General features: G+C 41.6%; 4 protein-coding genes across 8 annotated transcripts in view; 1 reads left to right on the top strand and 3 right to left on the bottom strand.

Moving 5' to 3' along the window:
- LOC143287607 (uncharacterized) overlaps nt 1-7,591 on the top strand; it is a 121,315-nt gene extending 113,724 nt beyond the window's left edge. For all 3 annotated transcript variants that reach the window (XM_076595724.1, XM_076595725.1, XM_076595723.1), the window contains one exon: nt 1,958-7,591. In XM_076595724.1, the coding sequence (XP_076451839.1) occupies nt 1,958-2,343 (386 nt within the window). In that variant the 3' untranslated portion in view covers nt 2,344-7,591. The remainder of the gene's footprint in view (nt 1-1,957) is intronic.
- Nucleotides 7,592-27,633: 20,042 nt separating this feature from the next.
- LOC143287605 (uncharacterized) lies at nt 27,634-49,463 on the bottom strand. Of its 2 annotated transcripts, none has more exons than XM_076595719.1 (11): nt 49,086-49,463; nt 47,658-47,851; nt 45,343-46,276; nt 44,457-44,513; nt 42,022-42,161; nt 38,132-38,308; nt 36,611-36,830; nt 35,440-35,565; nt 31,521-31,630; nt 28,878-29,040; nt 27,634-28,042 (listed from the first exon to the last, which is right to left on the bottom strand). In XM_076595719.1, exons 2-10 carry the CDS (start codon nt 47,790-47,792, stop codon nt 28,897-28,899), a joined length of 2,043 nt encoding a protein of 680 aa, XP_076451834.1. In that variant the 5' UTR covers nt 47,793-47,851; nt 49,086-49,463; the 3' UTR covers nt 27,634-28,042; nt 28,878-28,896. The 2 variants fall into 2 exon arrangements, with proteins under 2 accessions (XP_076451834.1, XP_076451833.1); XM_076595718.1 differs by having other exon boundaries at nt 28,890-29,040.
- A 4,228-nt stretch (nt 49,464-53,691) lies between these two features.
- On the bottom strand, nt 53,692-60,874 carry LOC143287606 (GDP-fucose transporter 1-like). 2 transcript variants are annotated; one of them, XM_076595721.1, is made up of 3 exons: nt 60,754-60,874; nt 58,879-59,099; nt 53,692-57,980 (listed from the first exon to the last, which is right to left on the bottom strand). In XM_076595721.1, the coding sequence occupies exons 2-3, from the start codon at nt 59,000-59,002 to the stop codon at nt 57,058-57,060; spliced, it is 1,047 nt and encodes a 348-aa protein (XP_076451836.1). In that variant the 5' UTR covers nt 59,003-59,099; nt 60,754-60,874; the 3' UTR covers nt 53,692-57,057. The 2 variants fall into 2 exon arrangements, with proteins under 2 accessions (XP_076451836.1, XP_076451837.1); XM_076595722.1 differs by having other exon boundaries at nt 60,729-60,847.
- Nucleotides 60,875-69,349: 8,475 nt separating this feature from the next.
- LOC143287334 (uncharacterized) overlaps nt 69,350-72,089 on the bottom strand; it is a 15,621-nt gene continuing 12,881 nt past the window's right edge. The window contains exons 9-11 of the mRNA XM_076595295.1: nt 71,033-71,122; nt 69,522-69,939; nt 69,350-69,481 (exon numbers count right to left, since the gene is read on the bottom strand). Coding sequence (XP_076451410.1) covers nt 69,473-69,481; nt 69,522-69,939; nt 71,033-71,122 — 517 coding nt within the window. The 3' untranslated portion in view covers nt 69,350-69,472. The remainder of the gene's footprint in view (nt 69,482-69,521; nt 69,940-71,032; nt 71,123-72,089) is intronic.

The raw sequence follows: 72,089 nt of genomic DNA, 5'->3' as shown, positions 1-72,089 counted from the left end.
ATCTGAAAACGTTTTTGTTATGTTCATGTACACCTTTGAGGCCATGGCCTTGTGAATAAACCATCTCTATCTCTCCCTCCCTCTCTATCTCCCTTCCTCTATCTCTCTCTGCCCCTCCTTTCTCTCTCTCCCTCCATCCCCCCCCTCTCTCTCCCCCCCTCCCGCTCTCTCTCTTCCCCTCCCTCTCCCCCCCTCTCTCTCTTTCCTTCTCTCTCCCCCCTCTGTCTCTTTCTCTCCCTCCCTTTCTCTCTCTCTCTCCCTCCCCCCTGTTCTGACACTCTCTCTTACCTCCCTCTCTCTCTCTCCCTCCCTATCTCTCTCTTTTATCTCCCTTTCTTTCTCTCCTTCCTCTATCTCTCCCTCTGTCTATATCTCTGTCTCCCTCCCTCCCTCTCTCTCTTTTATCTCTCTCCTCTCTCTCTCTCCCTCTCTCTATCTCTCCCTCCCTATCTCTCCCTCTCTATCTTTCCTGAACTGTCTCTCTCTCCCTCCCTCCCTCTCCCTCTCTCTCCCTCCCTCTCTCTCTCTTTCCATCTCTCTCTCCCTGTCTGTCTTTCCCTCCCTCCTCTCTCTCCCTCTCTCCTTCCCTCTCCCTCTCTCTCTCTCTCTCTCTCTCTCTCTCCCTTGCTCTCTCTCTCTTTCAGTCAGTTTGCATCAATATATGAACAAAACAAACACCACCTGTAAGGTTCAGTTGTGGTTCACCACACTAGTCAGAAGACCAACACACACAAAGGCCGAGTCAGAAGGAGCGATGATGAGCAGGCACTAGCAACAGACAACGAAATTACATGAAATGAAAGCAGCAATGAAAAAATAGTGAAACTTTATTTCAATGAAACATACAGACAACATCCAGCAGTGAACTGGAGCAGACACAGGACATAAACAGAGCGGAAGAGGACAGAAAGAGGCAGGAGTAATAAAGTGACAGATGTGAATAGGGCTCACAGACAGTAGGCAATCGTAAGTTATTCAATAATCACCAGAGAAAGGGACATGTTATCATTGAACACACACATCATTGACTTCAGGTTATTCAATAATCACCAGAGAAAGGGACAATACATGTTATTATTGAACACACACATCACTGACTTCAGGTTATTCAATAATCACCAGAGAAAGGGACATGTTATCATTGAACACACACATCATTGACTTCAGGTTATTCAATAATCACCAGAGAAAGGGACATGTTATCATTGAACACACACATCATTGACTTCAGGTTATTCAATAATCACCAGAGAAAGGGACAACCCATGTTGTCGTTGAACACACACATCACTGACTTCTTACTGATCAAACTGGTGGTTGCACAGGAGAAAAGGACAGTACATGTCATAATGGGACACACACGTCACTGACTTCTTACTGATCAAACTGGTGGTTGCACAGGCGAAAAGGACAGTACATGTCATGATGGGACACACACATTACTGACTTTATACTGACCCAAACCCAAACTGTTGGTTGTACAGATTTTGGACACACACATATTACTGACTTTATCCTGACCCAAACCCAAACTGGCAGTGCACATTTTTAACACAAACATTACTGACTATTTGGACCCAAAACAGGTTGTTGCACAAGAGAAAGGGACTACACATATTACCACTGGACACACATTATTGACTTTATACTGACCCAAACTCAAAACTGTTGGTTGTACAGATTTTGGACACACACATTACTTTATACTGACTCAAACTCACATTGGTTGTTGCACAAGAGAAAGGGAGTACACATACTATTATCCCACACACATTATTGACTTCATACTGACCCAAACTCACTCTGGCAGTGCACATTTTGGACACACACATTATTGACTTTATACTGACCCAAACTCACACTGGTTATTGCATAAGAGAAAGGGAGTTCACATATTAATATAGAACACACATCATTGACTTTATACTGACCCAAACTCACACTGGTGGTTGTGCAGATTTCGAGCCAGACACAGACACCCTGGAGGATGAGGAGGGGGGAACGTGCAGGGCCAAGCCGACCTTCAGGGACGACCTGCGGGAGGTGTTCTGCCCCTGTGTGGGGAGGGGGAGGGAGGAGAAGAAGGCTGCAGTGAAGGGCAAGGCGGTGATTCCGGACAAAGAGCTGCAGAAAGACCAAGAGGCGTGCGGCAAGCTGCTGGACTTGTCGTCGTCACGGGAACCAGAGGGGGACGTGTACTCTGCGGGCAGCGTGTACCGCTCTCGCCCCTGCCCCAGTGCCCCCGTGTTGGAGGACAGTCACGGTCCGGATGACGTGCTGTTCTCTGAGGCCCAGCTGGCTCTGTACCGACAGTACTCCCAACCTGTTCAGGCCACCACGTAGAGGACATTCATCTGATACAGTACTCCCAGCCTGTTCGGGCAACCACGTAAAGGACGCCAGTCTCTGTAACAACAGTACTCCCAGCCTGTTCAGGTCATCACATAAAGGACGCCAGTCTGATTGCTGATTGCAGTTTGGTTGTTTTCTGTACAGTTCATTGGTTGGGGTGGACCAAGTCAGGCTTCTGTGAGCTTTGGTGGACTTCAGTGACGTCCCTGCTGTGGTGTTGCCTGAAATACTGAGTGCAGAGTGAAAGGATTGGCATCTTCTTGACTTCTGGTCTTGTGCTAGAAGCTGGAAATACTGAGAAGACTGAAATGATGGACTTCTTCTGGTTTGTCCAAGGAGCCTGAAATACTGAGAAGAGACTGAAAGAATGGACATCTTCTGGTCTTGTCCAAGGAGTCCAAAATACTGAGAACAGACTGAAACAATGGACACTTTCTTCCTGGTAATACATTGTGCCTCTTCCAGCTCAGTTCTCTTCCAAGCCCCTTTTTCGTTTTAAAAAATCAACAATGAGTTGTGTGTTGTTCGAACATGATATTGTCAGATGATGTGATCTTGAACTGACATGCGACAGTCACTATATATTGCCCCACAGAAAAAAAAAAATAATGAAGATCCACTGTCATGGCAAATGGGAAGAACACAGGGTCACACCTTGGCGAGAGAGCTTGTCATGAACTTGTGAGAAATCTGAAACTGTGAAAGGGGTTGTATTTCACCCTGATGAAATCTTATTTGAAAGCGGTGAGCTTGGATGCTGTGTTGACCACTGACATCACAGATACTTGATAAAGTGGTGATTCACGGTCTGAACAGATACTGGCCCGGGGAATCACAGTCTTTGAGGTAAAGAAAGAAACTGTAAAATATTCACATAAAAGCTTTCATTGTCCAGATTATCTGAGAAAAAACTGATTGTATCACATGGCTGGTGGACTAATTGAATATCTGTCGGATGATTGATGGGACAGAGAGAAATGATGTCTCTGACTGATTGGGAGTAGAGATAGAGTGGACATTTGTGACTCATTGACAGGAGAGGGAAAGAGACAGAGACACACAGAGAGACAGAGAGAGAGGAGTCTGGGTAACTGAGATGAGAGAGGGAGAGAGAGACAGAGAGAGAACAGAAGTTTGTAATTGAGAGGAGAATGAGAGAACAAGAAGAAAAAAATTATGAGTAATTGACAGGAGTGAGAGAGAGAGAGGGGGTGGGGGGTATGAGTAATTGAGAGGAGAGAGATAGAAGAAGTTTCTGATTTACCTGCTGGGTATTCACCCTGTCTGAGTGCTGCAATGTAGAGAGACTGACAGAGGCACACAGAACGCCTGTGTTGGTTGTCAGTCATCCTGCCAAGCACTGGCCACAAACATTCAGTGTTCAGTCAAGCATCTTTCTCAGCAAGGAGCCATTGGCCATTTTGCGTGACAGTGCTGATGTATCTGATGGGAGAGTGCTGTCCCCTGATAGCAGCCTTTTTGGTCTCAATGGTGGCAGATATTCTTCACATTTTTGTTGCTGTTTTTAAGACAGTTTGTGACAGATTCACGGGAATCCGCTGATCAAAACACACTGCATGCAGCACAGTCCCATTTCTCACCATTTAATTCTTTAGCTGTGGTTATTGTCTGAATTTTAAGCTCACAAAATAATGTCCCTTCATACACATTGTGTTATTATACAGTTAAGCACTGAGACAAGAAAGCTACATTTCACACTGTGTTAAATCACTAAGATGATCCTGTTTTTCTTTTCTTCATCAGTGGGGTACTTAGAAAACAAGTCTCTTATAAAATGTCTGCATGGAGGGGATGAGAGAGAAACTCTGACTTTGAAACGTGAAAACTAATTAAACCTGTTCCCGATGACTCTAAATGAAGTGAAAATTGAACATACCCTCAATGATTATAAATGAGAAACTAATCCCATCCCTAAACGATTATAAATGAGAAGTGAAAATGAATGGTATCCCTGATAATTAGAAATGAAAAGTGAAAACTAAGCCTGACCCTGGTGATTAGAAATAAGAAGTGAAAATTCTGATCTGACAGTCTGACAAATGCAGCATGTGTGTGGTTCAGAATTAGATGTGGGAGGGGGGATGGGCGGCTGCAGGGGAGGTAGACAGATATGTGTCTGCATATATGGGGTTGTGTGTATTTGTGTGTGTGTGTGAAAGAGAGAGAGAGAGAGAGAGAGAGAGAGAGAGAGAATCCCCTCTTCGACAATTATGTAACTGATTGAGCTTTTATTTTGAACACAGTCTGTTACACTACCTTCTTCACAAACATTTGTGACAAAAAAAAGAAAAGAAAAAAAAGAAGATAATTCAACCTTTGGTGATATGCATGTGTCGTTTTTTCTTGTCACTTCTTCCTTCCTCGCCCCCCCCCCTCCTCCCCCACCACCCAAAAAAACAAACCAGCATGAATATGGAATTTTTTGTAAATATATTATTAGGTCAGCAACCGACCTTAATGCCTTTTTGATGACTTTTCACTCCTATCACTGCGATCAGATCATTATCTTTGACATTATCCTGACAATTGGGAGACTGTAGACCTGTGCAATGTGACCATGTGTTCAGTGTGTGCTTGGCAGACATGTGTTCCCAGTTTGGTGAGTGATGCATCATTTTCTGTGGAGGAAAAGGGAGAGAGAAAAAAAATCATGATACCATGCTTCAATTAATCTTGCTTTAATGACTTTTTTTGAGGAAATCCTTGTATTGCCAGGTGCTTCCCCTGTTACAGCTTTCCAGCACATGGTGAGACTGACGCATTAACTTTTACACAACAGTTTCTGTTGAGACTTTTTTTAATATTGAAAATTGTTCTTGTCTGCTTAAGTCCATTATTCTGATTTGACTGGTAACAATTGTGAACATTTCACCATCATTTTTAAGTTTGAAAAAAAAAAAAAAAGAAGAACAAATTTTTTCAGTGTATTTTCTTTTCTTATAATATTTGTTTTATGCTCCTTCGTTAGTGTGTTTTAAAAACTACATCCCATGGCATTATAATGTCCTTTTGAAAAACACCACAAAGACCAGCAGTATGGTATTTGGTGATGTGCTAACCTGTTGCATGGTGTGTGTGTTGTTTTTTTTGTGACCGGCAGTGTCCATGTTGTCATGATACCATTCTCTGGGAATCACAATGGACATGTATTCATATCACTGTGTCAAGTCGCTAACCCAGGGAGATCATCCAGGATTGGACACAGAGGTGTCTGTGTGTGTGTGTGTGTGTGTGTGTGTGTGTGTGTGTGTGTGTGTGTGTGTGTGTGTTCATATGTGTGTGGGGGAGGAGGGGTGGGGATTGTGAGTGGGTGTGAGTGAGATCTTCCGTTTAACGTCTATTCACTATAAGTGTTATTTGATGGAAAGGATAGGGGTAGTTGATGAAGGAAAGGGAATGCATGTGAATATTAGTGTAAGAAAGTGTTCATATTGGACGAAAAGTATATTATAAGAAATTAAAGCATAAAGAGATTGTGGTGTGTAATTAATGAGGTGTCACAGGAAGGAGAATATATGTATGCATATCAACAAGTATTAACTTACAACAATGTAAATATATATAAATAACATTAATTAAAATACATTAAAGGAGGATACCAACTGGACTGGAGTTTAAAATTTCTGAGAACATTCTAAGCAATGAATAATCATTCAAACTCTTTCCAGTGGCTAATGGAATATCGGTAGAAAAGTCATCAGCTACATCTGGGTGTGAGTGTGTGTGTGTAGGTGGATGAATACTAGTTAGTGTCCTGTTATACATACTGTGATTGTAGACAATGTGTGCATGTATGTCTGACTGTCTGTGTGACTGTTCCTGGAGAAATGGTTGGTTTGATCTTTCTAACATTAACATTTTTTGGGTTTATCTCTAACTGGTTTTGATATTTGACAGATTCTCAATCATGCACTTGCCCTTTGCAGTTTGTTGGGCTATAAGCTGCCAGTAAAACATGTACATATAAATTCAAAATTGAGTATGCTAATTTGCCACTGTGATGATGAAGATGGATGAATGTTGAATGATGAGTGTCTGGGTGAAAGTTTCAAGATGTAAAGATGTACTCTTAACATTTAGATTGATGGGTGGTACAAAGTATTGAGGACAATGCCTGAACTGCACGGTGTGGTTTGTGTTTGTGCCAGACTCTTCTTGGTATGAGTTGGGAGGCCTGAGCTCTGATGTTCACTCACTCTGTGCCAACAGATGTTAACGTGTAGAACCAGTTTTACCCCGCCTCGTAGGCAGCCACAATCCATTTTCAAGGGCATGCATGCTGGGCATGTTTTTGTTTCCATAACCCACCAAACACTGACCTGGATTTGGGGATCTTAAACAGGCATGTTTGATTTTATGTGTGTCTCTACAAACGATGGAGGTTCAAGCACTAGCAGGTCTTCACATCTGTTGACCTGGTAGATCAGAAAAGAAAAAAAGTCTGCACCCTTAACCCACCGGCATCTTCACATTGAAAGTCTGTTGCTTTAAGCACTGTGCTGTTGCACCCACCAGGTCATATTGAAATGAAGTCCAGGTCAAATTGAAATGAAGTCCAGGTTAATGTGTCAACTGTGCGACTAAAACATGGGGAGAGTGTGGATAGTTTGAGGAAAACTGACATGTATATAATATCTGCAATGATCAGACATGTGGCAAAGCATAACGTCTTTTTTTCTTTTCTTTTTTTTAACCAGAAGAGGTGTGTTTTGAAATTTTGTAATCCCATGTATTGATTTCCCATTCATGTTATCTCTTCCACAATGAACGTGAATGTTCATACAATCAAAAGCAAATAAAGTCTCGCAATAAGTGAGCCTGAAATCAGTGCACAGTACACTGGGAACACAGTTCAATTTCTTTTTATCTACAGGACACAGACTCTGAATTCTGCTCAACAAGTCTGTTGAAGAAGTTTTGTAAAGATTTGATGGATTTTTTGGTTTGTTTTTTTGTTCAGTTCTTGTGCAAACGATTTTATGTTTTGAAAAGTATGTGTTCAGTTTTATTGCTTAAGACCCATGGATGGAGAAGGGGGATAAGGTTCTCTTTTTTTTTCCCCATTGTTGAAGAACTCTATTATTGAGAGTGACAATTATGTTAATAATGTGTTGTTCATTGTGCTCATTATATTAAGTCTATTTACAAGCTTATGTGTTCTTGATTAAATCACTATTCCGCTTTTTTTCAGATTATATTGTTATTTCTGTACACATAACTGTTTCTGTGTTTTTCATTCTTTATGAGGAATCTTCTCTCTCTCTGTGTGTGTGTGTGTGTGTGTGTGTGTGTGTGTGTGTGTGTGTGTGTTGGCCTCTCTGTGTGATGTTTTTGTTTTGTGTCTTTGTGTGTCTGTATTTTTCTGCGTATGTGTGTGTGTGTGTGTGTGTGTGTGTGTGTGTGTGTGTACATTTGTGTGAGTGAATGTTGATATGTATGTCTATCAGTGTGTGTGTTTGTGCGCACATGTGCGCATCTGTGTGTGTGTGTGTGTGTGTGTGTGTGTGTGTGTGTGTGTGTGTGATACGAAAAAATACTGCATAAAGGACAAGAGAACAGATCCGAAAGGAACAGACAGTACCAATGAAAAGACGAACAGAATTTCCTCAAAATGCAAAAGAAGAAGGATGTACTGCTTGCACAGCTACAGGCAAAAATCTACAAAGGTAAATCTAAAACATTCTTCCAGCAGAAGGTACCATGGCACTTGATTCAAGTGTTGGACTTCTGATCCAGTGATCACCAGACATCAGGTATCCAGGTACCGTTTCGGCATGGTGCTGTGTCCATTGAGAACGGCACTTTTCTACGATTTCCCTCAATCCACCTGGTGTACCCACCTAGGTGTAAATGAGTACCCACCATAGTGTAAATGAGTGTCCAACTTTGAGGTAGGCAACGGTTCAAACGGCGGAAGGAGAGGAGGATGTAGGTGTCCTGTGGTCTGAAACATCCCCACAAAATCATCAGAACTTTCATTGTTCCGGCTGTCCAGACTTCACACCAATATACTTACACAGGAGAACGTGCATGGAAACTCAATGGAAGCATCGTCTCTGGTCATTAATAAGTGGTGTACTTCCGTGGAACTTAAATCGACCTCCGCATCCCCCCCCCCCCCCCCCCCCCCCAGGCCTCCCCTCTCTCTCTCCCATCTTCCCCCTCTCCCTTTCTCTCTCGCCTTCCCTCTCTTTCTCCCCACTCTCTCTCTCTCCACCCGTCTCCCTCTCTCCCTACCTCCTCCTCTCTCTCTCTGAAACAATTCACAAACTTCATAACTGGTGCTATCTTTATTTCCTTATTAATTGAAACTGGAACTGAGAATTTATTTTCCAAATTACACCATATATATATATATATTCTATTTCTAAGCAGAAGATTCAGCACGCACCCTGCATTTACTGCAAAATATTTTCTTTCCTGTTTGTGAGTTGGTGTTACTTTAATTATAAGAAAAGCTGAAAACCCTTGAAATGTCATTGACTTTTTTTTCCTTTTTTGTCACGATGTTGATCCGCTGAAATATTGGCGATAGTCTTGGCAGAGCATGAGACACCAATGATTACATTGCTTCTCTGCCCAAGGCCCAGTTCCGTCAGAACTAACTCCCCGATGAAATATTCTCTTCTTTTACGAGGCTGCATTTCCTTGGGGAGACGTGTTCTTGCATACCAGATGGACGCAACCCCGCATACAGAATTTGACATAATTATTACCTTTTGGGAGGAGACGGTGGGGCGGGTTATGCAAATACGACGTTGGCCGCTGGTCGGGTTTGGCTGTGCTGTTTAAGAGTCGATCGACGTGTCTGCTGAGTGAGCGCTATATAGACTCGCGTGTGACAGTCGTTTACTTAATCGGCTCACGTATACTCCGTCCGTATTCATTTGTTTGTATATTTATATATCTGTGTTGTCTGTAGCCTAGTCCACATGTGTTTATATCGATCAGGGAAGGAAAACTGTCGATGTCGTAAAAAAACAAACAAAATAAAACAAAACAAAACAAATCTGGAAAATTTGGCACAAATACAGTGGTTTTCATTGTACTAGTTCTTTGGTGTTGATCATTTGGATTTATTTTTCATTTTGCCTGACTAGTATATATGTATACCCGAAAACGGAGTATGGCTGCGTACATGGCGGGGTAAAAACGGTCATACACACAAAAGCTCACTCGTGTACACACGAATGAACGTGGGAGCTGCAGCCCACGATCACGAAGAATATATAATTTCATGTGTGTGTGTGTGTACATAATTACAAAAAAAGAAATTCTGGACTTGCTGGCACCACCCCATAAAAATAATTCCACAGGGGTAGATTCTCGAAAGAGAACAGAAAAAAAGTGGTAAATAAACCCCAAAGAAAAATGTCCTCCCCTTAATTTTTCTTCTTTTAAATTTCCGCTCACAGGGCTTCATCAGGGGAACGTCTTGTCTGTGACGTATTGTCTAGAATTGTGACGTATTGTCTAGAAGTGCGTCATAGACAAGACGCGCTATCCTGATGAAGCACCGTGTGGGCGGTAATTTGAAAGTAGAAAAAAGCAATTATTTTCTTTGGGGTTTATTTACCATTGTCTATCTATCTGTCTATATAAATGTGTGTGTGTGTGTGTGTGTGTGTGTGTGTGTGTGTGTGTGTGTACCTAACCCGAACACTAACATGATTTCTCACACCCTTACACACACACATCAAGAACTTTAATTGCATTATCTGGTCAAAACAAACACGCAATCGAAATACAAGCTAAACACTCGTGCGGTGGGTTGTAGATGCATGTCGATCTTCCTCATCTATACCAGTATGCATAAGGCCAATGCACTGATCAGGCTTTGAGAGATCTACATACCATCACAGGATAGTATCTGCTTTCTTTCACCTGGAAACTTGTGAAAATGATTGATGTTTAATTTATTCACTAAATCCTTTTCTGTCAACCACTTTTACCCCAAAAAAACCTCAATCATCTTGTCACGGACGACATAATGGTTCCGCTATTTTTTCTTTTCTTTTACGTTTATGGAGGGGGTTCGAGTCCATCTCATTCCCTCTTTCTTCTAAAATGACAAGCGAAGCTGGCGGAGGCTGGTGGGTCGCTTTTTTTTTTTTTTTTTTTTTTTTTTTTTTTTTTAGGCGGGTGTGTTTCGTATGCGCGTGCACGATGTTTTCCATCGTGCGTGTTCCCCTTGCGTTCGAGCGTAGTGAGATCGTGTTATGTTTTCTATGGTTTGTAAGTGTCTCGTGCAATTGAACGGAAAAAAAAATATATAGGAAGCTGAGTGAACAGAGTGAGCGGAGTTCTAGTGTTTCAAATGCTCCTCGGCAGTTTGCCCCTAGCTTCACTCGAAGGGAGTCAGTCCTTGGAGAAGGACGGTGGTAGAACCAGCGCTTAGCGGCTGATGTTCGTTGTTTTTCCTCTGTAAACGACTTTATGTCCGCCAGTGGAACTGTTCTTCATCTGTGTTTCGATGTTAACACCCGTTGTTCGTTTACGGAACACTGTGCGGTGGCCAGTGGGTGACTTTTGTTCTTGTCCTGTCAGCGTTTCTCCAGTTGCCTGGCGCGTGTCTTGAGGTGTTGTGCCTCCGTTCTAATCGTGGGGAAACGTCACGTCGCTCTAGGTAGGAGCTTGTGTTCCAGTGTTGTTTATGTATCGTTTTCCTCCGTCGTGGTTCATTGTTACGTTTGTATTTTCTGTCTCCTGGTTGTTGTGACCTTTCTCTTGTCACGGTTTATTGTGGAAGTTATGAGCCTGTGAAGGGACGATGAGTTGTCACATGTTGCTCAAATGTTATAGTGGAAATGTAAGGAAGAAATATTGAAATTTAAGAATTGGGGAGGAGCTACATTGTGACATGTCTGTCCAAGTGGGAGTTTTTTCAATGGAAGGGGGTAATTTTAGATATCTTGCTTTTTACATGTTCAATACAATTTTATTGGATATTTTTGTTAAGGTTTAAGGAGCTCGTCCAATAGAGGCCACGAGTTAACATCGAGAGTAAATTTATGCTTGTAGGAAACAGTACTGTTGTATATGGTAAATGATGATTTGTTTTATGGCATATGAAATACTGGAAGAAAGGGAGATAATTATGTCTATTTTTACGGCGGCGAGGCGTGCGGAAAAAGATGCCGGCAACTATTGTTAATGTCATTCACTTAAAAACAACAAAAAAACCCAACCAACTATAACGTATGTTTTCCATAATATTTGAAAAAAATTGATATCTTTCGAAATAATTATTCATCAATGGTTTTGGGCTGCCAGTGCGTCTTCCTGTGCGCTCCTCGCTGGGTGCCGCCAGTTTTGTAGATGTTTTAGTCGTGACATGGTGGTTCCAGACCACCCGCCTCTCGGGGCCGGCGACGGATCCGCTGAGGGCTCCGCTGACGTTTCATTCTGGTGGCCTGTCTTCCGTCCGCCAGCGTCAGCAACACTATGTTCATGTGTTGTTGTTTTTTTTTATCGTGGAAAACAAAAGACCATGCTGTGTTCTAGTGATGGTGGTTTGACATCTCATTTACCAGTGCCCTTGTGGTAAAAATGTGACAAGACTAAAGCTGTAGTTTTGCTGCCGTGGTTTTTTTTTGTTTTTTTTTGGTGGTTTTTTTGTATGCTCTTGATAATTTTTTTTTAAATTTCTTTTATTTACATACATATATAGACATATACACAATCATTAAATGCATTACATAATTTCGTTTGTGTGTGGGCTTGTTGTGTTGTGGCGTCTGTAGTGGGGTATCTTGGGGAGGGTGCACGTCCGCTTTAGCACGCGTGACACATCTATTCAACACAGCCATTTCACCCAGTCTAGGAAGACACTGTCGGGAATGGCCAGAGAGCAAAACTGATGTGGAAGTGAAGCTACTCATAGAAGAAAACAGCAAAGAAGAGGACATCATCATATACACAGATGGCTCAGTCACCAAAGACCAGTCCGGTTGGGGATTCACTGCGAAACAAAATGGAAAAAACAATTAGGGAAGAGAATGCTGCCTACAAAGTCACAACCTCCAGCCTAACGATGGAAGTTGAAGCTGTGACACATAGCCTACTCTCCAGTTGCGATCATCTATTCATATGCCTGGAAACCAACATGCCATGATTCTATATAACGGACTGAATGAGCCTCATACAGAAAATTGAAAGTGGAATGGAAAGCCCAGAGTGGCATGAAGCAATGCGCAACTTTCAGATTAAAAAACTTACATGGTCATACTGCCCGGGCCATGCAGGTGTTAAGGGAAATGAGCGAGCTGACAGACTTGATGGTAACGCAACAACGAGCGGCTAGGAAAATCGGAAATCCTCAGAAAGTAAAAGCAACAACAACAACAACAAAAAGAAAGAAAGAAAGAAAAAAAAGAAAGAAAAAAAAAGAAAGAAAGAGAAAAAAAAAAGAATAGGTACAAGGCCATCACACCATCGATTGCATCAAAGAAAGGAAGGTAGAGAGAGAGAGAGAGAGAGAGAGAGAGAGAGAGAGAGCGGCCGTAAGTCTAGCATGAAAGGTAGAGCACGATGCTTTTCAAATCAAACGAACATATATTTAAAAAAAAAACAAAAAAAAAACCGAACATTGGCATCATTTCCAAACCAACATTGCGCAAATTTCTTCAAATCAGAAGTCTCTCTGGGCTTTTCCAAATACAACAGACTGAGCAAAACTAGACTCCACGTTCCTGGCATCAGAGATCTTTTCCCACCCCTCTTGTGGACAATCAGTGGCACCGTGTGTGTGTGTGCGTGCGTGCGTGCGTGCGCGCGCGCGATCGCGATTGTGTAAGTGTACACATGTCAGGAGAGCTCTGAGCACGTGCGAGCACACACGTGTGTATTTGCTTATGTGTGTAGGTGAGTGGATAAGGGTGTGGGGGTTGTGCACCGTGGGGGCTACGATTTGTGTGTGCGCGTGGAGCTGTAATTACAGCCCAAATCAGACACCAGTGTCATTGGAGCTGTAATTACAGCCCAAAACAGACATCAGTGTCACTGGAGCTGTAATTACAGCAGACTTCAGTGTCACTGGAGCTGTAATTACAGCAGACATCAGTGTCACTAGAGCTGTAATTACAGCTCCAGTGACACTGATGTCTGCTGTAATTACAGCTCCAGTACACTGTCTTGGCTGTAATTATAATTACAGCTCTAGTGACACTGATGTCTGCTGTAATTACAGCTCCAGTACACTGATGTCTTGGCTGTAATTACAGCTCTAGTGACACTGACCCCCAAACAGACATCAGTGTCACTAGAGCTGTAATTACAGCAGACATCAATGTTACTGGAGCTGTAATTACAGCCCCGAACAGACATCAGTATCACTGGAGCTGTAATTACAGCAGACACCAGTGTCACTAGAGCTGTAATTACAGCAGACTTCAGTGTCACTAGAGCTATAATTACAGCAGACACCAGTGTCACTGGAGCTGTAATTACAGCAGACATCAGTGTCACTAGAGCTGTAATTACAGCCCAAAACAGACATCAGTGTCACTAGAGCTGTAATTACAGCCCAAAACAGACATCAGTGTCACTAGAGCTGTAATTACAGCAGACTTCAGTGTCACTAGAGCTATAATTACAGCAGACATCAGTGTCACTGGAGCTGTAATTACAGCCCAAAACAGACATCAGTGTCACTGGAGCTGTAATTACAGCAGACATCAGTGTCACTGGAGCTGTAATTACAGCAGACATCAGTGTCACTAGAGCTGTAATTACAGCCCAAAACAGACATCAGTGTCACTGGAGCTGTAATTACAGCAGACTTCAGTGTCACTAGAGCTATAATTAAGCAGACATCAGTGTCACTGGAGCTGTAATTACAGCAGACATCAGTGTCACTAGAGCTGTAATTACAGCCCAAAACAGACATCGGTGTCACTGGAGCTGTAATTACAGCAGACATCGGTGTCAGTGGAGCTGTAATTACAGCCCCAGGCAGACATCAGTATCACTGGAGCTGTAATTACAGCCCAAAACAGACATCAGTGTCACTAGAGCTGTAATTACAGCAGACATCAATGTTACTGGAGCTGTAATTACAGCCCCGAACAGACATCAGTATCACTGGAGCTGTAATTACAGCAGACACCAGTGTCACTAGAGCTGTAATTACAGCAGACTTCAGTGTCACTAGAGCTATAATTACAGCAGACACCAGTGTCACTGGAGCTGTAATTACAGCAGACATCAGTGTCACTAGAGCTGTAATTACAGCCCAAAACAGACATCAGTGTCACTAGAGCTGTAATTACAGCCCAAAACAGACATCAGTGTCACTAGAGCTGTAATTACAGCCCAAAACAGACTTCAGTGTCACTGGAGCTGTAATTACAGCAGACTTCAGTGTCACTAGAGCTATAATTACAGCAGACATCAGTGTCACTGGAGCTGTAATTACAGCAGACATCAGTGTCACTAGAGCTGTAATTACAGCCCAAAACAGACATCAGTGTCACTGGAGCTGTAATTACAGCAGACTTCAGTGTCACTAGAGCTATAATTAAGCAGACATCAGTGTCACTGGAGCTGTAATTACAGCAGACATCAGTGTCACTAGAGCTGTAATTACAGCCCAAAACAGACATCAGTGTCACTGGAGCTGTAATTACAGCAGACATCGGTGTCAGTGGAGCTGTAATTACAGCCCCAGGCAGACATCAGTATCACTGGAGCTGTAATTACAGCCCAAAACAGACATCAGTGTCACTAGAGCTGTAATTACAGCCCAAAACAGACATCAGTGTCAGTAGAGCTGTAATTACAGCAGACATCAGTGTCAGTGGAGCTGTAATTACAGCAGACATTAGTGTCACTGGAGCTGTAATTACAGCCCCCAGACATCAGTGTCACTGGAGCTGTAATTACAGCAGACATCAGTGTCACTGGAGCTGTAATTACAGCCCAAAACAGACATCAGTGTCACTGGAGCTGTAATTACAGCAGACATCAGTGTCACTGGAGCTGTAATTACAACCCAAAACAGACATCAGTGTCACTGGAGCTGTAATTACAGCCCAAAACAGACATCAGTGTCACTGGAGCTGTAATTACAGCTCAAAACAGACATCAGTGTCACTGGAGCTGTAATTACAGCAGACATCAGTGTCACTGGAGCTGTAACTACAGCAGACATCAGTGTCACTGGAGCTGTAATTTCAGCCCAAAACAGACATCAGTGTCACTGGAGCTGTAATTACAGCAGACATCAGTGTCACTGGAGCTGTAATTACAGCAGACATCAGTGTCACTGGAGCTGTAATTACAGCAGACATCAGTGTCACTGGAGCTGTAATTACAGCCCAAAACAGACATCAGTGTCACTGGAGCTGTAATTACAGCAGACATCAGTGTCACTGGAGCTGTAATTACAGCAGACATCAGTGTCACAGCCCCAAACAGACATGCATATCTGTCCTCAATGAGAGCTGGCCACTCCCTTCTTCTTGTGTGTTTGTTGCTTGCAAATCCTAACATTCATTCCTACATGCGAGCAGGGCTTTACTCACGAACCTATAAATGTCCATGTGTTTTGCTTTATCCCAAGCAGGCAACAATACTCTGTTTCCTAACGCATGGATTATAGGATCCATTAAGAGCATATTTGATTTTTTTGGCATGCATCGGAACCAGACCAACTAAAATGATGATGACGAACTGAAGAAATGTGTTTGGCACTGTATAGTTTCAAAACTCTTTTTTCTCTTAACTATAAAATGGTTACTTCAAAATAATACCGTTACAGCATAAAGTAATCCAGCAATTTCTTTTCTTTGGAAATGATAAGCCAGATGATGACATTGCTGGGTATATAATTCACTCACTCATTCCCTCGACCGCTGGTGTCGTTGGGGGGACATGAGGAAGATGTCATAGCTCGCCACGCCGTTCTGTTGGCAGCTGTCGTGAGGAGATCTGGCATCGTCATTTTGGTCCATTCCTTGACGGTGTCGGACCAGCTCTTTCTCTGCCGCCCCCGTCTGCGCCCTCCCTCTACAGTCCCTTGCAGGATGGTTTTGGAGAGGGTGTTATGTCGTATGACGTGACCAAACCATGCCATCTTCCGTCGTTTGACAGTCGCCAGCAGTGGTTCTTGGGGCCCAACAAGGTTGCTGACCAGGTTCCGCACATAGTCATTGGTCTTGTGCTCCTTGTAGGAGATGTGTAGTAGTCTCCTCAATCACTTAGTTTCGAATGCTTGGATTCTTCTTTCTCTTTCTGCCATCAGTGTCCATGTCTCACATCCATACAAGAGGATGGAGACCACCAGTGACCTGTGGAGCAGGAATTTTGTGTGGAATCTGATGTTGCTCTTCCATACCCTGTTCAGTCTGGCCATCGCTGCCCTTGCAGAATTAAACCTATTTCGGATTTCTGCTGTGCAGGTGCCGTCTTTGGACAGGGTTGCTCCCAGGTACTTGAAGCTGGTCACTTCTTCCAAGGGCTCACCATTCATGGTTATGTTGGCACTGATGTTAGTTGTGCTGTTGACCATGACCTTTGACTTCTCTGTGCTGACCTCCATGCCGTAAGCACTTGCTCTTGTAGTGAGTCTGTTAGATCCTGGAGCTCGGTGTTAGTACCACCCATGAGGTCGATGTCGTCTGGGGATAATAGGCATCCTTGCCTGACTCCGACTGTGGTCCGAAAGAACTGTCCTTGTTGATTGTTGAGGAGCACTGCGCTGCTGGAATGTTCGTAGAGGGCCTGGATGACTTGAATGAGCCCTTCATCAATGTTGAAGCCTCTCAGTACTTGCCAGAGGCTGCTGTGCCACAACCGATCGAATGCCTTCTTGAAGTTGATGAAGTTGTGAAAGATGTCCTTTTGGTGTTGTAGATATTTTTCAATGAGAACTCGACAGTTGAATATTTGTTCGACAGTGCTCCGCCCTTTTCAAAAGCCTGCTTGTTCTTCTGATAGCAGCTCCTCAGCCTTAGATTTCAATCGTATAAGGTATATAATTACGCATGTAAAAAAGCAAAATAGGAATTCCGCTTTGAGGTCAGCATTTTTCTCAGTGCACTGCATCAGAGAGAGAGAGAGAGAGAGAGAGAGAGAGAGAGAGAGAGAGAGCGAGAGAGAGAGAGAGAGAGAGAGAGAGAGAGAACTACAAAGACACACACACAGACAAATTCAAATAAACTTGAAGAGTTATTATTGCAAAATTTATTTTAAAACATCTGGACATCATTTGCATCAGGTTTTCTATTCTGTCAATACTGTTATCTATTTTCCCACCTCTTTTTGAGAGGGGTGGGGTGAGGAGAGACATTCAGTGGAGAACAGGTATTAATTAGCCAGTGTACAATTAAGCTGTGAGAAGGTGGAAATGACAGTCTCTTTGTCACCTGTTATATTCAACGTGTTAGTCAACTCTTCAAACAGTAACAGGGAAATTATCTGGAAACTGAGAACATTTTCAGCGCATAAAATAACGACAAAAAACCCACCTCACACGTGAAAGAGGGAAACATCGAAAGTCCATAAAAAAAATTTAAGGGTCAACAAATTGCTAGCCAAATTCAACACCATAAATTAGGCATAAGTGCACTTTCATATGACTGCAAATTAAATGTGTTGTGGCTGAAAGCACTGGATAAATAAATAAATAACTAACTCCTATAAATAAAGCAAGCAACCTGGATGATTACCACTCATAACTGAACAAAGTGGTTTTAGCTTTTTTATCTTTCACAAAAAACAAAACAAAAAATGAAAGAAAATGCTTGCTGACTCTACCAAACAAAACACAGGAAAAGAAACTACTAATATATTCCAGTCTGTTCCAACAACTGCCCATCAGTTGTTACTATCTGTTTTGATTCATTTATTGATTGTTTCTTTCAGCTAGCTCAAACCGAACACTGTCTTGTGAAGGTTTAAGGTCTCATCAACTTTGGATTCATATCCACTGTGTCTGGGGCTCTGTATGGGAAGGAGGGGCCATGGATTCATATCCACCGTGTCTGGGGCTCTGTATGGGAAGGCGGGGCCATGGATTCATATCCACCGTGACTGGGGTTCTGTATGGGAAGGAGGGGCCATGGATTCATATCCACCGTGTCTGGGGCTCTGCATGGAAGGTGGGGCCCAGTCCTCTCCTCCCATCCAATCAAACTTCCCCAACCAAAGTCAGGTACCCACTGACACATGTGTGAAGTGAGAAAAATCAGAGTAAAGTGCCTTTCCCTGTGGATTTAACACTGCCAAAAAGGCCTGGAACCCTGACACTGGAATCACAAGTCCAATGCCTAACCCACTCTGCCACAGCCTCCCCTATGAAGGGCCAAGAAAAAAAAAAGGTGAGCAACCATTCACATCAAACTTTTGTTTTATCCTAACAATTACCATACCAAAGTCCACTTTTCAATGCTTCTGACAATGGTATACTTTTACATTTTGTTTCACATACCCCAACATGAATAGTGTTACTTTCGGAGATTTGTGAAAGCAGATAAGCTTCCGATCATGATCGCATGTTTATGATCCAAGCAAAACAAAAAATGCAGCTGTAACATTTTAAACACCACTTTGTTGAAACCATCTTGACTGTTCAACAGCACAATGGTGTCACATCCCTACAAAGACCAACTTTTCAATTTCATGTATCTGTACATGCTTTAAAAAAAAGGGGAAAAAATCCTACTATTATATCTAAAGCAATCTTTCAACATTTCTTATTTACTCCTTGAACAGGGAACAGTAAAAAGAAAAACAAACACACGCAACCAAACCAAACCAGAAGAAATGAAGCAATCAGAAGAAACCCCTCCAACCTGTTCAGTCTGACTTTGTGAAGATCCGCCTGACTTGTAGCATCAATATTCTTCTTTCCATCCTACAGCTGAATACGGCTCAGAAACAAACAAAAACATAAGAAGCAAAGAAAACTGTTGTATACTTTGTTCCACTGACCAAAGAAAAACAATTTTTTTTTTTAGACATAAATCGAACTGTGATTTCGTTTCTCTAGAGACACAGCAGTTACCCACAAGTCAAAGTAGCAAGTCTTTCATCAACATTAAAAAAAAAAATAAAAAAAACACAAAAAAACACACCTCCCCTCCCTGAAAAATCAAAGTGGAAAAGATGAGTAAAAGCGGAATGCCTCTTCTCTCCAGTCTCCCGTTTGGACGGCCATGGACGCTGAACACAAGGGTGGTCACAATGAACGTTTCAAGACAAACCCACTGCCCACAGGGGAACGGACACCGATGACGTGCCACAACAAAACACACAAGGGTGGTCACAATGAACGCTTCAAGACAAACACACTGCCCACAGCATAACGGACACCGATAAAGTGCCACAACAAAACACACAAGGGTGGTCACCATGAACGCTTCAAGACAAACACACTGCCCACAGCATAACGGACACCGATAAAGTGCCACAGCGAAACAAAAATCTACTCAACTTAACTCTGCTTGTATGTAATACAGTGCTAAACTACAAAGCATATAAAATGTTAGCATGAAAACAAAAACTGACACAACATTATTGATTTTTTTTTTTTTTCAGGCAAACAAGGAGCAAGTAATTTCCTTATCCAAAACATGCATAATATTCATCAAGGAAAACTGAACAAAGAAAATGACCTTTTTCAGCAAAGGAACTGACATGTTATATCTGACATCCTTTACACAGGCCTTTTCGTGAACACACACACACACACACAAAAAAAATCTGATTAAAAACACTGGCAAATTTTCAACAAAGGAAAGCACTGTACATAACAGACCACACAACTGACACATGCCAACCAAACTTTTCTTTAAAGTAATCACCCCGGAACTGATGATATCAAAAATGTTCTTAGTTCCACATCTGCCACACACATAAAAATCTGCCGTTGATAAAACAATTTCATCACCAAAAATAACAACCCCCGAAACACTGTCTGCAAAGGCTGAAAGCTGTGCTGAGAAGGAACAGAAGGGGTTGGGGATGATGGTCAACCTATTTTGAGATTAAAAAAAAAAGAAGAAAAAAAAAGTAATCACTGGAAATCCACGTTCCATTGAAGACTAACATCATTTGATATGGAGAAAAAAAAAAGAGAAAAAAAAAGAAAAGATGTAACTGGAAATTCATGTTCAGGTGATGGTTAACATAAAAAAAAAAAAATCAAAAAAATCCATGTTTGGGTGATGAGTAACTATCTTTTTTTTTTTCTTTTTTTTTTTTTTTAAACATATTGCATTGTACAATACAAATACAATATGTAAAAAAAAAAAAAAAAAAAAAAAAAAAAAAAAAAAAGGGGGGGGGGGGGGGTATCACTGGAAATACATGTTCACGTGATGGTCAAGATATTTCTTAGGGAAACAAGTTATCTCTGGAATGTATGTCTGTGTGGTAATTCACAGGAAATTCATGTTCAGGTGATGGTGAACCAATCTGGAAAGGAAAAATAAACTGATCACTGGATTCCATATTTGGGTAATGATCATCATCATTTTAAGTTTTAAAAAAAGAAGAAAAAAAAAAGGTATCACTGGAAATTCATGTTCAGATGATGGACAACATATTCTGACAAGAAAAAATGTTATCACTGGAAATCCATGTTGGGGTGACGATTAACAACATTTTGAGATGGAAACAAATCATATCACTCCATACACTTGTTAGATAATTCATGATCAAATGATGATTCATATCATTTTGAGATGAAAAACAAACAAACAAACCCCAAAACAGGACATCACTGAACGTTCATGCTCAGGAGATGAGATGGTCAACATCATTATGAGATGGAAAAAAAAACCCAACTGGTATCACTGGAAATTCATTTTCTATCACATATTGGTGGCAAAAAAACAAAACAAAAAGACCCCCCCCCCCCCCCCCCCACCAAGTAACACCTCATGGAATGTCAGAATGTTGTCAAGAAACAATATTCCTCACAACACACACACACCAATCCAGATTATGGCAGGGTGATCAGACCAATCGTTTCAGCTACAATGTTCGAAGCATGCAGACAACTACTGTGGCTACACAAACTATCAAAACGTTCATTACCTCATTACACATAATACTGCGATTGGCACTTTCCCCGTGATGTATCAATGTATCACTATGTATATCTTGAACACAGCAGATGGCATCAATACTAGGACTGTAGTTCCTCCCAAACGTGCACAGGTCACATGGTAAAATATTTAGTGGTGGTGAAAGGACGGAGAAAGTAAAACATGGATTTTCATGTATTTGTATATATATATATATCTTCTTTTTTAAAAATCAATTTTACATATCAATTGATATGTCATCATGATAACGTTTTGTTCACCCACACCTGCTTGCTCCCTCAAGACTGTTCTGGGCCCACTGCTTGGCTTGTATCAAGACTGTTCTGGGCCCATTGCTTGGCTTGTATCAAGACTGTTCTGGGCCCAATGCTTGGCTTGTATCAAGACTGTTTTGGGTCCATTGCTTGGCTTGTATCAAGACTGTTGTGGGCCCATTGCTTGGCTTGTATCAAGACTGTTCTGGGCCCAATGCTTGGCTTGTATCAGACTGACATGAGCTTACAGATGGGCCAAAAGCAAAGTGAGAGCTGTATGATCAATGGTTTATCCACAGCAGCAGGAATTCATTTACAGCTTAGTGTTTTGCTAAGGACTCAAACTTCGATCCAATACTGCACTGGCTCCTCGTGCTGCAGCCTTGGGGGCCAGTTGGCCTTGGGGATGTAACTTGGGCAAGACAATCTCCACAAAAACCAAATTCTGGCGCAGATATGACAGCAGCTACCTCCTCTGTTGTTCTGGTAGTCAGTCCGACATGACTGACTATCCTATCCTACTGTTCAGTGAGTGTAAGTTGAGAACTCGGCCCCCGAGTCATATCAGGCAAACCAAGTGGGGCGCAATCCTCCCCTGCCACTTTTACCTCCACCAACCAAGTCAGTAGCCCCATTCACTTTTACCTCCCCCAAGCAAGTCAGTGGCCACATTCACTTTTACCTCCCTCAAGCAAGTCAGTGGCGCCATTCACTTTTACCTCCCCCAAGCAAGTCAGTGGCCACATTCACTTTTACCTCCCCCAACCAAGTCAGTGGCCCCTTTCACTTTTACCTCCCCCAAGCAAGTCAGTGGCCCCATTCACTTTTACCTCCCCCAAGCAAGTCAGTGGCCCCATTCACTTTTATCTCCCCCAAGCAAGTCAGTGGCGCCATTCACTTTTACTCCCCCAAGCAAGTCATTGGCCACATTCACTTTTACCTTCCCCAAGCAAGTCAGTGGCCACATTCACTTTTACCTCCCCCAAGCAAGTCAGTGGCCACATTCACTTTTACCTCCCCCAACCAAGTCAGTGGCGCCATTCACTTTTACCTCCCCCAAGCAAGTCAGTGGCCCCTTTCACTTTTACCTCCCCCAAGCAAGTCAGTGGCCCCTTTCACTTTTACCTCCCCCCAAGCAAGTCAGTGGCCCCATTCACTTTTACCTCCCCCCAAGCAAGTCAGTGGCCACATTCACTTTTACCTCCCCCAAGCAAGTCAGTGGCCCCATTCACTTTACCTCCCCCCAAGCAAGTCAGTGGCCACATTCACTTTTACCTCCCCCAAGCAAGTCAGTGGCCCCATTCACTTTTACCTCCCCCAAGCAAGTCAGTGGCCCCTTTCACTTTTACCTCCCCCCAAGCAAGTCAGTGGCCCCATTCACTTTACCTCCCCCCAAGCAAGTCAGTGGCCCCATTCACTTTTACCTCCCCCCAAGCAAGTCAGTGGCCCCATTCACTTTTACCTCCCCCCAAGCAAGTCAGTGGCGCCATTCACTTTTACCTCCCCCCAAACAAATCAGTGGCCACATTCACACCTGGGTGGATTGAGGAGAATCAGAGTGAAATTCCTTTCCACAAGGACACAACACCATGCCAAAACACAGCCTTCAACCTTCATCACTGGATCGGAAGTCCTACACCTAACCAATTCTGCCATGCCACCTCCCGCCAATGGCCCTAAGCTGCTGTTTTACAAGTTATAAACCCTCCTCCCTCCTTCCTTTTTCTTCACTTTTTTTTCTCAATGGTAGTGAGCATCTTTGCCAGGTTATTTCAAAATCAAAATAAGTGAAAGAATTGTTTTCTTCCACTAACACTTCATGTTTCTCAAGGAAGCATCACTATGTCCCGACACAATCATATACACCAGATCTGCAAGGCAGATGTGTGACAGCAGCATATCCCAATGTCAAGTCTTGAGTGTATGCTTATATTGTTGTATACCTGTCACAGTGGATTTCTTCTATTGAAACTTGCCAGAAGACAACAATTTTGTTGCCATGGGTTCTTTTTCAGTGCACCCAGTGCATTCTGAACACAGAACATGAGTTTATTGTGTCATCAGAATAACTAGGCGCTCCGTTTAATTTTCCAGTCAAACTTGGGAGAAAGGGCGAGAGCGAGAATCGAACCCACACCTTCATGGACTCTGTATTGGCAGATAAACATCTTATCCATTCTGCCACCTTCCTTCTCCTTCCACTAACATGTTTCCAGTTATTCCTGAACTGACAGGACTTGTACAAAGACGGGGAAAAGGACCAAAGAATGTTCTGTTCTCAAACACATGTTCTGTAACTCCTATGTTTGTTCTTATCCTCCAAGCAGCAGTTCAGCGAAATGTAGATATATATACATATACATGTGTGTGTATGCAGATCACAATATTTGTTCAACAGTTATGCACGATACTTTTCAAATGCTTTGTTCAACAATTACACATACTCCATATGAATTGTGTCACTTCGCAAGCAACATGTCAACAGCATATATAATAAACATATAGAATATGCATATAAACTCTGTCCCCCCACCCCCACCCTGCATCTCCTGTACATCCCATGTTAGCATTACAGACACAGGGCTTAAATTCAAATCAAATCAAGCCTTGTTGCTCAAAGCCAAGTCGACTACAAAGGAGCCATTTCTCAGAGAGAGAATGAAAAAAAGAATGAACTTGATTTATGTAGGGCACATAAAAAACTTCCACCCTTAAATTTTGTGTTCACTGCACCATAATGAGAAAACACTGAACACTGTTTTAAGTTAAAATATCACTAGTGGGGTGGAAGTGTTTACCAAGCAGCAGGGCCAACAGACTGGACAGAGGAGGGATAAATAAAGCCCAAGTCCTAATGGGATGATGGGCCATTTCCACAAAAATAAAGCCCAAGTCCTAATGGGATGATGGGCCATTTCCACAAAAATAAAGCCCAAGTCCTAATGGGATGATGGGCCATTTCCACAAAAATAAAGCCCAAGTCCTAATGGGATGATGGGCCATTTCCACAAAAATAAAGCCCAAGTCCCCCAAAAATGATGGTCCATTTCTACAGAGATAAACCCAAAGTCCTGATGGGATGATGGATGGGTCAAATCTGTCAAAAACACTGCTGTCAATCAGAATCACATCGATGTCACCTCCACACCTGACCTGGGAGGTGATGTTTGTGGCGGTAAAAACCAGTAAAACCTTGCCATGAATCAGAAACAGCTGACAATCACACAAACAACACACTTAAGTCCACCAGAACAGGACGGATTCAAGAAGGCGGATATTGACAGAGCAGACACGCAAGCAATGACGAAACACGAAGAAAGTTTCGATGACTTCCAATGAAGGTGCCACTGCCCATGGCAGTGACAGTGATCAATGCATCAACACTCAGCATCTTGTAACATCATTGTGACAGTGATTGATGTATCAACATTCAGCATCTTGTAACATTGTGACAGTGATTGGTGCATCAACACTCAGCATCTTGTAACATCATTGTGACAGTGATTGATGCATCAACATTCAGCATCTTGTAACATCATTGTGACAGTGATTGATGCATCAACACTCAGCATCTTGTAACATCATTGTGACAGTGATTGATGCATCAACACTCAGCATCTTGTAACATCATTGTGACAGGGATTGATGCATCAACACTCAGCATCTTCTAACATTGTGACAGTGATTGATGCATCTTGTAACACTGTGACAGTGATTGATGTAACAACACTCAGCATCTTGTAACATCATTGTGACAGTGATTGATGCATCAATATTCAACATCTTGTAATATCATTGTGACAGTGATTGATGCATCAACACTCAGCATCTTGTAACATCATTGTGACAGTGATCGATGCATCAACACTCAGCATCTTGTAACATCATTGTGACAGTGATTGATGCATCAACATTCAGCATCTTGTAACATCATTGTGACAGTGATTGATGCATCAACACTCAGCATCTTGTAACATTGTGACAGTGATTGATGCATCAACACTCAGCATCTTGTAACATCATTGTGACAGTGACTGATGCATCAACACTCAGTATCTTGTAACATCATTGTGACAGTGATTGATGCATCAACACTCAGCATCTTGTAACATCATTGTGACAGTGATTGATGCATCAACACTCTGTATCTTGTAACATCATTGTGACAATGATTGATGCATCAACACTCAGCATCTTGTAACATCATTGTAACAGTGATTGATGCATCAACACTCAGCATCTTGTAACATTGTGACAGTGATTGATGCATCAACACTCAGCATCTTGTAACATTGTGACAGTGATTGATGCATCAACACTCAGTATCTTGTAACATCATTGTGACAGTGATCGATGCATCAACACTCAGCATCTTGTAACATCATTGTGACAGTGATTGATGCATCAACACTCAGCATCTTGTAACATTGTGACAGTGATTGATGCATCAACACTCAGCATCTTGTAACATTGTGACAGTGATTGATGCATCAACACTCAGTATCTTGTAACATCATTGTGACAGTGATTGATGCATCAACACTCAGCATCTTGTAACATCCTGATGTGTGCCTCATATGCTGCATCTGTTAAAATCTGAATTTAAAAAAAAAAACTGAAGTAAAATACAGTATATCCTGGTTTAAAGATGGTAGTTCTTCCAGTGCATAAAACCGGGATGCCAGTCATTAAAGGGAAGGTGGCTTATTGGAAAGGTTACATACTAAATCAAAATGAATGTGACCAATTCTGTCTCAGTGGAAAGCAGTGGCAATGTTCCAACAGACTAACCAGAAGAGTAACAAGATCAGTACCGGATTTGGATCGCAAATCTTTCCTTCGGAGTCTTCATGTATGTACCACAATGTCGTAACAAGTAGGGCCACTTTTCCAACTTTGATCAGCACCAAAACAAAAACAGAAAAAGTCCTAAAGAAAAATTACTAAGATTATAAAATACCCATAAGAAACTTTTTGTGCGAATAGACACCCCCCCCCCTCCCCCCACCCCAAAGGTTACATCATCGTCATCATTAAAATTGCTTCCCCTGATACCTGAGGAAAGGCAATAGTAATCTGACCATGCCAAAATTCTTTCAACGAAACTGAAGGAGAAACATCAGTATCATCCTCTCTGCCAGATATCAGAACGGAATTTCCACACCTTTTCTTTATTGCAAATTAAAATCTTTTTTTTAAAAAACCTTAGAACATCTATTGGCCAAAATTTTAAAACTATCACACCAGGACCCAAAATGAAAGGCACATCAAGTGCCAGCTCATAATGCCCCTATCTTGAATATTCATCAGATGCATAGATAAGAACCAGGATTTCAGTCCAGAAAAAACTCTTTCTTTTTTAAGTCTTTTTTTTTTTTTAAATAAATCTTTTATAACATTAAATTTTTCACTTTCAACTTCAAGTTCAGGAGGAACATTCATGGCTGTGCTTTATCACTAACAGAAACTATGTACATTTTAAAAATTTTGTTAGTAATATAGAGAGCCAAAATGAAAAACCTTTGTGTTGTAGTGTCTTGTATCACATTGTGTTGTATTGAAATGCAATGTATTTTTGTCACAACTGATTTCCCTGCGTGAAATCTGGGATGTTCTCCCCAATATTTTTGTCACAACTGATTTCCCTGTGTGAAATCTGGAATGTTCTCCCCAGTATTTTTGTCACAACTGATTTCCCTGCGTGAAATCTGGGATGTTCTCCCCAAGGAGAGAGCATTGCCAAAGAGCAATTCCACCTTTTTTCTTCTCTTTTTTTTCTGACTGCATGTGCATTAAAAAAAAAAAAAAATACAAACCAGGGTTGTTTTTAAAAGGAGGCCTTAAAAAAGCTCTCTTTTTTAATACATCTTTTTTAACCAATTCTCGAAGAAAGCACTTTAAAAAAAAATGGTATAAACCCTGCAGGAACAAAAAGAAAAAAATTTTTTAATAAAAATAACAACAAAAGAAAGAGCAATATTCATTTTGGGGGGTAAACATATGTATAACATTATTTGTTTTGTAAAACACCCGAAGCAGTATTTTTGGATCGAGTGCTGGTTAAGTATCCTTTGTCATTATCATCAAATGAAATCAAGTGGCACCTGATACCACACAGCCTGATTGCTCGGGTCATGGAAGACATTCAAGACAAGACCAGCAGCCAGGCAGGCAGAAAGGTCCCTGCAGCAGCACACAGGCTCTGCTGGTCACCTGGTGGTGGTGGTGATGGTGGTAGTGGTGGCGGTGGTGGCTGAGGTCCACACTCCTCTGCTTCCCTTCTCTCACACACAGCTAGTAGGTACCAGGCCACAGAGCTGGTAGATGAACACATGGAAATATCATCATCGTGTTGCAGGAGAACTGAAACAAGATAGATAAATACTTTATTTTCTTATTCTTTATTGTTCTTGGGCTGCCACTCCCGTGTTGCATATGACTTGCTACACAGGGTCAAAACCAACAGGGTACAACTACTACATGGGGTCAAAACCAACAGGGTACAACTGCTACACAGGGTCAAAACCAACAGGGTACAACTGCTACAAGGGGTAATAACCAACAGGGTGCCTTGCTACACAGGGTAAAAACCAACAGGGTACAACTGCTACAAGGGGTAATAACCAACAGGGTGACTTGCTAGACAGGGTAAAAACCAACAGGGTACAGCTGCTACATAGGGTAAAAACCAACAGGGTACAACTGCTACATAGGGTAAAAACCAACAGGGTACAACTGCTACACAGGGTCAAAACCAATAGGGTACAACTGCTACACAGGGTAAAAACCAACAGGGTACAGCTGCTACATAGGGTAAAAACCAACAGGGTACAGCTGCTACACAGGGTCAAAACCAACAGGGTACAACTGCTACACAGGGTAAAAACCAACAGGGTACAACTGCTACATAGGGTAAAAACCAACAGGGTACAACTGCTACACAGGGTAAAATCCAACAGGGTACAACTGCTACATAGGGTAAAAACCAACAGGGTACAACTACTACATAGGGTAAAAACCAACAGGGTACAACTGCTACACAGGGTAATAACCAACAGGGTGCCTTGCTACATAGGGTAAAAACCAACAGGGTGCCTTGCTACACAGGGTAAAAACCAACAGGGTACAACTGCTACATGGGGTCAAAACCAACAGGGTACAACTGCTACATGGAGTCAAAACCAACAGCGTGCCTTACTACATGGGGTACCTGCTATTCACTGCAGGGAGGGAGCGCCGATGCCAGGGAAGAAGAACAGGTAGGGTCTGCGTAGAGAGCTCTTGTACTCTGACATCTGCGACATGCGATCCATCTCCGTCTGTGGGGTGCGTGACACTTTGCGTGACACGTCGCTGTTGACCTGTCACACAGGTGTTAGAAAAGATCCACTTACATCACTGTCTCATCTCGCTGTTCACCTGTCACACAGGTGTTGGAAAAGATCCACTTACATCACTGTCTCATTTCGCTGTTCACCTGTCACACAGGTGTTGGAAAAGATCCCCTTACAATCACTATCCCATCTCGCTGTTCACCTGTCACACAGGTGTTGGAAAATATCCACTTACATCACTGCCTCATTTCGCTGTTCACCTGCCACACAGGTGTTGGAAAAGATCCACTTACATCACTGTCTCATCTCGCTGTTCACCTGTCACACAGGTGTTGGAAAAGATCCCCTTACAATCACTGTCTCATCTCGCTGGATACCTGTCACACAGGTATTGGAAAAGATCCACTTACAATCACTGTCTCATTCTGCTGTTCACCTGTCACACAGGTGTTGGAAAAGATCCACTTACATCACTGTCTCATCTCGCTGTTCACCTGTCACACAGGTGTTGGAAAAGATCCACTTACAATCACTGTCTCATTTCGCTGTTCACCTGTCACACAGGTGTTGGATAAGATCCACTTATATCACTGCCTCATCTCGCTGTTCACCTGTCACACAGGTGTTGGAAAAGATCCACTTACAATCACTGTCTCATCTCGCTGTTCACCTGTCACACAGGTGTTGCAAAAGATCCACTTACAATCACTGTCTCATCTCGCTGTTCACCTGTCACACAGGTGTTGGAAAAGATCCACTTACATCACTGCCTCATCTCGCTGTTCACCTGTCACACAGGTGTTGCAAAAGATCCACTTACAATCACTGTCTCATCTTCCATTAACACTGACATAAAAACAATGCTTATGAAAAATACAAGTAACTCGGGGTACATTCATCGTCAAGGAAATGAAAAACGTCACTAGATGCTGCAATGCAAGGAGATAAAAGATGCCATTCCATTCCCCAAATCCCTTATATTATCAGCTGATTACCAAAGCAATCAAGGACACGGATGGCTGCTAAGCTAAGTAAAACTGGTCAGATTTCCCCCGAGGGATAATGACGACTATTTTTTCAAGCCTGAATCTAATTTTCAAGGAATTAATATGTAGTAAATGAATCTGATGTTTGAGGAATCAATAAGCAATAACTGAAACATCCTCTCCAAATACTTACTTTTTTTTTTTTTTTTTTAATGATAACATTCAGCTACATTTCTGCATGTGTCTTCTCTATATTTCTATGCATGTCTTCTCTATATTTCTATGTTTGTCTTTTCCTATATATTTCCATCTATCTTATCTATATTTCTATGTATATCTTCTCCTCTATATTTCTATCTATCTTATCTATATTTCTATGTATGTCTTCTCCTCTATATTTCTATCTTATCTATATTTCTACCTGTGGGTCTGTCTTCTCTATATTTCTACGTATGTGTTCTCCTCTATATTTCTACATTATTATCATGAGCATTTCATTGACGCTTACTCTTGAAAACAAGCCCTAGGCGTTTACAAATAGAACACATATGTAAATATAAAAAAAGGAAAAACTGAACACAAGATACCGAAGATCAATGAAAACTATTCAGCACCCACTACACATAAGCACACGCGCACGCACAAGTCATAGCACACGATCGTAAATAGTACACAATCAAAAATACCACCAACAAACCCTGAAACTATCAAAACTCACTCACTTACAAATAATCATTTTAGATCATACTGGAAATGGATGAGCTGTTGAGAATCAATCCAGAGGGGAAAAGGTGTCTTCTCTATATTTCTACATGTCTTCTCTATATTTCTACATGTCTTCTCTATATTTCTACATGTCTCTTCTCTATATTTCTACATCTACATGTGTCTTCTCTATATTTCTACATGTCTCTTCTCTATATTTCTACATCTACATGTGTCTTCTCTATATTTCTACATGTCTTCTCTATATTTCTACATGTCTCTTCTCTATATTTCTACATCTACATGTGTCTTCTCTATATTTCTACATGTCTCTTCTCTATATTTCTACATCTACATGTGTCTTCTTTATACTTCTACACATGTCTTCTCTATATTTCTACATGTGTCTTCTCTATATTTCTACATCTACATTTGTCTTCTCTATATTTCTACATGTGTTTTCTCTATATTTCTACATGTCTTCTCTATATTTCTACATCTACATGTGCCTGCTCTATATTTATACATGTCTTCTCTATATTTCTACATCTACATGTGCCTGCTCTATATTTCTACATCTACATGTGTCTTCTCTATATTTCTACATGTGTCTTTATATTGCTACCCATCTTGTCTATATTTCTACCTACCAGCCTGTCTTCTCTATATTTCTATGTATGTCTTCTCCTCTATACTTCTACCTATGTTTTTTCTATGTCTTATAGTCCCCCCCCCCCCACCCTTCCCCCCTCCCCTCCCTTCTCTCTCACTGCAGTTTTAGTGATGAATAAAAACAAACTGAACGAGAGGACCTACCCTGTTGAGCATGGCACAGACGTCCTCACATTTGGAGTACTTCATGAACACCTTCACCACGGCCTCTATGTACCAACTGCCCTTCTCCCGGTTCCGCCACGCATAGTACCCTGCAACACCACCACAAGACTCATAGTACCCTGCAACACCACACGCACAGTACCCTGCAACACCACCACACTCATAGTACCCTATAACACCACCACAACACTCACAGTACCCTTCAACACCACCACAACACCCATAGTACCCTGCAACACCACCACAACACCCATAGTACCCTGCAACACCACCACAACACTCATAGTACCCTGCAACACCACCACAACACTCATAGTACCCTGCAACACCACCACAACACTTTTAGTACCCTGTAACACCACAACACTCACAGTACCCTGCAACACCACCACAACACTCATGGTACCCTGCAACACCACAACACTTTTAGTACCCTGCAACACCACAACACCCATAGTACCCTGCAACACCACAACAACACTCATAGTACCCTGCAACACCACCACAACACTCATAGTACCCTTAACACCACCACCACACTCATAGTACCCTTCAACACCACAACACTCATAGTTACCCTGCAACACCACCACAACACTCATAGTACCCTGCAACACCACCACAACACTTATACTAGTTACAGTACCCTGCACCACTACAATACTCACAGTACCCTGTAACACCACCACACTCATAGTACCCTGCAACACCACCACAACACTCATAGTACCCTGCAACACCACCACAACACTCATAGTACCCTGCAACACCACCACAACACTTATAGTACCCTGCAGCACTACAATACTCATAGTACCCTGTAACACCACCACACTCATAGTACCCTGCAACACCACCACCACACTCATAGTACCCTGCGACACCACAACACTCATAGTACCCTGCAACACCACCACAACACCCATAGTACCTAGCAACACCACAACACTCACAGTACCCTGCAACACAACACTCATAGTACCCTGCAACACAACACCCATAGTACCCTGCAACACCACAACAGTACCCTGCAGCACCACAACACACTTTCTCTCTCACTCTCACTGTCTCTCTCAGTATCACTCTCTCACTGACTCTCTCTCACTCTGTCTCTCACTCACATACATACATCGATATCTCACACGCACCACACTACACCACACCACAAACATACATCGACATATCACACGCACCACACCACAACACACTCACAACACACCACAAACATACATCGACATATCACATGCACCACACCACAACACACTTACAACACACCACATACATACACTGACATATCACACGCACCACACCGCAACACAGTCACAACACACCACATACATACATCAACATATCACACGCACCACACCACACCACAGTCACAACACACCACATACATACATCGACATATCACATGCACTACAACACAGTCACAACACACCACATACATACATCGACATTTCACACGCACCACAACACACCACATACATACATCGACATATCACACACGCCACATCACAACACAGTCACAACACACCACATACATACATCGAAATTTCACACGCACCACACAACACACCACATCATACATCGACATATCACACGTGCCACACCACAACACAGTCACAACCCACCACATACATACATCGACATATCACACGCACCACACCACACCACAGTCACAACACACCACATAGATACGTCGACATTATCACACGCACCACACCACAACACACCTCATACATGCATCAACATATCACACGCACCACACCACAACACACACACAGACAGCCCACAACAGACAGTTCGAAAGAAGTGTTTCTATGATGCAACCTACTGACATTTAATTCTATTTTTGATGTTGCTCATGATTTTAATAGCTGTTACACAGGATTTACAGACTGCTAATTCCGTTGTTCTAGTTTATCCTTTCTCTGTATATATCATCCTTTAACCACCATCCCCAACCCCACACAAAAACACACACTGATATCACTCAAAGTGAAAAGAGGTTAAATTGGAGAAAGAAAAGCCTCCAAGAAAAGGGTTCTACCCCCCCCCCCCTCCATGAGGTTAAAAGAACAGCCCCCAGAGAAGGGAAACAGTCCCCAGAGAAGGGTAACAGTCCCCAGAGAAAGGTAGCAGTCCTCAGAGAAGGGTAACAGTCACTAGAGAAGGGAAACAGTCCCCAGAGAAGGGTAACAGTCCCCAGAGAAAGGTAACAGCCCCCAGAGAAGGGAAACAGTCCCCAGAGAAGGGTAACAGTCCCCAGAGAAAGGTTGCAGTCCCCAGAGAAGGGAAACAGTCCTCAGAGAAGGGTAACAGTCACTAGAGAAGGGAAACAGTCCCCAGAGAAGGGTAACAGCCCCCAGAGAAAGGTAACAGCCCCCAGAGAAGGGTAACAGTCCCCAGAGAAGGGTAACAGCCCCCAGAGAAGGGTAACAGTCCCCAGAGAAAGGTTGCAGTCCCCAGAGAAGAGTTGCAGTCCCCACAGAAAGATTGCAGTCCCCAAAGGGTTGCAGTCCCCAGAGAAGGGTTGCAGTTCCAGAGAAAGGTAACAGTCCCAGAGAAAGGTAACAGTCCCCAGAGAAGGGCAACAGTCCTCAGAGAAGGGTTGCAGTCCCCAGAGAAAGGCTGCAGTTCCCAGAGAAGGGTAACAGCCCCCAGAGAAGGGTAACAGCCCCCAGAGAAAGGTTGCAGTTCCCAGAGAAGGGAAACAGTCCCCAGAGAAGAGTTGCAGTCCCCACAGAAAGATTGCAGTCCCCAAGGGGTTGCAGTCCCCAGAGAAGGGTTGCAGTCCCAGAGAAAGGTAACAGTCCCAGAGAAAGGTTGCAGTCCCCAGAGAAAGGTAACAGTCCCCAGAGAAGGGCAACAGTCCTCAGAGAAGGGTTGCAGTCCCCAGAGAAAGGTTGCAGTTCCCAGAGAAGGGTTGCAGCCGCCTCCAGAGAAGGGTAACAGCCCCCAGAGAAAGGTTGCAGTTCCCAAAGGGTAACAGTCCCCAGAGAAGGGTAACAGCCCCCAGAGAAAGGTAACAGCTCCCAGAGAAGGGTAACAGTCCCCAGAGAAAGGTTGCAGTCCCCAGAGAAAGGTAACAGCCCCCAGAGAAAGGTAACAGCCCCCCGAGAAAGGTAACAGCCCCCAGTCCCCAGAGAAGGGAAACAGTCCCCAGAGAAAGGTAACAGCCCCCAGAGAAGGGTAACAGCCCCCAGAGAAAGGTAACAGCCCCCAGAGAAAGGTAGCAGACTCCAGAGAAAGGTTGCAGCCCCCAGAGAAAGGTAACAGCCCCCAGAGAAAGGTTGCAGCCCCCAGAGAAAGGTAACAGTCCTCAGAGAAAGGTTGCAGCCTCCAGAGAAGGGTAACAGCCCCCAGAGAAAGGTTGCAGCCGCCTCCAGAGAAGGGAAACAGTCCCCAGAGAAAGGTAACAGCCCCCAGAGAAAGGTAACAGCCCCCAGAGAAAGGTAGCAGACTCCAGAGAAAGGTAGCAGCCCCCAGAGAAAGGTAACAGCCCCCAGAGAAAGGTAACAGCCCCCAGAGAAGGTAGCAGACTCCAGAGAAGAAGGGTAACAGCCCCCAGAGAAAGGTAACAGCCCCCAGAGAAGGGTAACAGTCCCCAGAGAAGGGTAACACAGTCCCCAGAGAAGGGTAACAGCCTCCAGAGAAGGGTAACAGCCCCCAGAGAAGGGTAACAGTCCCCAGAGAAGGGTAACAGCCCCCAGAGAAGGGTAACAGCTCCCAGAGAAGGGTAACACAGTCCCCAGAGAAGGGTAACACAGTCCCCTGAGAAGGGTAACAGTCCCCAGAGAAGGGTAACAGCTCCCAGGGAAAGGTAACAGCTCCCAGAGAAGGGTAACACAGTCCCCAAAGAAAGGTAATAGCCCCCAGAGAAGGGTTGCAGCCTGACCCTGCAGGGTGGGGTAGCAGATGAGCATGTCGGACATGGAGGGGTGTTGCTGGATGTTGTGCTGGTGGCCCGGCGGTCCCCCGTCTGGTTCATCCAGCTTCACCTTCACCCCCTGGTCCAGCATTCCTGCACACACACACACACAATCATCCCTGTACACATACATCATCCCTGTACACACACAATCATCCCTGTACACATACATCATCCCTGTACACACACAATCATCCCTGTACACATACACTGACATCACTGCACACATGAATACACCATCCTTGAACACATACATTGATATCATTGTACAAACACACATCCTTGTACACACACATCATCCCTGCACACAAACACACACATGATCTTTGTACACACACATCATCCCTACACACACACACACACACAGGGCATCTTTGTACACCTACATCATCCTTGTACACACACACACATCATCCTTGTACATGCACATCATCCTTGTACACACACGCACATCTTCCTTGTACACCCACATCATCCTTGTACACACACACACACACATCATCCTTGTACACACACACACATCATCCTTGTATACACACGCACATCTTCCTTGTACACACACATCATCCTTGTACACACACATCATCCTTGTACACACACCCACATCATCCTTGTACACACACACACACACATCATCCTTGTACACACACACACACACACATCTTCCTTGTACACCCACATCATCCTTGTACACACACACATCTTCCTTGTACATCCACACCCACAAACACATCATCCTTGGACATACAATCATCCTTGTACAAACACATCATCCTCATACACCCACATCATCCTTGTACACACACACACATCTTCCTTGTACATCCACACCCACAAACACATCATCCTTGTACACACAATCATCCTTGTACAAACACATCATCCTTGTACACACAATCATCCAAGATCCCCTGTGCAGCACGCATTTGGCTCACTACAACAGAACCCATGGCAACCACTGTGTTGTCCTCTGGCAAAATCATGTAGAATAAAATCCACTCTGACAGGTAGACGTTTGCATGCACTCATCAAGCATTTACCCAGCAGATGTGGTGAAGCGTATATGGAGTACAGTGACCACAGTGATGCCTCCCGAGACTCTGAAAGCGGAACAGAACACTGCCAACAAGAGACAAACCTCCCCGACAGGCCTGAATGAAGAAGACTTTGGGTTTGTTGAGGAGGGTGGGGCAGTGGCGGTTGTCAAAGAGCAGGAAGACTTCATCCAGGGGGATCTTCTTGCCATCCGTGCCGAACATGTAGCCCTCCTCCCCGTGGCTCAACAGGCAGATCACGCAGGCGTCCGCACTGGTGTGTTCTGGCTTTCTGGCGAACGCCCGCAGTTTATCTGCCATCCCCTGCAACAGCAAGACGATTCACCATGGTACCCTGCCTCCTGATATTTCTAAAGCAACAACAAATTTGTCAACAACTTTGTCAGAAAACTTTTCACCGTAATACCATCTCCGAATATTTCTAACCCTACAACAACTTTGTCAGAAAACTTTTCACCATCATACCCTGTCTCCCAATAGTTCTAACCCTACAACAAATTTGTCAGAAAACTTTTCACCAGGATACCTTGTCTCCCAATAGTTCTAACCCTACTACAACTTTGTCAGAAAACTTTTCACCATCATACCCTTCCTCCCAATAGTTCTAACCCTACAACAAATTTGTCAGAAAACTTTTCACCAGGATACCCTGTCTTCCAATAGTTCTAACCCTACTACAACTTTGTCAGAAAACTTTTCACCATCATACCCTGTCTCCCGATAGTTCTAACCCTACAACAAATTTGTCAGAAAACTTTTCACCATATCTGTCTCCCAATAGTTCTAACCCTACTACAAATTTGTCAGAAAACTTTTCACCATAATGCCCTGTCTCCCAATAGTTCTAATCCTACAACAAATTTGTCAGAAAACTTTTCATCATGATACTGTCTCCCAATAGTTCTAACCCTACAACAACTCTGTCAGAAAACTTTTCACCAGGATACCCTGTCTCCCAATAGTTCTAACCCTACTACAACTTTGTCAGAAAACTTTTCACCATCATACCCTGTCTCCCGATAGTTCTAACCCTACAACAAATTTGTCAGAAAACTTTTCACCATATCTGTCTCCCAATAGTTCTAACCCTACTACAAATTTGTCCGAAAACTTTTCACCATAATGCCCTGTCTCCCAATAGTTCTAATCCTACAACAAATTTGTCAGAAAACTTTTCATCATGATACTGTCTCCCAATAGTTCTAACCCTACAACAACTCTGTCAGAAAACTTTTCACCAGGATACCCTGTCTCCCAATAGTTCTAACCCTACAACAACTTTGTCAGAAAACTTTTCACCATCTTACCCTGTCTCCCAATAGTTCTAACCCTACAACAACTCTGTCAAGCTGGAGTGAAAGAAAAATCATGCATGGATACTTGAAATTTCATAAAAGGAACTATGTGATAACTGATACAAAGAAAAAAACAAAACAATGCAGCGTAAAAAATAAATATTAGTCTGTAAAATAAATCTAATCAGATGATGGTAGAACACAATCCCCAGACTATACAGCAGACGTCATCAGAAAAAAACAAAAACCTCGCCAAACAGTCTTGAAAATCACAGCACCTCAGCATATCAAAGGTTAGAGATCACTCACAACAGCAGTGAGGTCATCCTGGTCATTGTAGATGGTGACCTGAAAGTGCAGCTGTTCCAGCAGGTTCTTCAGGTTGTCACGGTCAATGTCCGTGCCTCGTCGCGGGGGCTTCTCCAGCACCTCGTTGACGTTGATGATCAGTGCCTGGCCCCTCGGCATCCCCACCATCCGGTAAGACTGGAACAACACCACACTGTCATCAACACTAAGATAACTGGAACAACACCACACTGTCATCAACACTAAGATAACTGGAACAACACCACACTGTCATCAACACTAAGATAACTGGAACAACACCACAGTGTCTTCAACACTAAGATAAGTGGAACAACACCACACTGTCATCAACACTAAGATAACTGGAACAACACCACAGTGTCTTCAACACTAAGATAACTGGAACAACACCACAGTGTCTTCAACACCAAGATGACTGGAACAACACAACAGTGTCTTCAACACTAAGATGACTGGAACAACAACACACTGTCATCAACACTAACTGGAACAACACCACAGTGTCTTCAACACTAAGATGACTGGAACAACAACACACTGTCATCAACACTAACTGGAACAACACCACAGTGTCTTCAACACTAAGATGACTGGAACAACAACACACTGTCATCAACACTAAGATAACTGGAACAACACCACAGTGTCTTCAACACTAAGATAACTGGAACAACAACACACTGTCATCAACACTAACTGGAACAACACCACAGTGTCTTCAACACTAAGATGACTGGAACAACACCACACTGTCATCAACAATAAGATAACTGGAACAACACCACAGTGTCTTCAACACTAAGATAACTGGAACAACACCACACTGTCTTCAACACTAAGATAACTGGAGAAACACCACAGTGTTATCAACACTAAGATGACTGGAACAACACCACACTGTCATGAACACTAAGATAACTGGAAAAACACCACAGTGTTATCAACACTAAGATGACTGGAACAACAACACACTGTCATTAACACTAAGATGACTGGAACAACACCACAGTGTCTTCAACACTAAGATAACTGGAACAACAACACACTGTCATCAACACTAACTGGAACAACACCACAGTGTCTTCAACAATAAGATAACTGGAACAACACCACAGTGTCTTCAACACTAAGATGACTGGAACAACACCACAGTGTCTTCAACACTAAGATGACTGGAACAACACCACAGTGTCTTCAACACTAAGATAACTGGAACAACACCACACTGTCTTCAACACTAAGATAACTGGAGAAACACCACAGTGTTATCAACACTAAGATGACTGGAACAACACACTGTCATTAACACTAAGATGACTGGAACAACACACTGTCATCAACACTAAGATGACTGGAACAACAACACACTGTCATCAACACTAAGATGACTGGAACAACAACACACTGTCATCAACACTAAGATGACTGGAACAACAACACACTGTCATCAACACTAAGATGACTGGAACAACAACACACTGTCATCAACACTAAGATGACTGGAACAACACACTGTCATCAACACTAAGATGACTGGAACAACACACTGTCATCAACACTAAGATGACTGGAACAACACACTGTCATCATCACTAAGATGACTGGAACAACAACACACTGTCATCAACACAAAGATGACTGGAACAACAACAACACACTGTCATCAACACTAAGATGACTGGAACAACAACACACTGTCATCAACACTAAGATGACTGGAACAACACACTGTCATCAACACTAAGATGACTGGAACAACACACTGTCATCAACACAAAGATGACAGGAACAACAACACACTGTCAACAACACTAAGACGACTGGAATAACACACTGTCATCAACACTAAGATGACAGGAACAACACACTGTCATCAACACTAAGATGACTGGAACAACAACACACTGTCATCAACACTAAGATGACTGGAACAACAACACACTGTCTTTCTGAGGATCAGTGTGAACAGAGGACAGACCTTACCTTTCTGAGGATCAGTGTGAATGAAGAACCTTATCTTTCTGAGGATTAGAGTGAACAGAGGACCAACCTTATCTTTCTGAGGATCAGTGTGAACAGAGGACAGACCTTATCTTTCTGAGGATCAGTGTGAACAGAGGACCTACCTTATCTTTCTGAGGATTAGTGTGAATGAAGAACCTTATCTTTCTGAGGATCAGTGTGAACAGAGGACAGACCTTATCTTTCTGAGGATTAGAGTGAACAGAGGACCAACCTTATCTTTCTGAGGATCAGTGTGAACAGAGGACCTACCTTATCTTTCTGAGGATTAGTGTGAATGAAGAACTTTATCTTTCTGAGGATTAGAGTGAATGGTGGACCTAACTTACCTTTCTGAGGATCAGTGTGAACAGAGGACCAACCCTATCTTTCTGAGGATTAGTGTGAACAGAGAACCGACCATTTTTTTTCTGAGGATTAGTGTGAATGGAGGACCGACCTTATCTTTCTGAGGATCAGTGTGAACAGAGAACCGACCTTATCTTTCTGAGGATTAGTGTGAACAGAGAACTGACCTTATCTTTCTAAGGATCAGTGTGAATGAAGAACTTTATCTTTCTGAAGATTACAGTGAATGGTGGACCTACCTATCTTTCTGAGGATCAGTGTGAACAGAGGACCGACCTGATCTTTCTTTGAACAGAGAACTGACCTTATCTTTCTGAGAATTAGTGTGAACAGAGGACCGACCTTATCTTTCTGAGGATTACAGTGAACGGAGGACCTACCTTATCTTTCTGAGGATCAGTGTGAACAGAGAACCGACCTTATCTTTCTGAGGATCAGTGTGAACAGAGAACCGAACTTATCTTTCTGAGGATCAGTGTGAACAGAGGACCGACCTTATCTTTCTGAGGATCAGTGTGAACAGAGGACAGACCTTATCTTTCTGAGGATCAGTATGAACAGAGGACCGACCTTATCTTTCTGAGGATTACAGTGAACGGAGGACCCACCTTATCTTTCTGAAGATTACAGTGAATGGTGGACCTACCTATCTTTCTGAGGATCAGTGTGAACAGAGAACCAACCTTATCTTTCTGAGGATTAGTGTGAATGGAGGACTGACATTATCTTTCTGAGGATTAGTGTGAACAGAGGACTGACATTATCTTTCTGAGGATCAGTGTGAACAGAGCTACCTCATCTTTCTGAAGATCAGTGTGAACAGACCTACCTCATATTTCTGAGGATTAGTGTGAACGGAGGACCGACCTTATCTTTCTGAGGATTAGTGTGAACAGAGGACTGACATTATCTTTCTGAGGATCAGTGTGAACAGACCTACCTCATATTTCTGAGGATCAGTGTGAACGGAAGACCGACCTTATCTTTCTGAAGATTAGAGTGAACAGAGAACCGACCTGATCTTTCTGAGGATTAGTGTGAACAGAGGACCGACCTTATCTTTCTGAGGATCAGTGTGAACAGAGGGCCGACTTTATCTTTCTGAGGATTAGTGTGAACAGAGGACCGACCTTATCTTTCTGGGAATTAATGTGAACAGAGAACCGACCTATCTTTCTTTGAACAGAGAACTGACCTTATTTTTCTGAGGATTAGTGTGAACAGAGAACTGACCTTATCTTTCTGAGGATTAGTGTGAACAGAGAACCAACCTTATCTTTCTGAGGATCAGTGTGAACAGAGGGCCGACCTTATCTTTCTGAGGATCAGTGTGAACAGAGAACCGACCTCATCTTTTTGAGGATCAGTATGAATAGAGGACCGACCTTATCTTTCTGGGGATTAGTGTGAACAGAGGACCGACCTTTTCTTTCTGAGGATCAGTGTGAACGGAGGACTGACCTTATCTTTCTGAAGATCAGTGTGAACAGAGAACCGACCTTATCTTTCATCTGATTGTAGAACTGGCGAGTGCACTCCTCCACATGCACGTGCACAGGTCCATCACTGGATTTCATGACAGGGATGGGAGGCACGCCTGTTGATGCGCTCTGAATCGTTACAATAGAGGGATCAGTTTCTGAAAAAAGAAAGTAGTCTTGTGTTTAAAAATAATGATGATAATAACAACAATAATAACAAGAGAGGCAAGGCCTTCAAGACTCACTTGTGATACACTTAAAAAAAAAAAAAAATCTAATTGTTAAAATGTGTTCTGTATTTGTTATTATAAAACTTCACGTTTATAAAAAAAACAATAAATAAATAAATATAACAGTAAATGCAGTTTGCATATAATTAGGCTTCATTTAAAAAAAAAAAAATTTGTGCCTGTCCCAGAGGTGCAATATTGTTTTAAACAAAATGACTGGAAAGAACTGAATTTTTCCTATTTTTATTTTTTATGTCAATGTTAAAGTTTACCACGGACACACAGACAGACAACCGAACACCGGGTTAAAACATAGACTCACTTTGTCTACACAAGCGAGTCAAAAATAACAGTATTAATGAATTATTGACTCACTTGTGTAAACAAAGTGAGTCTATGTTTTAACCTGGTGTTCGGTTGTCTGTGTGTGTGTGTGGTACTTTAACATTGACATTTTCTCTGCAAATACTTTGTCAGTTGACACCAAATTAAGCATAAAAATAGGAAAACTTCAGTTCTTTCCAGTCATCTTGTTTAAAACAATATTGCACCTCTGGGATGGGCACAAAAAAAGAAAAAAAAGAAGAAAAAAAAGACGCCTAATTATATGCAAACTGCATTTACTGTTATATTTATATTTTTTGTATTCTCTAAACTTGGCACTTTGATCTGATATTCTGACACAACAACAAGAGGAGTCATTATTATCATTATTTGTTCAAACAGGAACTTCTTTTGCTAAGCATGGAAGTTTTATTTATTTTGCAAACGTTTTTGGTGCAGATAGTAAAAAAGGGAAATTACTCTGTAATTAATGCTAGGGGACTTAATTTGCTTTAAACTGATCTTTCTCATCTTAAACATTACATTTTGAAATTATACTCAATACATAAAAAGCTTGTGTGTTTTACTCTCAGTGTACAGGGCTTTCACCATGTTCATTCGCCCAAGTGTGGTTTTTTTTTTTTGGAAAATATTAAAATCAATACGAGTGGACTTTACAAATCTGTTGGCTGAGCCCTGAAGGTCATGGGCAAAAATCAACTGCGTACACATATTTATACACATTCAAAGCGCATGCTCATATTCTTCGCAAACGTGAATGACGCCATTTTGTTTCAAGTCGGTGACCTGCCCGTTCAATCCTATATTCAATGGACAATACGCGATAACATGTGATGGAAAGTTGGAGAAGGAGACCGTTAAATATTTATTCAGAGAAAGATTTATGCCCCAAACTGCCATAAAAATATCCACAGAATCAGTCGGAATTCACAGTTAAAAAGTGTAAACCATACAAGTTAATACCCTTGAACTGATCACGATGAAATGAAAAAATTTCCAGTCTTGACTTTTCTCAAAATGAAGTCCTTTTCCCTTCTTACGACGTTTAGAAGTACTTGTACTTGGCTCTACATGTTAATAGTTTAACAAAATACTCAATTTTCATATCAACTTTAAAACTATAAAACTAGAATGAACATAAAAGAGAAATTGAATCGACTGTGTCGTACTACATTCCCGGCGGGTGTAACTAAACTTGTACATCTATCTAGATCTAGTGAAAACGGCTAAATGTTGCAGTGTGATTACGGCGATAGCCATTAAAAAGAATTTTTTATTGCCCTTAAAGATTTTTTGAATGCCCAAGATACACCAGAATAATATGATTTAAACAGCGTTCTCACTGCGAATACCGCAATTGATTTATCGCCCTTTAAAAAAGTATGTTCAAATGTTAAATTTTAGAATGTCAGTTAAGGAGCCACGATAGTGTAATGGATAAGGCAGTTTCTTCTCACCCGAACACGCGGGGTTCGAATCTGGTTAGGACTTTTTTTCTTTTTTTTTTAAATGCGAAGCTTTATAATAACAAATACAGAACACATTTTAACGATTAGATTAAAAATTTTTTTTTTAAAGTGTATCACAAGTGAGTCTTGAAGGCCTTGCCTCTCTTGTTTTTAAATAGTGCATTATCCTGCATTATGGAACTCGATTCACTGTGCATGTCCACTCCATTCACACAAAATGTACCCACTCACACACAGTCCCACACACATGTACGCACTCACACACAGTGACATACACAGTGACAAACACACACCCACTGTGACAAGCGCACACAGTGACATACACAGTGACACACACACACACACACACACATCATGTGACATGCGCACACAGTGTGACACACACACGTAGTTCACTGGTGCTCCCTACCTGGTTTTCTCCCCACGTCCAGCCTCAGATTCTGCGGCTTCCTGGTCTCCATGGTGTCTACAACACACACACGTTTTAATGCTAATAAACAGATGTTATAGTAATGAGGAAATAAGTGCAATTAACATTAATTTATCTATCATTACTTGCACTATAATCCAGCCATCAGTCCACATAGGACCATTTCATGGCTGCAAACGCTGCCAAATGATCAGTCTGTAGTGCAGAACTTGCAAAATTAACAAAAAATCAACACACTAAAAAAACAACCTGGAACACCAACTACTTGAACTGGGCACATGCACAGTCACATTCATGCATGTGAACCAGGGACATGCCTCAGATGCTGACCATTCTACTGGATTCCAGAGGATTTAAAAACAACGACCTGAACACAAACATAATCTAAGTGCAAAAGAGACAAAATCACTTATCAATTATCATAAATATATAATAAATACAGCCATACAAAACCAGAGAGTGCCAGTGAACAATTCACACATCATATACGCAAAAAAGAACACAACAGTTGAATGCTCAATTATCAACAAGTCTGGCCAACAACTGTTAAGAAAAGATATCTATAGATCTATGTGTGAATGAACCGACAAAGCGTCAGGCTCAGAGATCTATGCATATTTATGCATTATCACAAGTCTTGAGTAGCTTGAAATAAACAAACAACAGCATCAACAAAAAAACACCTGAGAGAAATGCCAAATCTGAAAAAGAAAGAACAAAACAAACAAACGAAATCACCTCAGAGAAATGTAAAAAAACACACAAAAAACAAGCACACACACAAAAAAACTGATAGAAAATCTATTATCAAAATAGAATTTTTGTTTCTATTTGAACTGTGTATGATATGATATATCTGACATACCCGTAGAATCACTGCGCGACAGCCTCTCCCTCAGAAAGTCACTGGCAGCACCATATTCCTCCTCCAATCTCCTGACCTTGGATGGAGAGGAGGTGCTGCCCGACATCAGCTTCATCAGGTCCTGGGGCAGGTCAGCCAGCAGGGAGGACGCCAGACGGATGTGCTCCTCCTCCCCTCTCTCCTCCCCACATTCCTTCAGGATGAAGTGCTTCATGACGTGCCGCACCTCCTCCCCCCCAGCCCCCTGCTGTGCCACCGCTGTCTGGGAAACCAGGCTGGGGAAGGGAGGGGGAGGCGGCTGGATGCTGGTGCCGCTAGTTCTGGATCCGAACCTGTCCCTCTGGTGGTCCCCCTTCTCGTCAGGGGCTGGGCTGTAGATCTTGATCACATTCTCCTTGTCCCCACGGATGCAAATGTACGAGCCGCCCGAGTCTGGACGGAAACGCTTCATCGGCGAGCTGTCCGTTTCTGAGGGGCTGGCTAACAACCCAGACTTGTCCTCATTTTCTGAAGCTTCTCTCGACAGTCTGACCGGCTGCCGTTTGAGAGGGGAGGAGGGGGGAGTGCAGTGAAGAGTTGGAGTGAGGAGTGGTGATGGACTGGTGGATGTTGAAGCACCCTGAACCGACAGACCTCCAACTGATGCAGGCTGTGATTCAGAAATGGGTAAGGACTCAGGACAGGGCGACTCCTCTGCTGGTGCCAGAGTCTCCGGGGGGAGAGGGGAGGCCGGCACAGACACGGCCGGCACAGACGAGGATGATGACAACGATGCTGTTTCAGTGTCAGTGTTCTTCTTCTGAAGGATGTTGGTCACGACGTCTTCTTGGTCTGAGGCAATGAGAGATTCACAGAAGAGTTTGAAGGCATTGGCGCCTCGTTTAGGCAACAAGTCCAACAGCTCTTCAACCTGCCTGTCAGGTGGCTTGTTGTACTGAAACATATCGTGTCAAATGCTTGACTGATTCATGATTCTTCTATTTCACATTATTCATGCAAATTTGGACACACTACTATATTTGCATATTACAAATTATGGATAAACAAAATCATAAATAGAAGGGTTTGGAATAATCAAGAGGAATGGCTTGGAATAACAACAGTTAAGGACCTGGAATGAGCATTGGGAGGGAATCAATAAGTTAATAACAGCAGCTGAATAATCTATGCTGCTGAGAATTAAATGAGACAGATCTATCTAAAACTTAAGTCAGTATGACTATGAGTATCAGGCTTAGCAGATGTCCAGCGGATGCTGAAACAAACCACTCACAATGAACCAGATTTAATGTCAACGAAAATGTAATAATGAAGTGTTCCAAAGCCAATCACTCAGATTTAACCAGATTTAACATTAACTGAGCAGTCTAATACTACTAATAATGAAGTGGCCCAGAGCCAATAATACACAGCAAACCAGATTTAGCATTAACTAAGCAGTGTAATAATGAAGTGATCCAGAGCCAACCACTCATAATGAACCAGATTTAATGTTAACAAAGGAGAGTAATAACTCATATTACTAATAATCAAGTGACCCATAGCCAACAGCTCACAGAGAACCAGATTTAACATAAGCAAAGCACAGCAATGTTAATAATACTAAGGTGACCTCAAACCATCCACACAATGAACCAGACTTAACAATAACAGAGTAACATTACTAATAATGATGTGACCCACAGCCAACACTCACACTGAACCAGTTTTAACATTAACAAAGCAGTATAATTACTATAATAATGAACTAAGTGACCCAGAACCAGCCACTGACAATGAACCAGAGTAAACATCAACAAAGCAGAATAATAATGAACTAAGTAACCCACAGCCAACACTCACAGGGAACCACATTTAACATCAAGTGATTAAGTAAGCAGTGTAATAATGAACAAAGTGACCCACAGCCAACACTCACAGTGAACCACATTTAACATTAAGTGATTAACTAAGCAATGTAATAATGAACTAAGTGACCCACAGCCAACACTCACACTGAACCACATTAAACATTAACTGATTAAGTGATGAAGTAAGCAGTGTAATAATGAACTAAGTGACCCACAGCCAACACTCACACTGAACCACATTAAACATTGTTAAGTGATTATGCAAGAAGTGTAATAATGAACTAAGTGACCCACAGCCAACACTCCCTTGTCACAGTGACCACATTAAACATGAAGTGATGAAGTAAGCAGTGTAATAATGAACTAAGTGACCCACAACCAACACTCACAGTGAACCACATTAAACATTAAGTGATGAAGTAAGCAGTGTAATAATGAACTAAGTGACCCACAGCCAACACTCACAGTGATGGACTGAACCATGCGCTGGTTGAGCACCCTGCGGGACAGAAGGTGAGTGAGAAGTCCATTGCCGATGTCAATATTGTCCACCAGCTCAGGTCGGCAGGAAATCAGCAGGTCCTTGTCTGCCGGATCCATTCGCCCTCAGTCACTGTCAGTGGCTCTTCAGTGGCATTGAACTTTCTCTGTATAGAGCTCTGCAAGTGCAGTAACAATGCTAACTTCATCACCATATACTAACATAATAACATTATAACAATGAAAAAAAACAACAAAAAAACGTTTTCAACATAAAAACACATCAGTGCAGTTAATTACACACACAAACACACTTGTTCACATGTGCTTGTGTCTGCATATGGACATGTGTGCACAAGTCTGCAGGTGACATAATCATAGTAACTATACTGATATCACTGATGATCAATCCACCCCATCCCCTATCACTCTCTGTTAACTCCTTTTTGGTTGATTTTTTTTTTCCTTAATAACCCCTCTCCCCTCCATTCTCACCTATTTTCCAGTCCACAGCCATTTTATATGTATATGCTTGTGCTGATATTCATGTATCAATGATTTATAATCTCTCTTTCCTTAATACCCATAGACTGATAGAGTGGGTGGGTGGGTGCAACAAATTACAAGTTTTTGAGGAAGGATATTTGGTGGTCTTTTAACATACAAAGAATGTGGTATCATGTCTGTATATTTTCTATTATCTGTTAATACAAGTGTGTGTTGTCACTGGTCATGGTAAATAAGCGTGTTAAACACCACTGCAAGTGCAATCAGCAAAACAAAGTAAACATACAAATAATTCATAATAAATTATTGTCATTACTTAAAAAACACACAACAATTATGATTATTATTATCATTGTCATTGATATCATCATCACTATTTATTATCATACCACATTATCAATAAGAGGGAGATTTTGGCTGTTAACCTGTCATGTTAGATTGTTAGTAATGTTACTGTTTACCTCTCAGTATGAACATATGAGTACAATTCTGTTTTTCTTCTTTCTTCTTGTTTTCTTTCCTTTCCTTTTCCCAGGCCTGAATGAAAAAAGCAATGTTTGCTTGTAAACTCTAGTACCCTCAGATAGTCAGAAAATAAAATTCCTCCACTCTCTCTCGATTGGCCACTCCAGCCGTGAGGAGAAGCACAACAAACATTGAACAAGCACCGTGTAACCCAGCACCGCACCAACACCTCACCAATTATCCCAATGATCAAAACATGTACAAGATAACCAATACTTCCTAATCTGACTGCGTATTACTTTTTTTTTTGTTTCAGGACTTTTTGGTGGCACTGGTCTGGTTCTTGATGATATCCTTATTTATTGGTTCCACTTTACTGTCTCCAGAACTGTTTGAGCACATTCATTATAATCTTACAAAAATGTTCGAAATAAACATTACCTGTTAACTACCTGCACCAGGTAACCACGTCCAGTCTCACTGCACGGACAATGATTACAATGGTATATCCTGCCAAGTTTACCTTTGCGGACACAGCAAAAAATTTCGGCGCGTTCTTGCTTGCAGGAGTTGTCTATCTTCACTTCCGGAAGTACGAAACAAAATTATAACCACAGAACTGTGTAAAGTCCAGCATATACGACAAAGTGACAGTTTACAGCTGCCATTACAACTAACGCGTGTTGGACATTTCTTTTTTTGCTTCGTTTGTTAAGATTTAACAAACATGACGCTAACACCAATTATGACTGTTTCCTCAGACTGTAGGCGTGTCTGAACCTGCTTGACAACTGCGGAGTACGATAGCGACCGACTAAATCATAGGCACATGAAGATTGTTTGAAACTTTGTTTTCTATTTTCTTTCTTTTCTTTTTTTTTCTTTCTTTTTTTTCTTCTATAATAATGAAATCAAATGGAGAGAAGCTGATCAGGATTAGCAACATTAACTCGGCGAATATATATATATATATATATATATATATATATATATATATATATATATATATATATGGGCTTTTTGTTCTTACTTATTTAATCTGCAAATCCACATTTACAGAAGTCAGTGAGTGAGTGGCCACAATTGTTTTGATAAGAGAAGCTGGATTAACTATGCAGATGAAACTTACAATTGAAACTCCTTCTGTGGTTCACACTTTTTTTTGTTTGTTTTTTGTTTCTTTGTTGTTGTTTTTTTGGCTTGTTTTTGTTTCATTCTGTGAGTAAATGTTTGTACTTTTGCATAGCAACACAATAACTTATAACTGGTACTTCATTGCAGATTTACAGCAACAAGACAGGCAGTGATAACTTTGTGATGGATATTTATATCTTTTATTATGAGAAATGGAGTTGTTCTTGATGATTGTGTGCACGGTGAATCTTTTTTTATTTATTTATTTTTTAATCAAGCTAAGATAGAGAGTATTAAAAGAAAAATATAATTATATTGAGTAGGTCTGGTTGAGGAACAATGACATTTCATTTCAAAAAAAGCTTTGAAGGATTTTGATGGTAACAGGATGTTGAATTAATATAGACTATGTTGGATTTGGTGACTAGTTTCTGTGATGTATTGTGTATGCATCCTTTTTTAACAATGTGTGTGTGTGTGTGTGTGTTCACAAACTGTGTGGTCATTATGGTAATGCAGATTTTACACATAACACAGATCATATCAATTTGAATGTGCGCTTGTGGTGGTGCATGTATTTGAATTTCTGAGCACAGGTGCTCATACAGTTATAACCCAGCTGACAGATTGATCGTACACTGTAACTCTATACCTTTACACAGAAAGGTTAATGTACTGATCAAGTATCAGCAGAGCATGGAAAATGAGATTAAAGATAAACAGGAACCTGAGTCAACAGCTTTAAAATGATTTTATGTATTGAGAAAGCCTTTAATGCACCATTAAAGTCAAACCAGGATGTTTTCAGAGACCTCTTTTTTAGACAGTTAAGATTTGAAAGTATTCACAGTGATAAGAGCTGGTTGAGAACAAAACATGTTCACACACATTACACACAAACATATACCAACAAACTCATGCAAAAACAAGCTCAGGCAATGCAGTGTGTGTGTGTGTGTGTGTGTGTGTGTGTGTGTGTGAAATAGTGGAAAAGTGATGATTTTCTTACGTTTGTGCATGTATTTTTTCAAAAACAAATTTGTATGTCTATATTGTTCTGCATGTAATTTGTACATCATATGCTTCACCACTCTTAATTTCTCCAACTGGGAAAATAAAATGACAGTGACTGCGTGCAACTGAGGTGAAGGTGTTTTTTTTTTCTTTCCAAGAATAATATTATATGTTCACATACACATGTCCCCATGCATGCACTCACACACATACACACTCACTTGGGATTAATCTGAAGCAGCCAATTCTTTATACAAATTCATACAAAATCTGACAATACTAAAAGACAAAATCAAGTGTGCATCTGCAGAAGGAACACACACACACACACACACACACACACACACACACACACACACACCACAAACAGATATTGTACACATATGCACACATACATACTTGATCTGACAATACTAAAAGACAAAATCAAGTGTGCATTAGCGGAAGGAACACACACACACACACACACATCACACAAACAAATATTGTACACATAGAACTTGAACAAAAACAAAACAAACAAACAAACAAACTGAAAAAGAAAAAGACACAAGGACACAAGTATGCTCATATTTATGCATATAAACCTAGGACACACCTCTGACCTTGAACATTTTGTAAATTTTTCACCAGAGGATAAAAACAAAATATAACAAAAACCTGAACATAAAAATATTTACACACACACATATAGAGAGAGTGAGATAGAAAGAGTGAGAGAGAGAAAGAGAGAGGGAGGGAGGGGGTGGGGTGGAGACAGAAAGGGAGAGGGAGAGATACTTTGATATCAACAGGTCTACAAAACCAAAAGTTGCCAACTGGCACCTCACACATGCCAGGAGCAAAAATGAAGACAACATAGTATGACTGCCTGATTACCGTGTCCAGTAAAGGCAATAAATGTTCAAGACTTTCTAGAAAAAAAGAACAGAAGAAGAAAAAAGAATGGACCAGCAAGGCTGAAAATTAAAAAAAGAAAAGAAAAAAAAAGACGACAGAAAGAAAAGAAAAAGACCAAAGGGAAAGATTCAGGCCGGTGTATTCCTGTACAGATCAAGACCCCTCATCAAAGGGTACCGTATGTGAACAAACCAGTCCACCAACAGCTAGAAACACAGACAGCCATAGAAAAGAGGAATTTCTTGCACAGAATTTCCAGAGGGTGGGAATGTTGTCCGAGTGGTAACATGTCCACCCAGGAAGTGAGAGAATCTGAGTGCACTGGTTCAAATCCCACAGTCGCCAGTATTTTCTCCCCCTCCACTAGACCTTGAGTGGTGGTCTGGATGCTAGTCGTATGGATGAGATGATAAACTGAGGTCCTGTGTGCAGCATGCACTCAGCACTTGTAAAAGAGCCCATGGCAACGAAAGGGTTATCCCTGGCAAAATTCTGAACAGAAATCTTTTTCTGTCGGAAAACAAACAAAACTGCATAAAAAAAAAGGGGGTGGCGCTCTCAGTGTAGCAATGTGCTTGCCCTGGGGAGAGCAGCCTGAATTTCACACAGGGAAATCTGTTGTGACAAAAAGAGTAATACAATACAATACAATGCAATCGCAATGCAATACAATGTCACTGAATGTGTACTGAAAGAGCTCCTGGCATCCCCACAGGGATTCAAGAACACCTAACCTCAGCAAAAACGCTTTTTGTTTGTAGAAAAAGTAATGTTTTCCACAGAAATTTGGCAACAAATTATACTGTCATGGGTAAGTTTCCTATTGGACTTGCCTTTGGCAAATTTAATCCATTTTTTTTTGAAGAAAAAATTTATGAAGATAAGGTATGAATGCATGGCATATCAATCAGATCCATCCAACAAACATGCAGTATAGCAGTGACTCCAAATCTGAACTGTTACAAAAGTGTACTTCGGATAGGTATCAAGGTAACATTAAAAAACAGTTCATCATTAACAGTTCTTCACATCCAAATCTAATGGCACTTGAAAGAAAATTTTCAAATTTCATAATGCATTCAAATCAGTACTTGCAATAAATCATTTTTAATATTTTTAAAGCAAAATGTAACACATGCACATACACAGAGTAAATGATTTAATGGAACTTTTAATAAATAGCTTTTAAATCAGAACATGCACACACACACACACACACACACAGAGTGAATTACTGAATGGAAGATTAGATCATAGCTCAACTATATTTGAAATATAATTCTGAGTATTGATCCAAATTGAAGTTTAGTGACAGGTATGCACGGCATAAAGAAATGTACAGATTCAGATTCAGGTTTGTATTAAAAGGGCAACTTAGATGCTACACGGTAACTTACATGATTTTTCATGTCCCTTATCAGAACATTAATACCTGACCTACATTTACTCATCCTATTCAAATATTAAGCCTTTAACATTCCGTATATGTTAGTGGTGTGTGTGTGTGTAAGTATTAGTTGTTCATCAGTTCTGTTTATGAATGCAAGCTTCCTTAAGTTATTAAGTCAAAACCAAATCAAAAGTTTGTCTGCATTAATTTGTACTAATTGTGGAGTATCAGAGTGACGGAAAAAAACGCAAGAAAACAACAACAAACAAACAAAAAATCAGAAAAAAAAATTGACTGGAATGTCTGCTACCTGGCTAACGAGTCTTATGAGCTTTAAAAACTGACCCCATATGTGAACTTTTCAGAATGCACATAAATTGTCAACAGTACCTTCTCAAGTGAATCAAATCAAACTTAAAACAAATAATACATTAGACATGACAAAACAATACATGAAACATCATTTGCAAAGCTTTCAAGGCTCAATAGATGAATGTACAGAAAGCATGTTTAAATTAATGTTTCTAAATATGTGGCAAAATCATGTAAAAAAAAACAACAACATCACCCCCCCCACACACACACACACACACACACACACACACATTAGCAAAAAGAAAACAGTAAAACAAGCTAAAGAAATAAAATCTCTACTGAAATTGTACAGAATTAATTCTGTCCGATATATTTTCTTTAAAAAAATCAATAATTAGAATCATTAGAATGTAAAAAGAAAAAGAAAAAAGTATTGCATTTCAATCATTCAGCAAGATAAAAGATGATCTATTAAATTATGAGTATACTGGAATGGGCATGGGACACAACCTTGTGGGCAAATTTGAAGCTGTACAACATCAACACCAGCCATATCATGGTGATACAGCATCTGAATGAAAAGGCCAGCAGTGCAGTCTACTTCAATGGCAGCATTGGAGACTGGTTCAGAGCACTGGAGACTGGTTCTGAGCATTGGAGACTGGTTCAGAATGATTGCTGGAGCTGGACAAGATGGCTTACTATACCCCGCTCACTTCAGCAGAAAGGATCATAACTAACACACCTGAACACCATGAAGGAACAGTCAGCACTGGTGGCAGAACAATCACCAACCTGCGTTTTGCCGATGACACTGGTGGATTAGCAGGGAATGAAGAGCTTGTGAACTTGGTGGAATGCCTTAACAAAACATCTGCTGCTTATGGCAATGAAATCAGTGCAAAGAAGACCAAACTGATGACCAACAACTCTGACAGCATCAGCACCGATATCAGAGTCAATGGTGAGAAACTGGAAGCCATTAGAAGCTTTAGGTATCTCAGAGCAGTCCTTTTGAATGAAGGATCCAAAGCAGAAATACTCTCCAGGATAGCTCAGGCAATAACAGTGCTGACGAAACAGGCCCATCTGAACTGACAGCAACATCACGCCTAGTTCAAAGATCAGACTGATGCACTCCCTTGTTATTTCCATTTTTCTATATATGGCTGCGAAACATGGACCCTTGACAGCTGAACTACAGAATACGATACAAGCCACAGAGATGAGGTGACACGGACCACATCACAAATGACGAAGTGCAAGGGAGAGTGAAGCAAGCAATTGGGCCACATGATGATCAACTGAAAGAAAAGGAAATTGAAGTGGTATGGCCACGGTCTCATGTTCATCAGGACTGGCCAAGACCTTCCTGCAGGGAACAGTGCAGGGAGCAAGGAGAAGAGGCAGGCACAGGAAGAGATGGGAAGAGAGGACAACTCTGACCCTGACTGAGACAGTAAGGGCAGACAACTGAAGGATGGAGGAGGCTGGTTTTTAAATGTGTGCTGCTTCCATGGTTTGCAAAACTATGGGATAGATAGGATCGATAGATATTGGAATACGTTACTCAAAGCGAGACAAATTTAACAGGTAAGAAATATATGAACACATATATACATACATATATAGATATATATAGATATATATATCCTTAAAAGTAATAAATGGATCAAGCACTGCAAAAGAATCTATATAAAAAAAGGGGGGGTGGGGGGGGGGGGGAGGAATGACACAGCAAGGCAATACTTTGTCATAATTATGATTATTATTGTTATAACCTATATAACACTTATATAACTTATATATAGCACTTATATTTGGTCAAAGACAATGATTATTATTGTTATAACTTAAATAGCACTTATATTTAGTCAAAGACCAGACTCTTAAGCACTTCATACAGAGTTATTTGCATAACAGGCTGCATACCTAGGTAGAGCCAACTGACAGCTGCCTTTAGGCGCTTATCATTTGTTTCCTGTGTCATTCAGTCAGGCTTTAATCATGCACACACATACACAAGCATATTAGAAGAATGATATTTCTGCAGAATTTTGCCATGGACAATCCTTTTGCTGCCGTGAGTTCTTTCTCATGTGATTAGTGCATGTTGCACAAGAGACCTTGATTTATTGCCTCATCTCTTCTTCTTCGTTGGTGGGCTGCAACTCCCACGTTCACTTGTATGTACACGAGTGGGCTTTTACATGTATGACCGTCTTTTCCCCGGCATGTAGGCAGCCATACTCTGTTTTCAGGGGTGTGCATGCTGGGTATGTTCTTGTTTCCATAACCCACTGAACGCTGACATGGATTACAGGATCTTTAACATGCGTATTCGATCCTCTGCTTGCATATACACACGAAGAGGGTTTAGGCATAGCAGGTCTGCATATATGTTGACCTGGGAGACTGGAAAAATCTCCACCCTTTACCTATCAGGCGCTGTTACCGAGATTTGAACCTGGGACCTCAGACTGAAAGTCCAACGCTTTAACCACTCGGCTATTGCGCCCATCATTGCCTGATCTGAATGACAAGCATCTCGATCACCACTCAAGGCGTAGTGGAGGGGAAGAAAATACTGGTGGGAAGTTGTGGGACTCCATCCCATGCGCACATTTTCTCTCACTTCCTAGGCAGACACATATTAGCTCAAGGCCATCATTACCTATTCAATGTTTTTCTCAATTACCATACTGGAGATAATGACGCAACATATGTAACTATAGTTCTTATCCTGTTGTAAAAAGTAAGTCAGAGCACTGACAAATATATATATATATATATATATATATATATATCCAAATGATAAACGCAAAGCACTGATAAATGTCCAAATGATAAACTCAAAGCACCGATAAATGTCCAAAGTGAGGACCAGCCACAGCTGTTGTTTTCAGGGTACATCAGTTGCTGTTACTGTTAGCTCCAGAAAGTTATTTCAGTTTCAGGGTAAATCAGTTGCTGTTAGCTCCAGGTTATTTCAGTTTCAGGGTTAATCACTTGCTGTTAGCTCCAGAAGGTTACTTCAGTTTCTGGGTAAATCATTTGCTGTTTGCTTCAGAAGGCACAAACTTTCACATCTCTAATCTCTGATTTTTGTTTTTATTTTTTAATTTTTTTTCTGATTGCAGGCTGCTACTCATACTGGAGATATTCATTCAGTTCTGTTGATCTACCAGTGGGCTTTTATGTGTAAGACTATTTTTGCCTGGCCATTCAGGCAGATGTAATCCATCTTCAAGGGGATGCAGGCTGGGTATGTTCATATTTCCAAACCCTACCAAACACTGACATGGATAACTGGATCTTTAAAGTCTAATATGCATATTTAATGTTCTTATGCACAATGGGGATAAAGTTACTAGCAGGTCAGCAAATATGTTTTTCAAATTCTGCAGTTTGACGGATAGTCAGGTGCATAGCAAGGGACAACATACTTTGACTTGCCATATAAATAGAACATGCATTCCAAATAATAATTATTCTTCTGGAATGAATGAAGCACCAGTTCTGGAATTGATCTTTCGCACTCTTCTCACACCTACACAGACGCACTTCACTGACACACATTGCTTGCTGATTTGAAAACAACAACAACATTTTCTGCACAGTTTACAAGTCAGCAACTGATATCTCCCAACATACTTTGGCCTAGGCAGTCAACAAGTCATTGTCCTTTGTATTCACTTCTCTTTTTGATGCCATGTTGTCGGAGGAAATGTAGATGACTTTGCTGTGCTGGCTGTCTGACACAGGGTCTTTTGACAGTCCGTAGTTCATGATCCCTAGAATGACCAGACAGTTGCCTATCCACCAGGTGACTGTCTTGGGCTCCCCTTCCATCATGACAGCAATCAGAGTCTGCAGCAGGGACTTGGCGTTGATGCTCATGTGGAGTGTCAAGGGGGAGGTCAGGCTGATCACCTTGATGCTGGCCCAGCCTGTCAGCAGGCTCAGCACTCCTGTGGCACACAGTTTCAGGCAGGTCCTCGTGTCCAAAAAGTCGGAGCTCACCGACATCCGCAGCTGGCCGGTGCTCAGCAGGAGAGGGAGGAGGAAGAGAACGGCGTTAGCATTGTTGGTTAGGGTGACCCCCACGGTGTTTCCCTGCACAAACTTCACCGCCCGCTTGGTGAAAATTCCGCCCAATGCTGCAGACATGCTGGCCAGCACACCATAGGATATGCTCTTCAGAGACAGACTACTGATGACCATTTCCTGATCCACACTGATCACAAACCCTAGCATGATCAGAAAGCAGGAAGCCATTACGGGCAAGGTTACACGAACCCCCAAGAAAAAACGTGAAAAGACTACAGTGAAGATCAGAGTGGAAGACCTCGCCACTTGATAAAAGGCAACACCTATATGCTTGAGGAGCAGATTGTTCATGACGATGACTGCAATGAAGGTGAAGGTCATGGCCATGACATCACTCTGAAAAAATGTAGCCAGGGAAATGTTGAGCCATGTCGTTTTGGGACTGAGGCACCATTTGACCGATGCTGCAATGACTATTGCCAAGATAGAAAACAAACACTGTGACCATGCTATAAACACTGTCAGATCTGGGCCTGAAACATAGAAAAGGCAGGAAACCGTGTGAGTAAAAAACAAAACATGAATTGAAACTTAGACTGATGGAGAAAACAGGAAAACGTTTCAGTAAAAACAACAACTAATTTCACATTAGGACAAATCACATGTATTCTTGTGCACTGCTTACTCACACAGACCTGCTCACCTGATAAACACACACTCATGCACGCATACATTAACATATGAACACATAAGTACACTATAAGTATATATATATATATATATATATATATATATATATATATATATATATAAAATCCAATAGTCTTCTCCACACAAGCTCTGTCCTTCCTACATAAAAACAAAAAATCTCTCCTCCCAATCTGTCACTTTCCACTCACAACAATAATATTGATCTGCAGTCCCACCCGTTTTTCTCTTGATCTCTCACTCACATTACAATACATGCACAATTATGAACAAATAGAATGCGAACATACACAAAGACACACATACACACATGCGTCACAATCACACACATATCATGTATACAAAATCATGTGCATGTATACACACACACAATCATGTGTGTATATACAAACACACTTACACAATCATAGGTTTGCACACACACACACACATAAACATCATGTGCACACACACACACACACACCATGTGCGTGCACATACACATTGCAACTCACCACCACCACATACACAAACACACTTCATGTGCCTGCACATACAATTACATACATATTTTGATTCACCACACACACATCATGTGTGTGCATATATATATATATATATATATATATATATATATATATATATATATATATATATATACATATATATATACATATATATACACTCACACACACATTGTGACTCACCACACACACACCACACACACACCAAAATGTCTCTCACCCCCTTGCTGTGCAGAGACCAGCTGCTTGTTGACAAAGACCAGAGAAATAGCCACAGTCCAGTGGGTGCCAATAACCAGCAGAACTCTGGGCTGGAAAATCTCATGCAGCAGTGGTGATGTCATCCTGGAGGCTGGCAACTAGATCTGCTCCCCCACCTTGTGCAGGTGGTGTGGGTCCATTGGTTCTCTTCACAAAGTTCTCTTGTTGCCTTCTGCTGTCCTGTACAATGATAATAATAACAATAATGACAATATAACAACTACTACAACAAATAATATGAATATATAAATACATTGCCTATTCTCTTATAGGGCTTAATGCACTTTACAAACACAAGTAAACACACATACAGACGACAAAAATGTTATACCCTACTCACTCACACACACAGCTCGCATGCGCACACACACACACATGCCTGAGCACACACAAACATCCACCCACAGACACACACACACTACATGATGACCTGTATGGCTGTAGAGGGCAAAGTGGGGGTAGGTAGGACTAGGAGGAGGAAGACTGCAGACAATTAGCAATGCTTCATCACACCCAAAGGCCTGTTTGAATAGATGTGTTTTCCAGTTTGTTTTGAAAGAGGGACAGCGTTGGTACATGATGGAGATCCAGAGGAAGAGAATTCCAGACAGAAGATGCTTGATACTGAAAGGCCCTTTGGCCAAATGTCTTTGAAGAGGTTTTGGGGACTTGGAGGAGCTTTTCAGCAGACCTAAGAAAAAGGGTTTCAGGCACTAGCAGGTCTACTAATATATATGTTGACCTGGGAGAGCGGAAAAATATCCACTATTTACTAATATTTTACCCATCTGGCTTCATTATTGAGATTCAAAGGACCCTCAGATTTAGAGTCCAACACTTTGACCACTCGGCATACCCTTATTCCTGCAAGGACTTCAGCTGTCTCCAACTGACGCAGGTGAGCATTCAAGTCATCCCACTTGGACTTGGAGTAGAGCCTAGAGGTAGTGTTTCCTAGGTTTCTCCTTCACCCTGTGGGGTTGAGTGTCTAGGTCTGCCACTACTGCTTCATGATCTGGTAGTCCTGGGATGGTCTTAGAAAATTTGGCGAGGGATGGGCTGGAGGCGAATACAAGGTCGATGACTGTTTCTTGCCTAATGGGCTCATCATAGATTTAAAATGACATGAGTCCGGCTCACATGGAGATATCTGTAATCGGTCTGTATGTAACGATCCTGTGTGCAGGTACTGCAGTGATTCATCTTTGGACAGGCATTATCCAGTTAACCACCCAATACGTACACACCGTTCCTCATTTACTATGATGGGCCATCAAAAACATCTATTACTGCAAACTTTCATATCATATTAAAAATACTAAAAGCAAGAGAGAGGTTAGACCTTCTAGAGTCTACAGTGTTTTTGAGTTGGAGAGTTTCATAGAGTTTGTTTATTCCCATTAACTCTTTTGAGTCATAGAGAAACATGGAAACATGACAATAACAGGGTAACGGCCACAGAGGAAGAGCGAAGATAATATAAAAAGAAGAAACAAAAGGAGGGATAATACGAATGGGGGAAAAATGAAATAAAAGGCCAAATGTAATCATCAGTCTAGTACAATGCAACAGGAATAGACAAATGCACAGATCACAACTTAGATTTACAATACGGCTCTGTATCTGACTAGTTGAGCCTGAACTGGGAACAGGGGGGTCAGTTGGAGCATAGCAATATCAATGACATTTATTTTGAATGCTTTTGCAAGGGACATAATTCTAATTCGTCAGACAACTCCCTCAGCGGTCCTGGCGAAACTGCATGAAAACATTCATTTTCACACAAAACAAACAAAAAAAGGCATACACCTTACGAATGAATGGTCAAAATTACCGTCGGAGAGAACAGCCGGGTGTCACACCAAATGCACAGGTGTCTGACAGACCAGAGTATCCGGCTCACACTGCCGTTTAAATGCTCGATCCTGCAAAATGTTCTTTCATTGACAGGAAACACTCCACGATTACAGTGACAATCGATTGTCAAGGGCTATAACCCACTCCTCAAGCCTGGACCTGCGAAGTACGATTGTTTATCTTGATCTAGTTTGCTGGGCCTCATGTATATACAGTAAAACGTCAGTGGACAAATAAGGGGAGAACACACACACAAAATCAATAAAACGATTCCATCAAGAGGAAATAATTATTTTAAAGTCCTGTATCTGTCAAGCGTACTTTGGAGGAAAATAATTGGTCTTTCTTTTTTTGAAAAGCGTCTGCAGATGAGCAGGTCAAATAGAGGGTTACTGCAGGGGGTTGGATGTCGAGCAGTGGAGGGGTAGCCAGACAGAGGGTAACGGGAGTAGGAACATGTAAGAGGGGGACAGTAGGAAGCGGGAGGGTGTTGTAGAGGGTTGGACATCATAAGGGGAGAGAAGAACAGGGGAGAACATAAGAAGGGAGAGCAGGAAACTGTGTGGGGGTGATACGTGCAGAGGTCGCTCATACTCAAACATCACTTTCGCCAACATTTTTTCTTTACAATGCCACCCAACCAAACTTAAATACTCATAATGTCCTGGTATATCCAGTAAAAAAAAATGAGGAAATTTTGGCGTATTTCCTTATTTCAGTTTTTTTTTCATTTTCCGAGTTTTTACTGCTTAATCATTATACTAAAGCCGTGGGTTTGTGTGTACTGAAGGAATGGAGAGAGATATATATGTATCTATTTGGTGTGGTGTGTGTGTGTGTGTACGTACCAACAGAGAGGGAGGAATGGAGAGAGATGTCTATGTATTTATCTGGTGCACGCGTGTGTGCGCACGTATGTGTGTGTGTGTGTGTGTGTGTGTACCAACAGAGAGGGAGGAATGTAGAGAGATGTCAATGTATTTATCTGGTGCATGCGCGTGCGCGCACATGTGTGTATGTGTGTGTGTTTGTTTGTACGTTGAGGTCACTAATTATTCAATCCCGTGCATGATAGGACTTTATCCTTAACACTGAATGGATAACACTTTGATCATGATGAAGAATTAGACAGAGACAGGAGGGTGGTGTGGAGAGTGATGGATATCACTCAGTCAGTTATCGAATATTGGCAGTTAGGGGAGTGAAAGTGGATCATGTTCCCTCTGTTAGGCAAAGGGCAGTAATTTCCGACCAGATCTTTTTTTCTTTTCTTTTTTTTTCCATAACGACATAATCCTTTGATTTCTCCTCTTCACATGCAGTTTAAGACGATGCAAAAGCATTGTTTGCTAATGAGTATACAGTACATGCTGACATGTAACGTCTCATATAATTTTATAAGTAAGGTAATTATGCAAGTATCCAGCATCAGCCACAGTCAGATGGTTTAAAAACTGTCTGTTGTCTCTTTGAAGATGGGTATCCCAGTATCCAGCATCAGCCACAATTATAACTGTCTGTTGTCTCTTTGAAGATGGGTATCCCAGTATCCAGCATCAGCCACAGTCAGATGGTTTAAGAACTGTCTGTTGTCTCTTTGAAGATGGGTATCCCAGTATCCAGCATCAGCCACAATTATAACTGTTGTCTCTTTGAAGATGGGTATGCAGAACTCATGAAAAAAATGTTATGGCCTTTTATGCCTTATTTTGTATTGTATTGTATTGTATTGTATTGTATTGTATTACTCTTAGTCTGTTTGGAATTCAGGCTGCCCTCCGGAGAGCATGTCACTGTAGTGCAATGTCTACCACCCTTTTTTTCTGCCTGCACATGTGTGCTTCCCTTTCAAATGAATTGCAAGGAACAAGCCTTTTGTTGTCGTGGGTTCTTTCATGTGTAGTAAGTATATTCTGCAAATGGGACGGTTTATTGTCTCATCTGAATGACTAGCTATCCAGCCCACCACTCAATATCTAGCAGATGGGTAGGGGGAGGGGGGGGGGGTATACTGGCATGTGTGAGGATTGAACCTGTGCACTCAGATTCCCTCACTTCCTAGGCAGACCTGTCACCACTAGGACACCATTTCATCTATTAAGGGTGACCTTGGATTCCACACACACACACACACACACACACACTTGCCTACACACACACACACACACACACACATGAACACACATGTGCATGTATATACACACTGAACATTTGCATCATCACACACAAACACACACATGTACACACACACACACACACACATGCACAATCACACACAAACAGGACACTGATTCATGTAACATCTTTATTTGTATCATCTCAGTTCATACCTGCATCAATATGCAAGTTAGTATTATACACAAAAAATCCCTTTTGCTCATTGTATATTGTAAAATTACTTAATTAAAAATTGTAGTATTTCCATCCACCAACACACAAACCCCAAACCAGCTTAGCACCTGTCTAATATCACACAAAGTATTAAGATAGAACTTGCACACATTTTGGTCAATGAAGTCTACAAAACACGTATGATATTACCTGGTTAAAATATACCTTATTCGTGTACATTTGAACACAGCTGGGCATGGCATAACTGCTGATTTGAAGAAATTAAGTTATGTGTACATTGAAAAATAAAACATCCTCCCCCCTTGAAGTTCAGTTCACATCCAGGAATGTTAACGAAACAGCCTTGTGATTATTGCTGATTTGTTAGTCCAGGAATGTTAATGAAACAGCCTTGTGATTATTGCTGACTTGTTAGTCCAGAAATGTTAACGAAACAGCCATATATTCCAAGGGATTATTGCTGACTTGTTAGTCCAGAAATGTTAACGAAACAGCCATATATTCCAAGGGATTATTGCTGACTTGTTAGTCCAGGAATGTTAATGAAACAGCCATGTATTCCAAGGGATTATTGCTGACTTGTTAGTCCAGAAATGTTAACGAAACAGCCATGTATTCCAAGGGATTATTGCTGACATAAAGAAAGTGAGTTCTGGGTGTTGTGAAAAATAAAACATGCTCCCCCTTGAAGTTCACTTCGCATCCAGGAGTGTTCATTCAAAAGCCTCATATTCCAAGGAGGAAACATAATTGAAGGTTGAGTGATACAAAGCACAATACAGAACATTACAATATCCATTGTTGTCTAAAACAATTACCAGGAACGAAAAAATTAGAAGAAAATGCTGACACACTCATAACTGATTTTCTAATGGATAAATTCATCAATGGCCTCCTTCATTCTATACATGTTGTAATTGTGGCAATAAAACTAATTCCATATATTTTGTTGTAATTGTGGCAATCAAACTAGTTCCATATATTTTGCTGCCATTGAGGCAGATACAGCTTCTGTCACATATCTCTCACACAATTGTCTTGTTGGGGGGCTGAGAATGGAATGTGATGAAAATGACGGTAAAGGATGACCATGGCATCACATTTATCATATGCTGTTGCTGTTTATTGTCCTGCTGGCTGCACAGGGCCATATCATCCGTGTTAAACTCGACTGAGAAAACAAACACACAAATAACCTGCAAAACAACCCGATTCATGACACATCATCAGAACCATTCAGCTCCTTCAGACAAATAAGATAAGGTTGTCAGCCCTTCCTCTTCATTCATCATGCAGATTACAATAACTCATTGAAAAAGGAAAAAAAAAGAACAAACTTAGGAGCCACACAAAAATTGAAGCACACAACAGGAACACTAGAGCGGTGCAGGGGTGTTCTACATTAGTTTAAACAAGTGGGTTTTCAGGGAAGATGAACGCAATGGAAAAGTTGCTAACATTAGGAACACCACTAATCTGCAGTGATGTCTGTCCGTCATGCACCATGGCAGCCAGTGATTCACTAACACTGCCGAGACAAATGAAGAGTCCATAAATGATGAAATTTGAATCGTGCTGGGCATAACAAATTGTTATCTCCCTTAGAAAGAATGACCATAATCCCAAGTTGCCCTCTTGAATGGTTGACACCCCCTGGCCCCTTAACACATACACAGACACAGACACAGATACAGACACAGACACACACATACACACACACATTACTCTGAGTGTAGTATGACAGCCATTTGATCCTCCCATGCAAGCAACAGTGGCACAACAAATGACAGCTGTTTTGCACTGTGAAATGCTCATCACAGTAATGGTGGCACAACAAATGACAGCTGTTTCGCACTGTGAAATGCTCATCACAGCAATGGTGGCACAACAAATGACAGCTGTTTTGCACTGTGAAATGCTCATCACAGCAATGGTGGCACAACAAATGACAGCTGTTTCGCACTGAAATGCTCGTCACAGCAATGGTGGCACAACAAATGACAGCTGTTTCGCACTGAAATGCTCATCACAGCAATGGTGACACAACACATGACAGCTGTTTTGCACTGTGAAATGCTCATCACAGCAATGGTGGCACAACAAATGACAGCTGTTTCACACTGTGAAATGCTCATCACAGTAATGGTGGCACAACACATGACAGGTGTTTTGCACTGTGAAATGCTCATCACAGCAATGGTGGCACAACAAATGACAGCTGTTTTGCACTGTGAAATGCTCATCACAGCAATGGTGGCACAACAAATGACAGGTGTTTTGCACAGTGAAATGCTCATCACAGTAATGGTGGCACAACAAATGACAGCTGTTTTGCACTGTGAAATGCTCATTGTGTTTGCTACTTGCTCCTGGCTGCCAGGTGAAGAGAAACATTCCCACTCAATTCAAGCATGAAATAACAAACGAACTTGAATTGTGCAGGGTACACAAACATATCCACACCTAAGTTGTGCTAAAAGACAGAGAAAAAACTAACAAGAAACAAATACCTGCGCAACAGACAACCCACACACACACACACACCTGAGGGCTGACAGGATGAGGCAGGGTGTGAGGGCTGACAGGATGAGGCAGGGTGTGAGGGCTGACAGGATGATGGCTGACAGGATGAGGCAGGGTATCCTGAGGCAGGGTGTGAGGGCTGACAGGATGAGGCAGGGTGTGAGGGCTGACAGGATGAGTGCTGACAGGATGAGGCAGGGTGTGAGGGCTGACAGGATGAGGCAGGGTATGAGGGCTGACAGGATGAGGGCTGACAGGATGAGGCAGGGTATGAGGGCTGACAGGATGAGGGTTGACAGGATGAGGCAGGGTGTGAGGGTTGACAGGATGAGGCAGGGTGTGAGGGTTGACAGGATGAGAGTTGACAGGATGAGGCAGGGTGTGAGGGCTGACAGGATGAGGCAGGATGTGAGGGTTGACAGGATGAGGGTTGACAGGATGAGGCAGGGTGTGAGGGCTGACAGGATGAGGGCTGACAGGATGAGGCAGGGTGTGAGGGTTGACCGGATGAGGGTTGACAGGATGAGGCAGGGTGTGAGGGTTGACAGGATGAGGCAGGGTGTGAGGGCTGACAGGATGAGGCAGGGTGTGAGGGTTGACAGGATGAGGCAGGGTGTAAGGGTTGACAGGATGAGAGTTGACAGGATGAGGCAGGGTGTGAGGGCTGACAGGATGAGGCAGGGTGTGAGGGCTGACAGGATGAGGGCTGACAGGATGAGGCAGGGTATGAGGGCTGACAGGATGAGGGCTGACAGGATGAGGCAGGGTGTGAGGGCTGACAGGATGAGGGCTGACAGGATGAGGCAGGGTGTGAGGGCTGACAGGATGAGGCAGGGTGTGAGGGCTGACAGGATGAGGGCTGACAGGATAAGGCAGGGTGTGAGGGCTGACAGGATGAGGGCTGACAGGATGAGGCAAGTAAGCAATAATAGTGTCAGAAATAAATCCAGGCCCTGGTGTCTTCAGGAATGATTTTCAACACATCTTCTTTTTTTCAAATGGAAAATATAGACACCAGGGCCAGGATTTATTACAAACTATATCCATACATACCATGTCTGGCCATCATTAACAAAATTAATGAACTAAACATGGCAAACTACTGAATGTAAGAAAGCACACTTCAGAACACTTCTGCAGATGTACACAAAATCAGCTACAAATATTGCTACTTCTTTTCCTAAATTTTGCTTTTAAATACCTGTATTGATCATGGTATAAACAGGAATGCACTTTGCCCAATATTTCATTAATTGTGAAACAGATTGCTTGAGCATTTGCACATGTCATTGGTGCATTCAAAGACATTTTTGTGTATAAGTGAAAAACGCCTTGATATTCAACAGACAAAAAAAACAACAAACAACTAAAATTGAACAACAGCTGTAGGAAGACAAAAGATTTATCAAAACATTCCAGTATTCCAGTGAGAAAAAAAAACAACAAGAGGCTGAAAACCATGAACAATGAACCAACATTTACAGCAACCAGTACCTTACAAATGAAAGCTCAAAGAGATCAGGAGGCACTTTCAACAAAATTAAGAATCATAATAAGGTACACCGTAAACCCATTCAACAGAAAGTTCACACTGCCAGACATCTATGGCAAGAGATACTTTGCTATCCGAGGTTTGTGCCTTGTGGGCAGCGTGACTTTACACTGGGGAAACTGCAAGGGAATTAGGCAGCACAGTCACCAAGATGTATGTATCCATACATTATATATATTGAAAATAACTTTATGATAATGGTGAGGGAGAATACCGAACAGTTACTATGTGTAATATCACATGTAAAGATATTATGTGTAAAATGACATCGTCAAAACATAGGTATTGTCTTATGTCTTGTTGCTTTAAAAAAAAATTTAGTCAAACGTCTTGATACTGCTTTAGAAATTAGTCGTAAGTCTTGTTGTTGCTTTAGAAAATAGCCTTGAGTCTTGACGTTGCTTCAGAATTAGTCTTCAGTCTTGATATTGCTTTAGCAATTAGTCCTGAATCTTGTGCATTGTCATATTGGAATTAAAAAAATAGTGTATAAAATAAGCAAAAAACCATACTTGTAGGCAGGTCTGTTATGAACACATATTCTTGCAATCTTTAGTTATGAACTCACACCCAAGTCATCACATAACCAGTGATGAACACACACCCATTTCACCACATGACCAGTTATCAACACAAAGCCTAGTCATCATATAATTAGTGATAAACACACACCAAATTCATCACATAACCAGTTATCGACACAAACCCTAGTCATCATGCAGTCGGTGATGAACACTCACCCTAATTACCAGTTATGAACACATAACCTAGTCCCTCCATTACCTGTTAGGAACACATAATCTCACCATAACATTACCTATTATGAACACATAACCTTGTCATTACATTACCTGTTATTAACACATAACCTCGACATTACATTACCTGTTAGGAACACATAACCTCGTCATAACATTACCTGTTAGGAACACATAATCTCACCATAACATTACCTGTTATGAACACCTCGTCATTACATTACCTGTTATGAACACATAACCTCATTACATTACCTTTTATGAACACATAACCTCATCATTACATTACCTGTTATGAACACATAACCAATTCATTATATTACCTGTTATGAACACATAACCTAGTCACTACATTACCTGGTATAAACACATAACCTCATCATTACATTACCTGTTATGAACACATAACCTCGTCATTATATTACTTGTTATGAACAAACACCCTAGTCATTATATTACCTATAATGAACAAATAATCTAGTCATTACATTACCTGTTATGAACACGTAACAGTCCTTACATCACCTGTTATGAACACATAACCTCGCCATTACATTACTTGTTATGAACAAATAGCCTCATCATTACGTTACCTGTTATGAACACATAACCCAGTCATTACACTGCCAGCAATGAACACACACCCAAGTCATCACATCCAAGTAATCACATAACCAGGTATCAACACGCACTCTAGTCATTACATTACTGATGATAAACACACAACCAAGTCACATAACCTGTGATGAATACACACACCCATTTCACCACATAACCACGTATCAACACGCGCTCTAGTCATCACATCACTGATGATAAACACACAACCAAGTCACCACATAACCGGTGACAAACACACCCTCTCTAGTAATCCCGTAACAAGTGATGAACACATATCCATGTCAATAACCAGTTATCAACACACACCCTAGTCATCACATTACCAGTGATAAATACTTGGCAATGTCACCATATAACCAGTTATCAACACACACCCTAGTCATCACATAACCAGTGACAAACACACACACCCTAGTCATCACATAACCAGTGATAAACACACACCCTAGTCATCACATAACCAGTGACAAACACACACCCTAGTCACCACATAACCAGTGATAAACACCCACCGTAGTCATCACATAACCAGTGACAAACACACACACCCTAGTCATCACATAACCAGTGACAAACACACACACCCTAGTCATCACATAACCAGTGATAAACACACACCCTAGTCATCACATAACCAGTGACAAACACACACACCCTAGTCATCACATAACCAGTGACAAACACACACACCCTAGTCATCACATAACCAGTGACAAACACACACCCTAGTCATCACATAACCAGTGACAAACACACAGTGACAAACACACACACCCTAGTCATCACATAACCAGTGACAAACACACACACCCTAGTCATCACATAACCAGTGACAAACACACACACCCTAGTCATCACATAACCAGTGACAAACACACACACCCTAGTCATCAAACAACCTCACTCCTCCTCCTCCCTCCACCCTAGTCATCAAACAACCTCACTCCTCCTCCTCCCTCCACCAACACCACCCTCAAGTCCCATCACTCTTTGATTTGGAAGACCACCACTTCCTCCTCCGTTCACTTCCACCAGGCGGAAGGCCTGCACCAGGAGGGTGACCTTGGCCAGGAAGCCTCCGAAGATGTCGATCAGCGGCTGACAGGCATGTCTGAGGCCTGATGCCAAGTTCCACAGAAAGATCACCAAGGGCTGCAGGAGCAGGTTGAAGAGCCCCGCCAGCAGCGGTTTGACCAGTCTGTTGCCGGAGGTTGTCAGCAGGCCCACAAACAGTGGGCGGAAGATGTGATCTGTGATGAAGTTGACAGCCTCCACGACAAGGGAGACAAAAACAGAGGTCACGATGCGAAGGACGCCGAAGAATTCCTGCCAACCCCGTTTTATGTAACCTTCCATTCTGAAAGCGTTAAAACGAGTAATTCATTCTAAGAGTGTTTTTAAAGATATGAAAAATGGTTACAGCAGAATATTTTAAAGATGGGGAAAAACGGAAACAAACAATGGTACATTAACAAAGACAGATGTTTCTGAGAGATGGAAGTTTAGTAATGTTATGACATTTTTTTGAGTTGTTGTTGCTGTTTTCCCTCTCTTCATCTAATATTGCTTAGAAAAGAAGATATGTTAAACGGAAGATCTCTCTCTCAAACACACAGTCACACACACACACACAAACAGCTACACACACACAGACATTTATTCACATGTTCAAACAGTGATTTTTGTGTGTGTGTGCGTTTTTTCCCCTCTCCTCATTAAATATCATCTATAAGTTATTGTGAAAAAAGTTAATCTAAAGAATGAACGACTGCAAAAAACAAACCCACACCGAGGACGTGTATAGGGGACTCAGAACGAGCCGTAAGTGGGAGTAACGCCACTGAAATGGTGCAGATGACAGGGCAGCCAAAACAAAACAAAAACCACCACCACAACAACAAAGACAAGAGAGGCAAGGCCTTCAAGACTCACTTGTGATAAATTAAGTCCCCTAGCGTTAATTACAGAGTAATTTCCCTTTTTTACCATCTGCACCAAAACGTTTGCAAAATAAATAAAAATTCCATACTTAGCAAAAGAAGTTCCTGTTTGAACAAAAAATGATAATAATGACTCCTCTTGTTGTTGTGTCAGAATAAGAGGTCAGAGTGCCAAGTTTAGAGAATACAAAAAATATAAATATAACAGTAAATGCAGTTTGCATATAATTAGGCTTCTTTTTTATTTTTTTGTGCCCATCCCAGAGGTGCAATATTGTTTTTAAACAAGATGGCTGGAAAGAACTGAATTTTTCCTATTTTTATGCCAAATTTGGTGTCAATTGACAAAGTATTTGCAGAGAAAATGTCAATGTTAAAGTTTACCACGGACACACAGACACACAGACACACACACAGACAACCGAACACCGGGTTAAAACATAGACTCACTTTGTTTACACAAGTGAGTCAATAAAAGGACAGATGTCTGACACACTGCAGTGCACTCACTTTTCAGCCACTCTGGGCATGACTGCTTCACTCTGCTCCTCCAACACCTCATAGAACGCCGTGCTCCCTTCACTGAAGCAGTACATGAACCTGAAAGAAAACGGTTCGCAAGTAGAGCACATGCTTCAATAACAAAAACCTTTTCCGTGCACTTTTTTTTGAATGTTTGAGGATGAAGGTGGCAGAATGTTTAAAACACTCTCAGCCCATACAGTGTCCGTGAGGGTCTGGGTTTGAATCCCCCTCTCACCCCTTCTCCCAGGTCTGACTGTAAAATCAAACTGAGCGTCTAGTGATTCGGATCAGACGATACACTGAGGTCCTGTGAGCAGCGTGCACTTGGTGCACTGAACAAGAACCCACGGCAACAAAAGTGCTGTCCTCTGGCAGAAATCTGTAGAAGAAATCTGCTCTGATAGGCATATATATATATAGATATATAGATATATAGATACACACACACACACACACACACACACACATGCACTCAAGGTCTGACTAAGCACATTGGGTTATGTTGCTGGTCAGGCATCTGCCTAGCAGATGTGGTGTAGCATATTTAGATTTGTCTGAATGTAGTGACGCCTCTTTCAGAAACTGACAATGTGTTGACCATATTACCTAAATTATAACATTGTTTTCATGCGGAGATATGGAAACAGCATAAAATTAGTACATTCGTTTGAATAATATGTTTTGAAACCCACCACGATAATGAAAACACACAACAAAAATAGAATCTGAAACAGGAAATGAGAAAATAAAATACACACAAGCAGATTATCATTCCACTTGAACTATATCATACTTTGAAATTCCACTGCAACAGTAAAAAAACCCTAAAAAACCAAAACAGAACAAAACAAAACAGAAATTCAGAAACAGCACACACAATCAAACTGTTATTTCACTTGACCTTATGTCATAACTTTTGTTCCTTTCAAATTTTTTCTTTTCTTTTTTTTTTTCAGAAGTAGAAAACAAAATAATGATGTAAGCAAATCTTTCAGGTCCTCTTGGCAGAATGTTGTTCTTCTTGAAGAAGCCTTGGTCCATA

The sequence above is a fragment of the Babylonia areolata genome, chromosome 11 (assembly GCF_041734735.1).
Source record: "Babylonia areolata isolate BAREFJ2019XMU chromosome 11, ASM4173473v1, whole genome shotgun sequence".
Classification (NCBI taxonomy): Eukaryota; Metazoa; Mollusca; class Gastropoda; order Neogastropoda; family Buccinidae; genus Babylonia; species Babylonia areolata.
The sequence above is the reverse complement of the archived record's forward strand: the minus strand, read 5'-3'. Positions and strand labels throughout refer to the sequence as shown.

What these genes read in the sequence shown, in the direction of transcription:
- LOC143287605 (XM_076595719.1), bottom strand. Translation starts at nt 47,792, where the DNA reads ATGGATCCGGCAGACAAGGACCTGCTGATTTCCTGCCGACCTGAGCTG. An exon ending in GCATGGTTCAGTCCATCACT is followed by an intron (nt 46,277 to 47,657) that starts GTGAGTGTTGGC and finishes GATATGTTTCAG; the next exon opens with TACAACAAGCCACCTGACAG. An exon ending in ACAATCAGATGAAAGATAAG is followed by an intron (nt 38,309 to 42,021) that starts GTCGGTTCTCTG and finishes GTGTTGTTCCAG; the next exon opens with TCTTACCGGATGGTGGGGAT.
- LOC143287606 (XM_076595721.1), bottom strand. Translation starts at nt 59,002, where the DNA reads ATGACATCACCACTGCTGCATGAGATTTTCCAGCCCAGAGTTCTGCTG. An exon ending in GGTCTCTGCACAGCAAGGGG is followed by an intron (nt 57,981 to 58,878) that starts GTGAGAGACATT and finishes TCTATGTTTCAG; the next exon opens with GCCCAGATCTGACAGTGTTT.